Source organism: Lactuca sativa, chromosome 6, assembly GCF_002870075.4.
Source record: "Lactuca sativa cultivar Salinas chromosome 6, Lsat_Salinas_v11, whole genome shotgun sequence".
In the NCBI taxonomy this organism is placed as follows: Eukaryota; Viridiplantae; Streptophyta; class Magnoliopsida; order Asterales; family Asteraceae; genus Lactuca; species Lactuca sativa.
Genome location: NC_056628.2, coordinates 31,885,450 through 31,957,538, shown reverse-complemented (window position 1 = coordinate 31,957,538; position 72,089 = coordinate 31,885,450). Strand labels below are relative to the sequence as shown.

The window sequence follows — 72,089 nt, the reverse complement described above, 5'->3', positions numbered from 1 at the left end:
GGAGGAAGGAAATTTTGGAAAGGAACTTGAAGATCAAGAAGGTTGCTTCAAAGGAGAGGTGTATATCCGAGATCTACTTCAGTTTGTGTTCATCTTGGAGGTACTAAGCTGCCATTTTCCCTTCTTTGCATCTAGATCTATTTTTGTTATGAGATTTAGGGGTTTTATGGTTGATTTAGACCCAATTCGAGTTTAGGGGCTTAGATATATTGTTGTCACTTCAGATCTAGTGTTAGGATGGTCCAATATGTCATAAAGCATTAGAAGATGAGTAGTTGGTGAAGCCCTTTTGTCCTTAAACCAAACCCTAGTATGTTTTGAGCCTAGATCTCTTTAGTTATACGTAAAGTTTGCAACTTTACGTGGGGATTGAGATTTGGAAGTATGGATCTATGGTTTGGAGTCCCTACATGACTCAAAAGTCCTCTGCATGTTTGGAGATCTGAATGGACTCGGCGAGTCCTTTGAATGGACTCGGCGAGTAGCATGAAGACGAGGAGGAACTCGACGAGTGGGATGAACAACTCATCAAGCCAGATGATGTTGGGCAGGAACTCGGCGAGTTGGATGAACAACTCGGTGAGTCTGTTGAAGGTTGTCCTGGACTCGGCGAGTCTGTTCTTCGACTCGGCGAGTCAGGTCGCGAAACCCCAAATCCTTCGAGTTGAGACTCGAATCAGTGAGTCGAATGGAGACTCGGTGAGTTGGACAGGTCAAGACTCGGTAATCGGTAGACTCGGGGAGTCGAGTCGCAAAGAGAAGGAATCTGAACATATGAACTCGGCGAGTAGGGTTGACCTGGAAGGTTGACTTTGACCAGGACTTTGACTTTGACCAGAGTTGACTTGGTTGTCTTTCGGGGGTCAGTTAGACTCAGTGTTGCTTTGACATTGGTAGCTCGGGGAGCGAGTGGAGCAGGAGTTCAGAGAGTTGTCGGTCAGCAGCCAGAGGATTAACAACAGAGTTCAGTAGTGCGAGGTGAGTCTCCTCACTGTTTGTATGGATCTAAGGCACCAATGTCGGGCCATTTAGAATATGCATGAAAGACCAGGGGTGGCTCCTGGCACACAGTATGTTATTATGTATGGTTGGAAGACCCGGGGGTTAGCCCTAGGCAATATGCATGAAAGACCAGGGGGCGGCTCCTGGCACACAGTATGTTATTATGGATGATAGGAAGACCCGGGGGTTAGCCCTAGGAATTATGTATGAAAGACCAGGAGGTGGCTCCTGGCGCATTGTATGCTATTATATATGAAAGACCAGGAGGTGGCTTCTGGCACACTGTATGCTGTTTAGCTAAGTAGAGTAGTATGTACGGTTGTCTTTGTGATACTTGCATAAAAGACCAGGGGGTGGCCCTTGGCACATGTCTGTAAGACCAGGGGTGGCCCTTGGCACTTGTCTGTAAGACCCAGGGAGCGGCCCAAGCTTGACTAGAAGACCACGCGCGGCCTGTGGCATAATGGCAAGACTATGTTTGGCTCATAGCACCTTACTTGATTATGGATAAGTCGGTTATGTATGGTTCTTGGCTATGAATGGTTTGTATGGTATGTGGTATCTGGGGAACTCACTAAGTTTCGTGCTTACGGTTTTCAGTTTTGGTTTCAGGTACTTCCGGTAGCAGAGGGGAGAGCTCGGGGTGATCGCATGACACACACCATAGACTAGACAGCCTGGGAATGTTTTACTCCGATAATGAACATGTGTTTTAGGAATTAATACTCTGATTATGTTTTGGATTAACGATTTTGCTCTAAGTAATGTTTTATTAAAAGAAATTTTTAGTCTTGAATTTTGGGTCGTTACAAAGAAACTAACAATTACTTTGGAAGATAAGAAGAATGTGTATCCAAGCTCCCACAATCGCCTCCTCTGGTCTCTAATGGTGGAAAATTGAAATTGTAGCTGAAAGATCCAACCCCAAAGTAAATGGTAAGCCAAATGACCAAAATGTCCAAAACTAGGCAGTTGCACAGGTACCCGCACACGTGAGAATCCACCCACGCAAATTTTTTTGGAATGCTATTGGCTCATTTTTCCTCTACTACACCCACTACCCAAGATTCCCTTGGTCCCCTCCGTATCCCACATGATTCAAATTAACCAATCATCTTTTAGCTTCAAATATGGATGCTCCAAACCCAAATAATAATCCATGACCCATCTTCACAAGCCCACTTCATCCAAGTCTTTATCTTTTTAAGCCCAAATCTCCTTTAATGGATCCGCAAAGCCCAATAATGCCTCGGAAGCCCACAAATCCCATTCCAAACTAATCCACAACCGCAACAAGCTCTAAAACCCTACAAAATACCTCATGCAAAATAAAAAGTCCCCAATACGATCCATGGTAAAGGACTTTAAATGCAAGATTGATCAAGGACTTTAGATTCATCAGTGTTATTCGCTGTCAAAATAAGTTAGTGGGTAAGATTTTGGCTAATCGTTTGGCTACGGTGATTGATGAGTTGGTTAGCCAGGAGCAGTCAGTGTTTATTAGAGATAGAAAAATTCTGGATGGGTCTTTCATCTAGAATGAGGTTATTTCTTAGTGCATGAGAAAAAAAAATAAGGTTGTGGTGTTTAAAGTAGATTTTGAAAAAGCCTATCATTTAGTTAGATGGGATTTCTAGATTATGTGCTATGCCTTATGGGTTTTGGCCAAATCTAGAGAAGTTGGATTCAAGGGTGCCTTCAGTCTTGTAGGGCTTCTATGCTTGTTAATGGAGTTGCTATGAATGAGTTCCATTTTTATATAGGCTTAAGACAAGGGGATCCCCTATCTCATTTCCTTTTTATTTTGGTTACGGAGAGTTTGCATGTTGCCTTTAGTAGAGTTGTTGATCGTGGAATTTTTTAGGGCATTCATATTGACTCGGATGTTGATTTTTGTATTTCTCATCTTTTCTATGCAGATGATGCTATTTTCTTGGGGGAATGGAAAGAATCTAATGTATTTTCTATTGTTCATGTGCTTCGGTGTTTCTTCTTTACTCCGGGTTTGAAAATTAATCTTTCTAAGAGCTCTCTTCTTGGTATTGGAGTTCCTTATGAGCATGTGTCTATCTTGGTGAATGATATGGGTTGTGGTAATATGACTCTTTCGTTTCCGTATCTTGGTTTGGTTGTTAGTGGTATGATGAATCAAATTTCGTCTTGGAGAGAGGTGGTGGCTAAGATAGTGTTGAGATTTTCTAGATAGAAAGTTAAAACCCTTTCTATTGGTGGAGGACTAACTCTTATCAAGCCATTCTTGGGTTCTATGCCTACTTTTTTTTATGTCCCTTTTTAAGGCTTTGTGTTCGTTCTTCAGCATATTGAAATCTTGTGTAATAACTTCTTTATTGGTGTGGATTTGGAAGAGAGAAAAAATTACGTGGGTTAGTTGGAAAAAAGTTTTAGCGCATAAATCTAATGGGGGTCTGGGTGGTGAACAATATTTTTGCTCTTAATCGTGACCTTCTTTTCAAATGGGTGTGGCATTTCTTACTTCTCCTAATGTGCTTTGGGCCAGAGTTGTTAGGGTGATTCATGGTGTCAGTGCTTTTATTGGCACCTCTCTGCCTGCAGGGAGTTCCTCTATTTGGATTGATATTTTGAAAGTTGTTTCCCAGATGTCAGTGAAAGGTTTTGATCTTCTTTGGTTTTTTAAAAGAAAGATGGGTGATGGTGCTCTTACTTATTTCTGGGAGGATGTTTGATTTGGTGATGCTCTGCTTAAGCTTCACTTTCCGAGACTTATCAATCTGGAGTTGGATAAGCATATTCAGGCAGAAGATAAATTCGCCCAATCTTCTTTTATGTTATATTTTCGCAGGTTGCCTAGGGGAAGGGCTGAGAATATGCAATGGTTTGAGTTTCGTGCTTTGATTAATGACGTTTTGTTAGCCCCGGTTAAAGATAGGTGGGTGTGATCCTTAGCTGGTGACAGGGAGTTCTTTGTGTCTTCCGCGCATGGGTTTTTGGATGATGTTTTGTTACCTACGTCTTCTTCTAATACTTGGTGGTATAGAATGGTTCTGATTAAGGTGAATGTGCTTGCTTGGAGGTTTTCTTTGGATAAACTCCCTACACGTGTGAACCTAGATAGACGTGGTTTGGATATTCCTTCTTTATGTTGCCTAGTTTGTGATTCTGTTCGGAGAGTTCTAGTCATCTTTTTTTCTCGTGTCGGCTTGCTTCAGAGGTCCAAGTTCAGATATGTCGTTGGTGGGGCCTTGATGTGTCGAGTCTTTTCTCCTTCTCAGGTGTACTTGGTTAGCAGGTCTAAGGCTTTCTGGGAATTTGAAGTCTTGGTTGGAAGGCATTTTCTTCTCTTCTTGGTGGCATATATGGAATTTTCATAATGTTATGCTTTTTGCTGCTTTGAAGCCAAAGTTTGGAGATTTTTTTGATAAGTTTGCCACATAGACTTTTTTATGGTTTAATGTTGTCACAACTAGAAATTTTTGTGCCTTGTAACTACAACACTTATGTCAATTATGAATCAAAAACATGAAAGCATGTATGAATCTTACTCTAAGACAACAAAATTTCAATCAAACACTTCATACAAGCACTGCAAATAGTCAACAAACAGTTGGAAACCTTAGAAATCCTTGTTTAAGTCCATTTTGGATTAGGATTTCCCTATTGGGACCAATGGACCAATAAGCTTCCAATTGGAATATCATGGGCTCTAATTGGACCCACTTTCAATTATTATAATATTTTGGGCCATATTGGGCCTAAAATGAAATAAAATATTTAAAAGGACCATATTGGGCCATAACAAAACTAAATAGCCCTAATGGGCCATAAAAATTTATACTTTGATGTATATTGGACCTATATCTTGGATTTAATCACTCAAGGCCCAAAACTCTCTCCTCCCTTCTCTATTCTCGGCCCAAGCCCAAAGGAAAAGAGGAGTTGACTTATTAGTGCCACCTCATTTTTACATGGAAGTTATCCATGCAAATAACCCAAATCTCCATGCAACCATCTTATCAATCCTCTCTCTTATCTCCTCTCTTGTTGCTCTTGGCCGAATCCAAACATACACACACACACTTCACTTAAAAATTTTCTCTCAAGAAACTCACTCCATTTCTCTCCAAATTTTCGAGATCTAAGTGGTGTTCAAGGAATTTCTTCCATAAAAATCATTATTCAAGGTAAGTTGGTGCTTAAATCTATAATCTAACTCACTTCTTTCCATCAAAAATCATCTCTTAATCCATTCAAGTTCATGATCTTGCATCTTAGAACCCACCAAGTTCGAGATCCATCTAACGAACTTGCTAGGGCCGAAAATAGCACCAAACTTCCACAAATCTTCTTCAAAACCGAAACCACACCCAAGGTGAGCTTCATACCCCCTTCTTTTCGGTTTTTATGAGTTTTTATAGGGGAGAATACAAGTAAATGTGTAGATCTATGTGTAAATGTATGCTATGTGTGATTTGATGCATGTATGTGTGTCATATCATGTGTTTGTGATGAATATATTATCCAAAAAGTGTGTAAAAACCGAGATCTAACACATGAGGAAGGAAATAAACATAACATAAACTATTTTACACTAATCAATTCAAGAAAAATAGCTTATATGTTTAGGATGAACATGCTTGAACATAAAACCCATTTTTGGGCTTAAATTGTCAAAAATACAAAACTTAGGGTCCAAAATGAAAAATTATACTTTCTGGAGGGTCAAAAGGGTCCAAATAGTTTCTATAATAATTTTCTGAACAAAAACACTTTTGAGGGACTTAAAATGTAAATTTAGAACATAATGGGCTAAATTTGGGCTTTTCGGCCCAATAAGCTTCAAAACGCGAGATTTCTAAATTTGAGGGGCTGAAAATGAAATTTTCTGTAAAACAGGGGATTTTAAGTGTATTAAATCCATTTCAAAGGTCAAAAATGCTTTTCGAATTCAAAAAGGATCAAAATGTAAAAAATTTATATTTTGGGCCAAAACTGTAAAAGTTACGAAACTGGGGGGTTCTAACCGAGAAAACATCATTTTGGAAGGACTAAAGCTGTTTACAAAATAAAATTGGGTTAAAAATGTCTTTTCAACAAGTTTATGATACAAAAGTGTCAAAATAATGTTTTAAGGACTAAAATGAAATTCTTTTATATAAAGGAATAAAAGTGTTATTTTATAAAAGAAAGGTTGTGAAAAAGTAAAATCTTACTTTTAAACAAATTAATTCACTAAGACAAAATACAAGATCCACGACTACCGACGAAACGGAAAAACAAATACACTCTCAACAACAAATATTGTTACAAAACGAATTGATTCGGTCTCGAATCAATAACAAAACAAAAATCAATAAACCAAAGTATTTCAATAAACACGCGACAACTATGATGAGTCAACATACAAACTTTGGGCTTGAAAGTTTCAAATCGTGCTTGTTGCACCTTGCTAGCCTAATAACATGATCTTTGGGCCCGAAGGGAATACGCTTACGTGTTAATGGGCCTTCTATGACCCAATTCCATGTAAAAAGACTTCAATAGCTCTAATGTGTTATTGGGCCCTAATGGTCCATTAGTACTGCTAGTGAGGTTGAGAAGTCAAATGCGAGTTGGGCCAAGTGCTTTTCGCATTCCCGATAGCCTTGAATAACTTACGGAAATAAAGGGGGCTTCGTACCCTCCTTTCTCCTCGGTTGACCGGCTTATGAGAATTCGAGTAAACAGATTTGTGGCGTTAAACAAGAGAAGTCAAGGTGGTTGGATTATGTGAGTAGTACGGACGACGCCTCATGGATCGTTCGTAACCTGTAGTTATAAACTAGTCATTTTCATTAATGCGTGATTGTAACAACTCACAAACCTTAATTAATCCAATGTCACCTGGGTAATCAAAAACATTCGTCGTATCGGTATAACAATGAACAAGTCATGTAATTTGCGTATTGGGAAAACGTCGGCTTTTCCCAGAAAGTTCAACATTTTCACCTATGTGATGTATACAAGGTTCAACAATTATACATGTTTTCAAAATCGACAAGCATATTTACGGATCTTCACACTTTTTATAAACAAATACTTTTTTCAGAAAATATCGGATTTTCTGGGTTTTTCAAACTTCACAAAAATCCTTTTTCCATTACATTACTTATGAACTCACCAACATTTCATATGTTGACGTTTTCCAAAATAACTTGTATTCTCAGGTAACAGGTAAGCCGAAGAATAAGTATCAAGTTATGTCAGGGTGTTTTGCTTAGATTATCTATCGAACGGTTTATGTTATGAAATTGTAATGTTTAAAACAATGTACTAAATGTAAACAACATCAGTTGTAATATTTCAATGCATGGTGATGAATGATGTTATGATTGATGTATAATCATTGTGATGGTATTCAATTTAAGTCACAAGAGCCCTCGGACGTTTCTGTCGTCCGGTTCGGGGGTGTGACAAATGTTAGGTAAAAAACAATCTTAACTGGGTGGGTTGGCTTCAAAACCATATACTTGTTGCTTTTTGTTTGTTTTTGGCTAGTTTCTTGCTAATCATTTTTTGCCTTTTTTTATAAAAAATCTTCAGCCGTTCAAAAAAAATCATCAGACCAACCAATGTCATTTGTACTAGTGAATAATGCCACATGGCAAAATAGGGTGTAGAAAAAGGGACATATGGCAGGTTAAAGATCATTTTATTAAGAGAGAGAGAGAAAGGGAGAGGGAAATATAGTTTTGTTTTAATCTTCATGTATTTTAGGAACTCAGTTGATATGTAGCAAATCTAATCTACTTATAAACTATTCCTTAAATCTATATATGTCTACAACAGGACTTGAAACATCAACCTTAATGAAGGATGATAATAGTTGTACATTAGTTGTACCTAATTAACTCTTGTGCATAATTATAGGAACCTAAATTAGTCAAATTTTGTGATAGGAAACTCCTTAATCATAGGAGGTCATGCTCTGTTTTGTAATTATTTATACCTTGTAACTCTTTACTTCTGATTCAGTTGAAGATTACCATTCTCTCATGGTATCAGAGACAAAACCGATCCTATCTTCATAATTTTTTTTCCGTCACAGGTTCTCTTCCTAGAAACCCCTCATGGCTGGTGACTCATCCAAGAATCCTGTTGACTCTGCTTCTGTTCCTCTTCACACCCTTCTTCATCTCATCACCATAAAACTTTCTTCAACTAATTATCTTTTATGGAAAAATCAAGTCCTTCCTATTCTCTCTTATCAAAACCTTCAAGGCCACGTTGATGGTACTGGCTCCTCACCACCAGATGTAATCACTATCTAGGGTAAATCTGTCTCAAATCTGGAGCACCTCTCCTGGAAAGAAGCTGATCAGAAAGTCATTCTTCTTCTTCAATCTTCCTTAACAGAAGAAGCCATGGCAGAAGCCATTGGTCTCTCTACTGCTAAACAGATTTGGTGTGCTCTTGAAGCCGCCTATAGTTACGACTCAGTTGAGCTTATGCACACTTTACGTCATTCTCTTAGACAACTCCAAAAGGGTTCCTCTACTATTGTAGATTTTAGTCGCAAATTTAAAACTCTTTGCGATCAACTATCTGCGATTGGACATCCTGTCGCAAATACCGACAAATTTCACTGGTTCCTATGCGGTCTAGGCCCCTCTTATGAGACTTTTTCAACCGCCCATCGTGCTTTTCATCCTCGTCCAGCATTTCGTGATCTGATTGCTCATGCTGGAAGCCATGAACTTTTTCTTCAGTCTATCCATGGTTCTGCAACACCAAAGGCAGCTTTTGTCTCTCATCAACGCTCCTCCGGGTCTGACTCTTCTGCTTCTGGTTATTCTCGAGGGTCTTCTGCTGCTGGTTATTCTCGCGGTTCACGTGTTCGGGTCCAAGGGCCATCATCTTCTCGTGGGCGTGGTCGGCGTCCACCTCATTGTCAATTATGTAAGAAAGAAGGGCATTATGCAACAATTTTCCCTAATCTTGCTACTTTTGCTCAACGAGCTCCTACAATTGATGCAAATCTTTCTCAAGCCTTCCAAGCCCAATGTCATGTTAGATCAAATGCTCCAGATTGGTATGTGGACTCTGGGGCGACAGCTCATATGATGTCTTCACCTAATGGTCTTCATTCCTCCACCAAACATTCGAGTAATGATTACATAATTTTTGGTAATGGTTCATCCTTACCAGTTTCATGTGTGGGACATTCTTCCCTCAACAACCGACTTCCACTCCGAGATGTTCTTGTTGTTCCACACATTACCAAGAATCTTTTATCCATTAGTAAACTCACCTCCGACTCTCCTGTTGATGTTCATTTTACTAATCATTCTTTTACTATTCAGGATCGACAAACACAGGAGGTTCTAGCTCGGGGGCAGCATGACAAAGGTCTCTACATTATTCATCAAAGAAATAAGGCGTTTATGGCGACTGTCTCATCTCATTATCTTAAGGCTTCTTATGAAAAGTGGCATAGTCGTCTTGGACATGTTTCATTTAACATTATTTCTCTATTAAATAAACTGGGACATTTGTGTGTTACTTCATTATTTCCTAAACCAGGCATTTGCTCTTCTTGTCAATTATCAAAAGCTCGTCGTTTACCTTTTGATGAAAACACTAAACGTTCTTTAAATGTTTTGGACTTAATTCATTGTGATCTTTGGGGACCGACTCGAATGATGTCTAAAAAAGAATATTTATACTATGTCATTTTCATTGATGACTACTCCCATTTCACCTGGTTTTACCCGATTAAGGCTAAATATGATTTTTACAATGTCTTAATATCCTTCTTATCCTTTGTGTCCACACAATTTTCATGCAAAGTTAAGACTTTTCAAAGCGATGGTGGTACGGAATTCACCAACAATCGAGTTCAAAAACTTTTTCAACAACATGGTATTCATCACCGTCTTTCTTGCCCATACACACCCCACCAAAATGGCCGGGCTGAACGCAAGCACAAACACATAACTGAAACAGATCTTGCTATGCTTTTCAACTCTCATGCTCCAGCAACATTATGGGTTGATGCATTTATTTCAGCCACATACATAATTAACAGGCTTCCTACACCGGTGACAACAAGTCTCCTTTTGAGATCTTATTTCATCAACCACCATCATATGCAAATTTTCGGATTTTTGGTTGTCGAGTTTTTCCCTATTTAAGGGACTACACTCGACACAAGCTCTCTCCACGAAGTACAACATGTATATTCATTGGTTATAGTCCAAAATATAAAGGTTATAGATGTTTTAATCCATCTACTTCTCGATTTTACATCACTCGACATGCCCAGTTTAATGAAGATACATTTCTGTTTAGCGGTATTGTTCCACCTGTTGATGAAGCCACTCTTGTCTTCTCCAATTATGATGATTCTCCTGGTTCTGTTACACCTTCAGATCCCCTGTGTAGAACTTCTACTCAACATACTATCACTCATGCATGCTCTCCCACTTCTTTGCCATGCACTTTATGCATGTCTCATCCTATTTCTTCACCTTCCAGCGTTGTTATTACTTCACCCTCCACTACTTACCCTATTACTTATTCCCGTCGCAACCGCCAACAATCACAAACAAATGTCCCATCCACCAATCAAATTCCTCAGCCTTCAAACAACTCTACACCACCCATGGTTCCTTTGGTCTCAACTACCACAACTGTCCCACCTCCCTCCATTACTTCACAATCATCTTCGGTTCATCATATGACCACTCGGTCCACGTCTGAAGTTTTTAAACCGAGGTATATAGCTAATCTTGCCACTTTTTCTACAAACCTGCTTCATCATGCTTTGTTTTCCACCAAAGACCCAAAAGGATACAAAACAGCCTGTAAACAAACAAAGTGGGTGTCGGCTATGAAAGAAGAAATGATCGCCTTGCATCAAAATAAAACTTGGGACCTTGTTCCATGTCCCAAAGACTCAAATGTTGTGGGATCTAAATGGTTTTATCGTACCAAATACAATCAGATGGCTCCATTGACCGATACAAAGCCCGCCTGGTTGCTCAGGGCTTTACCCAAGTGCCTGGATTGGACTACTTTCTTACTTTTAGTCCAGTTGTTAAATCTTCCACTGTCCGGGTTGTTCTTGCTCTTGCTACCATCCATCATTGGCATTTACATCAACTTGATGTAAAAAATGATTTCCTAAATGGTAATCTTACAGAAACAGTGTACATGGAACAACCACCTGGTTTTGTCAATCCCAATGCTCCAACTCATGTGTGTCGCCTTAAAAAGGCACTCTACGGACTTAAACAGGCTCCACGTGCTTGGTTTCAACAACTTAGCACATTTCTTATTAACATGGGTTTTCAATGCAGCAAGGCCAATCCTTCTCTTTTCATTTTTAAACGAGACTCAGCTACTCTTTACTTACTTGTCTACGTTGATGATATCATTTTGACAGGTAATGATATTCCCCTCATTAAAAAGTTTACTAATCGGCTCCATGATGAGGTTGCTATCAAAGATTTAGGCAAACTAAGCTATTTCTTGGGTCTTGAAGTCATCTACACAAGAACTGGTCTCTTCCTTAGTCAAGCGAAATATGATGGGTTTTGAGCATTCTAACACTTCCTAAGTGTACATGAAACCCTAATAACCTTGGATCTATGTTTGTCTAATTATCATGCAAAGTTGATTTCCAATGCTATGATCCTATCTAGCATACATGGGGAACAATATTAACTTGAATAATAGATAGAACTACATACCTTGTTGTTGTAAGTGTTCCTTGAAACCTTGTGAGCCTAGCTCCTCAAGTGTGATGCCTCAAATGCTTCACACAACACCAAATGCAAAGAATAAACTTGAGAGAATACTCTAACACATGCAAAATCGGCCAAGCCCTCTTGTTTCTTAGTGTAGCCGATTTTGAGGAGAGTTACATTGCTTATACAGTGTGTTACATTAGGTAAACCCTAATGTTCCATCACTCTTCATTTCTTGATCCATGGGTTAACTCCATGGAGCATCCTATGGGTGGAACCCAACTTGACAATCCATGGAGCCTCTTAGCCCACTATATAAGATATGGAAGATTTACATAATCTACCCATATATCTAATTAGTTATCTTTTGATCACTTACTTAATTCTAAATTAATTCTTGATCAAAACTAATTAAATAATATTATTAATGTATTAGAACTTATAATATATTAATAAACCATATGTGTTATTTTTCTCATTTAGTTTATTCAACTGCATGGTGCCATGCAACCCAAATGGACCATGCCGGGTCGGGTCAAGTATTTACCAGAAATAGTTATGGACTTAGACACCTTATCCAACAGTCTCCCACTTGGATAAGTCTAATAACTATAACTGCAATACTTCAGGAACCGATCGGCAATCGTAGCTCTTTCAAGGTCTCTCAGAACTGAGAAGATGTTGATACACCATTTAAGATAAGTGATCATATAATACTCTTTTCTAGATATCATCCGGACAATTACATGGAACAAAGTGTTACTTATTGTCCAGCAGTTTGTTTCCCGATTTCCGATTTGTTTGACAAAGAACTTAATTGAACACATCAACTTAGTTCTGACTGGGCTCGGTACATAGGTCAAAAAAAATCATCGAGGGGCCCAAATATCAGCTTCTAATCCAAGAAGGAACAGATAAACTTCGACTCATATGTTTGTTCTACTACTAGTTGAATTATACACAAAAGCATGTTTTATAACATCGAGTTACCAATGCGTTTTCATACAATCAATGCATAATCAATTCATAGGCAACAAATCATATCTCTAGGTTTGAAGACTTATATGATATTACCGTCTCACGATCACTTGAGATAAAATTCCATGAAGTGATTCCAGTGAGCGTGGGTTGATTCCAATACTCAGAACTTATGAGCACTTATGAAGTGTTGTCTTATATCCTAACACCTACAACCAACTTCATGACAGTCTTACTTCATATCTACTTCCAACATACGACTGACTGTGGAAAGTTTGAATAATATGTGAAACCACAACATACTATTCTGGAAGTCAAAACATGCAAAAGAAATTATAGTAAACGATTGACAAAAGATAGTAACACTTTACTCATAAATAAACACAACTTTTATTCATCATCAAATGTCAATTACACTTTACAAATTTCATAATTAATCTAACTACTAAAACTTATATCATCCTTCAGCCCTATGCTCCGAGCATGCTGGAGATGCTTAACCCTACTCAGTCCCTTCGTGAGGGGATCTGCTGGGTTCTCATCCGATGATACCCTCTTTGCCACGAGGATTCCTTCTTCTATGCGATGTCTGATAAAATGATATTTTCTGTTGATGTGTCTGGATCTTCCGTGATCCCTTGGTTCCTTGGCTAAGGCAACAACACTTTCACTATCACAGAAAATTTCCATGGGCTCCTTTATAGCTGGTACAACTCCAAGGTCTCTAATGAAGTTCTTTAGCCATATTGCCTCCTTTGCTGCCTCGCTCGCTGCTATATACTCTGATTCACAAGTGGAATCAGCCACTGTCTCCTGCTTGGAACTCTTCCAAGTGATTGCTCCTCCGTTTAAGGTAAAGACCCAGCCCGACTGAGAGCGGAAATTATCCCTATCAGTCTGGAAGCTAGCATCACTATACCCTACAACTCTCAAGTCATCACTCCTGCCGAGGGTAAGGACCCAGTCCTTAGTCCTCCGTAGGTACCTGAGGATATTCTTTACCGCAGTCCAATGTGCCTTGCCAGGATTACCCTGATACCTGCTGTAACACCCAAGATCAGAAAGGCCAAGAAAAGGAAAGAAACCCTAAGTCAAGGAGTGGACTCGTCGAGCTCAGGGAGGAACTCGACGAGTCGAAGCGGGATCCAGGGGATCGACTAAGTGACCAACTCGGCGAGTCGACTCGTGAACTCGGCGAGTTGGGTCTGAACGAGGAAACCCTAATTTCGGGACTTGGTACCCTATTTAAGCATCTTAATCTCTTCCCTAGGGATCATTTGCGGCCCTATAGTCCAGAACCAGAAACCCTAAGCCTCCATTGTTGCTCAATCAAGCTTTCTTACCATTTTGGGTGATTTGAAGGAAGAAGGAAGAAGGCACACATTGGGGATTCAAGAATTGGCAGTAGATCCAGAGTTTGTGAGGTCTTCTAGAGCTTTTGAAGGTAATGAGTCGCTACCTTCCCTCTTTTGCATATAGATCAACCTTTATCATGGGATTTGGGGCTTTTAGGACAAGTTTATGAACCATTTCGAGTTAGAAGCCCAGATTTGAAGTTGCTACTTCAGATCTATGTGTATCTTGGCCTAGAGAATCATAAAGCATCAGTCTATGGGTTGATTGTTAAGCCCCTTTGTCTCAAACCCTAGTTTATAGTGAATTGAGCCTAGATCTCGTTAGCTACACGTAAAGTTTGCCACTTTACGTAAGGAATAGGCTTTAGAAGAGTGGATCTACAGTCTGGAGTCCATGCATGACTCAAAAGTCCTCTGCATGTATGTAGATCTGAATGGACTCGGCGAGTCCTTCGAGTGGACTCGGCGAGTAGCATGAAGATGAGGAGGAACTCGACGAGTGGGATGAACAACTCGTCGAGTCGGATGAAGTTAGGCATGAAATCGGCGAGTTGGAAGAACAACTCGACGAGTTGGTTGAAGATTGCCTTGGGCTCGGCGAGTCTATTCTTGGACTCGGCGAGTCAGGTCGCGAAACCCCAAACCCTTCGAGTTGAAACTCGAATCAGTGAGTCGGGTGGAGACTCAACGAGTTGGACAGGTCAGGACTCGGAAATAGTTGGACTCGGCGAGTCATGGACTGACTCGGCGAGTCGAGTCGCGAATAGAAGGATCCTGAGCATATGAACTCGGCGAGTCAGTAGGTGGACTCGGCGAGTAGGGTTGACCTGGAAGGTTGACTTTGACCAGGATTTTGACCTTGACCAGAGTTGACTTAGTTGACTTTTAGAGGACTGTCAGACTAAGTGTCATATTGATATTGATAGCTCGGAGAGCTAGAGGAGCAGCGACTCAGGGGATTGTCGAGTAGCAGCCAGAGGATTATCAGCAGAGCTCAGCAGTTCAGGTGAGTTTCCTTCCAGTAGGAACGGGTCTAGGGCCACAATGCCGGCCCGTTTAGCTAGCAGTAGTTTCCGGATTTTAGTCCGATGCAGTAGTTAGTATGTTTGATGCCTTCGTGGCTCAGACAAGATTTATGTGTTATGTGTTCCGGGTTATGGCCCGATGCAGTATGCAGTATATGTGTGTTCATGCTAGTTGATATGTTTATGTTATGTTCTGTTCAGTTAGTTCCGGACTTCGGTCCGATGCAGGGGGCAAGGCCCCAGTTAGTCCGGACTTCGGTCCGATGCAGGGGGCAAGGCCCCAGTTAGTCCGGACTTCAGTCCGATGCATGGGACAAGGTCCCAGTCAGTTAGTCCGGACTTCGGTCCGATGCAAGGGGCAAGGCCCCAGTTAGTCCGGACTTCGGTCCGATGCAGGGGACAAGGTCCCAGTCAGTTAGTCCGGACTTCGGTCCGATGCAGGGGGCAAGGCCCCAGTTAGTCCGGACTTTGGTCCGATGCAGGGGACAAGGTCCCAATCAGTTTCCGTACTTCGGTCTAATGTAGGGGGCAAGGCCCCAGTTAGTCCTGACCTCGGTCCGATGCAGTGGGCAAGGCCCAGTATGTGTTTTATATGTTATTGTACGGTATGTGGTAGTTTGGGGGAGCTCACTAAGCTTCGTGCTTACGGTTTTCAGTTTTGGTTTCAGGTACTCAGTTTTCAAAAGAGGAGCTCGGAGAGATTGCAGTGCACACACCATAGTCAGTTAGCCTGGGAAATGTTTTACTCTGATAATGAGATTATGTTTTGAATCTAATACTCAAAAGTTATGTTATGACTTATGATACGTTTTTATAAATATGGTTTTAGTAATGTTTTAAAAAGAAATTTTTAGTTATGATTTTTGGGTCGTTACACCTGCTAACCATGCTCAAGGCAAAGGCTACATCAGGTCGAGTACACGTCATAGCATACATGATCGAGCCTACTGCTGAAGCATAAGGTACATGACTCATTTCTGCTATCTCAGCCTCGGTACTTGGGCTTTGTGTCTTACTCAATCTGGCATTACTCTGGATGGGTAACTCTCCTTTCTTGGAGTTTTGCATGCTGAATCTCTTCAACACCTTGTCCAAGTAGGTACTTTGACTAAGTCCAATTAGTCTTTTACTCCGGTTTCTCAAAATCCTTATCCCTAGAATATAGACAGCTTCTCCTAGGTCCTTCATAGAGAAACACTTCCCAAGCCAAGACTTAACTTCCTGCAGAGTTGGGATGTCATTTCCTATGAGTAGTATGTCATCCACATACAATACCAAAAAGCTAACAATACTCCCACTAGCCTTGACATACACACAAGATTCATCTTCACTCCTAGAAAAGCTAAATTCCTTTACTTTCTCATTAAATCAAAGACTCCATTTGCGAGGTGTTTGCTTTAATCCATAAATGGATTTCTCAAGCTTACACACTCTATTAGGGTACTCGTTGCTGACAAAACCTTCTGGTTGACTCATGTAAACATCTTCAGTAAACTTTCCATTAAGGAAAGCGGTTTTGACATCCATTTGCCATATTTCATAGTCATGAAATGCAGATATGGCTAACATAACCCTAATAGACTTAATCTTGGCTACTGGAGAAAAGGTCTCATCATAATCCACTTCAGGAGTTTGAGAGAAGCCCTTTGCAACCAGTCGAGCCTTATAAGTGTGTACATTACCATCCATGTCGGTCTTCTTCTTGAAGATCCATTTGCACCCTACAGTCTTACGACCTGGTACATTCTCAACCAAGTTCCAAACTTGATTGTCATACATGGATTGTATCTCGCTATCCGTAGCCTCTTTCCATTTAGCAGACTCAGGGCCTGCCATGGCTTCCGTGTAGCTGTTAGGTTCATCCAGACCTACTAGTGTCTCATCACTAATAAGTGTCTCACCTTCCGCAGTAATATGGAAACCATAGTAATGCTCAGGTGCATTCCTAACTCTCGTGGAACGCCTCAGAGGTACATACTCGTCAATTGGCTCAACAGGAGTTTCCTCCTCAAGTTGAGGGCTAGGGTTTGAAGTTCCTTCACCATTTAACTCTTGAAGTTCTTCAAGGTCAATTTGCCTCCAATTGTCTCCTTGGCTTATAAACTCTCTCTCTCTCTCTCTCTCTCTCTCTCTCTCGAAAGACTCCTCTTCTTGCTACAAAGACCACATTATCACTGGGTCTGTAGAAGAGGTAACCAAAGGATATTTGTGGGTAGCCGATGAAAATACACCTCTCACTTCAGGGTTCTAGCTTATCATGAGACCCGCGCCTCACAAAAGCCTCGCAACCCCAAATCTTGATGTGGTCTAGTTTAGGTATTTTACCAGTCCACGTCTTGTGAGGAGTTTTGGCAACTTTCTTTGTAGGGACTAGATTAAGAATATGGGCGGCAGTCTCTAAGGCATACCCCCAGAATGAGATTGGTAGCGAAGCTCAACTCATCATGGAACGAACCATATCCAACAAGGTTCGATTACACCTCTCAGCCACACCATTCAACTATGGTGTCCTGGGAGGTGTCAATTGTGAGACAATCCCACATTCCCTAAGATAGTCGAGGAACTCTAAACTAAGATACTCACCACCTCGATCGGATCGAAGCATCTTAATGTTCATGTCCAATTGATTCTCGACTTCCTGTTTAAATTCCTTAAACCTTTCGAAATTCTCTGACTTATGCTTGATTAAGTAGACATATCCATATCTACTATAATCATCAGTAAAAGTCAAATAATAACGATTAGCATCCCTTGTGGCATGTTTGAATGGTCCACACACATCCGTGTGCACAAGATCCAACAAACCTTCACCCCTCTCACAAGAACCTGTGAAGGGTGACTTTGTCATTTTTCCAAGTAAGCATGATTCGCAACTATCATCAGACTTTAGGTCAAATGACTCCAAGACTCCATCCTTTTGGAGTTGGCCTATGCGTTTCTTGATTATATGTCCAAGACGACAATGCCATAGTGATGCTTTATCCAAGTTATTATTATTAACAGAATCAACACACAATACATTATTTCCTAAGTTATCAACCACAGATACAGTTTCATACACGCCATCACAAGGTATTGCTTTAAAATAAAGAACATTATTAAAGAACGCATTAATCGAACCAACTTCATTATCAAATGAAAATGTGAAACCTTGTTTATACAATGCATGAAAGGAAATAATATTTCTTGCCATTTCTGGCGAATAACAACATTTATTCAAATCTAAACTAAACCCACTACTTAGCGATAAAGTATAAACTCCAATCTTGGTGACAGGTGAAGCTTTCCTGTTTCCCATGATCAAGTTTATTCTTCCTTGCTCCACATTCTCACTTCTTCTTATTCCCTGCAAATCAGAACAGATATGAATACCACAACCGATATCAAGGACCCATGAGTTAGAATGGGGTGAGTTATTAGATAAGATAGTGTAAATACCTGCATGGTTGGGTTTAACTTTCCCATCCTTCACATCTTGCTGGTACTTTGGGCAGTTCCGCTTCCAATGTTCCTTTTCATGGCAATAGAAGCATTCAGCCTCTTTTGGGTCAGAAGAATGAGTGATGAAACCTTTCTTGGTTCCACTTGAAGAAGAGCCATCAAGGGTCCTAACCTTGGTACCCTTCGAAGAGCTCTTTCTCTTCTTCCCTCGTCCTTTCCCGATTGCCAAGACAGGGGCGGAGTTAGTAGGAGTAGGAGTAGTAACAACCGCCTTACCCTTAAGACCACTTTCCGCGGTCTTTAAGAGTCCTTGAAGTTTGCTGAGAGTGACCTCTTCCTTGTTCATGTGGTATGTCATGCAGAATTGATCATAACATGAAGGTAAGGAGTGCAAAATAATATCTATGGCTAGCTCCTCGGGGAAGTTCACATTAAGCTTCAGCAAGCGGTCCACAAATCTTTGCATTTTCTGCATGTGGCCCGTGATGGGTTCTCCATCCTTCATTCGGGTTGTTATCATGGAGGAGATGATTTCATACCTCTCTTGTCGTGCACTTTGATGGTATCTTTCCATCAAACCTTGGTGCATTTCAAAAGGGTAGTAGTCCTCGTAGGACTTTTGGAGGTCGGCTATCATAGTGACCATCATGATGCATGCCACCTTGGTGGCATCCCTTTCATGTGCCCTAAAGTCAACGATCTCTTGAGGAGTAGCAACTGTCTCATCAATCTCCTTAATCTCCTTATCGAGGACATATTCTTTGTCCTCGTAGCGGGTAATCATTCGGATGTTTATGATCCATTCATTAAAGTTGGATCCATCAAAAGTGACTTTCCCACACAAGTTCATAAGAGAAAATGAGCCATTAGGATTAGAGCCAGAAGCAGCAGTGTTTGCAAACATCTGAAAAGAAGAAAAATTTAGTTTAGAAATAGAGATAGTCCTTAATAAAACACCCAAATGTAGTATTAAGTCTAGGACCCAATCACAATATATTATACTTAGAAGAGGTATGCCGTAATCTAAGTAATAACATATTTGAAAGGTAGGTGAATGACGATTCACCAATTTCCACCAAAGTCGAAATATTAAAAATATTTAATTTGGTTCTTAGAAATTCCTAGATTCTTTTGAGATTCAATGAACTTTTCAAAGGCATGTTTCAATCTCGAGTGTGCCCTCCAAGTTTTGTGACTGGGATGCTGAGGATCACAAAACGAGGTGTGAAGTAACCATGCAAATTACTTGGTACCCTTAATGTATTACCCCTCAATCGATGTACCGGTTAACCACACACGCTCCATCGATACTATGATAAATATTAAGTCACCCTTTACCTACCTTGTTAAGTCCAAGTTAGTGTGCCGGTTAACTACACACGCTCCACTAACGACTTAGACAAAGTGTAAAGTGTAATTTCATGGATTAGCACCTTATTCACATTTTTCCTAAAGTAACTAAGATTGGGAATTTAATAAAACATTTAGTTACTTTATAATATTCATCATACTTTTAATGAGAATTTATAAGTCCTTGTCTTACCCGTTCGGCTAACGACCCTCCACCAGTCAAGCAAGCGGTGGGTGAGAGTGGACACCCATTAAGTTGCCATTTTATAGGCAACAACCTTATACCCACTTTATAGACCAGCTTCGTGAATGAGGCGTACTAGCGGTAAGACGACTTTGATCTTATACATATATATATATATATATATATATATATATATATATATATATATATATATATATATATATATATATATATTATTAACTTATAATATTATAAGTATAAGGGTTGAATTTTAACTTTTAAAATTCTAAGGGTTGGAACTAAAGTTTTAATCAAGACTTTACTTGTTCCAAAACTTGAGGGCAAGTTTTGTAAACTTTCAAAACTTTTCATTTCTTGTAACTTATGAGTTTATTAGGGTATTAAAAATGAAGACTCTTCATTTTTATAACCCATGTGTTCTTTTAATGGTTTTAAAGCAAAGTGACTTTTGGTTTTCCATAACTTGAGGACAAGTTATGGACTCCATTAAAACACATAATGATCTAGAATTAATCTACCACATAGGTTACATACAATTCCTATGATCATCTAAACATCATAAGATCAAGAACATGAACATGAACACTTTCATGAATCAAAACTTACACTTAAAACTTTGTAATTTTGATAAGTTGTTGTTGTAAATGGATTAGCAAAGACATTACACCATCTAAAACAAGTTTACAAGTACCAAAACAGTTTAGGGTAATGTTTCTAGTCCATTTCCAGCAACTAAAGTCGAAAATCTGCATTCTGAGGCTCCTACTCGCCGAATGCATGAACCTACTCGGCGAGTAGGTTGAATATTTACATGAACTCGACGAGTCCCCCCATGGACTCGGCGAGTTCATCAGGCAGATTGCAAAAATATCGACTTTTTTCAACAATTTTGCACAAATAACAAACAAACAAGCCTAGGCTCTGATACCACTGATGGGTTTTGAGCATTCTAACACTTCCTAAGTGTACATGCAACCCTAATAACCTTGGATCTATGTTTGTCTAATTATCATGCAAAGTTGATTTCCAAGGCTATGATCCTATCTAGCATACATGGGGAACAATATTAACTTGAATAATAGATAGAACTACATACCTTGTTGTTGTAAGTGCTCCTTGAAACCTTGTGAGCCTAGCACCTCAAGTGTGATGCCTCAAATGCTTCACACAACACCAAATGCAAAGAATACACTTGAGAGAATACTCTAACACATGCAAAATCGGCCAAGCCCTCTTGTTTCTTAGTGTAGCCGATTTTGGGGAGAGTTACATTGCTTATATAGTGTTTTACATTAGGTAAACCCTAATATTCCATGACTCTTCATTTCTTGATCCATGGGTTAACTCCATGGAGCATCCTATGGGTGGAACCCAACTTGACAATCCATGGAGCCTCTTAGCCCACTATATAAGATATGGAAGATTTACATAATCCATCCATATATCTAATTAGTTATCTTTTGATAATTAATTCTAAATTAATTCTTGATCAAAATTAATTAAATAATATTATTAATATATTAGAACTTATAGTATATTAATAAACCATATGTGTTATTTCTCTCATTTAGTTTATTCAATTGCATGGTGCCATGCAACCCAAATGGACCATGCCGGGTCGGGTCAAGTATTTACCATAAATAGTTATGGACTTAGACACCTTATCCAACAAAATATGCATATGATATTCTATCTCGAGCCGGATTACTTGATGCAAAACCAGTTGGAACTCCTCTCAACACAACTGAATCATTCAAATCCCAAGGGGAACCTTTTCATGATCCAACCTTATATCGATCACTAGTAGGAGCTCTACAATATCTCACCGTCACGAGACCAGACCTCTCCTATGCAGTAAATCAAGCCAGTCAGTTTCTTCACTCTCCTACTACATCCAATTACCAGTTGGTAAAGCGTATTCTCCGTTATGTCAAGGGTACAATGTCATATGGTCTTACCTTTGATAAGCCAGTTACAACTCGGTTACTTGGTTACTCAGACGCAGATTAGGCTAGATGCATTGAGACACGAAGATCCACATATGGCTACTCCATCTACTTAGGTGGTAATCTTGTTTCTTGGAGTGCAAAAAAGCAACTAACCGTCTCTAGATCAAGTTGTGAATCGGAGTATCGGGCAATGGCCAACACGGCTGCAGAAATCATATGGCTTACTCATCTTTTAAGGGAACTATATGCTCTACCGCCAGATCGACCCAGTCTTTTATGTGAAAACAAAAGTGCTCTATTTCTTAGCCAAAATCCTAACTCTCACAGACGAGCAAAACACATTGATATTGACTACCACTTCATCCGTGAGCTTGTGTCATCCGGTCGGTTATACACAAAGTTTGTACCAACCAAGCTTCAGGTGGCTGACATATTTACTAAAAGTCTTCCACGACCATTATTTGAACGTTTTCGTGGCATGCTACGTGTTGGTCCCCCACCAATCAGCTTGAAGGGGGGTAATAGTTGTACATTAGTTGTACCTAATTAACTCTTGTGCATAATTATAGGAACCTAAATTAGTCAAATTTTGTGATAGGAAACTCCTTAATCACAGGTCATTCTCTGTTTTGTAATTATTTATACCTTGTAACTCTTTACTTTTGATTCAACTGAAGATTACCATTCTCTCAGATGACAAAACCTAATTCTGTTTGGCTAAAAGCCCTTTGCAATCGACTATGTGATACTATGATATGAAACCTTGGGTTTCCCATATTAAACACAACATTCGGCTTGTTTGTTTGTTTTATTTCATTATTATATTGAACTATGATATATACGAGACATTGTGTTTCTTAAGAACCAAGGTTCAAGCAAAACATCTTCTCAACTTGAATCACACATAATCATATTACAAAACTGACCTGTAACATGATTAAGAGGATAAGAGGCATAATCAAGAAAAGTAAGGTTTTTCATGAAAAAAAAATATTTAATTAAGATTATATCCAAAAAAACTAGCAACTTATTTCCAATATATGAAAAATAAGTTTCTACTAAATGAATGTTACAAAGGTCAACCATTATGGATGCTTTAGATAGATATCTTAGTAGACATGGGTGCAATTATCAACACAATTAATATACAAAATTCTCATCTTTATTAATCATACAAATAACTGCCATACACAAGTACATATCTTTACACACCTAATACTTACAACTCAAGAATCTTTAATCCAATCTTTAAATTTGCTACTTAATTAGGACCTTTAAAACATCATCAAATTACTCATATATCATACAAAATACTAGATTAAGACACTTTAATGATACACACTTGTTGAAGATTCAAGACACTCTTTGATCATCTCCTTAATCTTTACATTCATCATCTTATCTTTCACACTTGCAAGCATCTTACAATAAAACATTTCAAGTCTTACAAGCTTTCCATAATCACAACTCTCCAACATATTCTCCCACTCTTTACCAACATCATATGAACTCTTTAAAGACAACAATATATCTTTCTCCTCTTCAAAAGGCTTCCCAAAAATCATACCATGAAGTATGCTCGCATAATGCTCCATTGTAGAAAGCTTAGAATGTAACAAATCTATCTCTTTCATTGCAACATTTAGTTCCTTTTTCATCTTTATGATCTCAAACGAATCTTTTTCATCTAATTTCTCACTTTCCTTAAAATCTTCTTCTAGTGGTGGCCATAACACAAGATTGGGGGCAAAAAAGTCATTTACTTGACCACTTCCAAGAACCCCACTTCTCCCTCTCCCCCATGACCAAAGCTTATATCCATTATCTGCAAGAAGAACAGTATGTGCAGCCCCACAAGCTACTTGTAAAGGATCTTGAAAGCAAGGGTATTTTAGTCCATTACATGGTATCAAACGTGGAGTAACCGCATCTCCACCATCACTTTCTGTAAGGCCTAGTCCATTTCCCTTTCCAAATGACCAAACATACCCCTCTGATGAAACAACACTTGTATGAAACAACCCACAATCCACTGATACCAACCATACATTTTCAGGTATCCCTTCAACGATTTCAGGGTATAAAGAATCCTTAATGGTGCCCTGCCCGGGCTGCCCGAGCTGCCCGTGATCCCCAAGTCCAAAACTCCAGCATACACTTCTTAACATGTCGCCATCTGTTTTTGAGAGTATAGAAGTGTGAAAGGCTCCACAAGCTACTTCATATGGTGTGTAAGATGATTCTTGATTGAATGTTTTAATGATTTGAGGAGTTGTTCGAATCTCTGTGTCTCCTAACCCTAGCTGCCCGTGATTGTTGTTGCCCCATGTATAGCAAACAAGATTGTCATCACCTTTATATGTTTCTCCAGTGCTAACTAATGCTACAATGTGTTCATTTCCACATGCTACTTTGACCACAGTTTGACCATGGAAGTTCCAAACGGGTATTGGAGTGTATGTAGGGACAAGAGAGAATTCACCTTCTGTTAAACTATCTTGTGGAGGACAGTTTCCCCACATCCAGAGGGATCCAAGATTGTCTATGGCAAGTGACATCATTCCTCCAGCTTTTATGGAAGAAATCTGTAAGAAGAAGAAGAAGAAGAAGAAGTTGAATTCGTGATATAAATTATCAGAAATTTGAAAACGGAACGATGAGGAGAGCTTAATTTGAAACCTGAAGTCGTGATTCAGTTTTTGTTATTAGTTCATCTGTCAAGGAACTGGGAGGGTGTAGCTCATTGAAGACCTGTACCAGAGATGGAACTAAGGAGTTCTCTCCATTGACCCCGAGTTGACCATCTATGGTGGTGTGAAGGATGCAAAATATCGTACTTATGGAACTGAATCAGAGCTTATATAATAAGAATGAAAAAAAAATCACGAAAAGGATACAGGTATTGTGACCCCAGCTCCAAACTGAACCATCATCTGAAACAATTAGAGTACGTCAATAATTCGATTCTTCTGTTGATCGTATCTGTTTCGCTAATCTGTTAATTTGGAGAATTTTTGTGCTAAAAGTTTGTGTTCGATGTATTTCTAAGCTTGTTAATGGAGATAATTGGATTTTGGAGTGCTTATTTGATTGAATGCGAAAAAGAAGTGGAATTTACCAGAAAGAGCGAGACTGTGGTAAGAACCGGCTGATACTTGGACGATTTTGACCTTTTCTGTGGAATTAAATTCAATTTTGGCCGGAAAAAGGCGATCGAGCTCCGAACCGGAGCCAAGGCGGCCGAAAGTTCCTCTTCCCCATGAATACACACTCCCATCACCTTCTCGCATAAAATCAAAATCGAATCCCTACATTAGCTACATCATTTATTTATTACAGAAGTAATGAATATAGAGCTTAGATGAGGTTTCATTACCGGTGAGAGCGAGCGTATGAGCTTCTCCGGCAGCAATTGCAATTACTTTCCGAGATAGGCTACCTGAATCGACATATATTCCGGCGTCTGTCATGATCTCCGGCTAGTGATCGATCTCCAACTTTCCAATCTCCCTCGCATTTTAGTTTTATACAGTTCGGAGCATGATGTCATAAATATATTCTATTAAGTTATTCATTTTTTTTCCTAAGAGGTTTAAATAATTATGTTTTAATTTCGTTAGATGTTGTAAAATTTTTGAATTGCTATCATAATAAGTAAAATAGTTTATATTGTTTCGTTAAATAATCAAAATAATTAATATTTAAATAAAACCAAATAAAAAGAGAAATTCTATTTTTTGTTATTACAAATCATTTTACCTATTTAAATGATGATATGTGCCACATTAATATCCTAAAATATCATTAAATTTCATTAAATGGATATTAACATGTCACAATTTAATTGGATATAAAAATTTAGAAAAATAAAAGATAAAATAATATTTAATTTTTCATATCATTAAATGAATATTAACATGTCACAATTTAATTAGATATAAAGATTTAGAAAAACAAAAAATAAAATAATATTTAATTTTTCATAGAAACAATTTCAAAATCAATCAACTTCTATTTATCTCATCAACAATCTAATCAAAGATTAAAAATCCTATTAAACTTCTTTCTCTAGATTATTAACAAGTCATTTCATAAATCACATCAAACTTCATTTTTCAATTTTTACTAGAGTGCATCCAAACTATATAAATAAAAGTGATTTTTAGTGGAGGGTTTTTTTTATGGTAAATAAAAACTTAAAATAAAAAATGTAATGTTATCTTATTCCTTGTTTTTATCTTTTTATTATTGTTTATTCTTTGTGTAAGTTTTCTATTTATAATTGGTTAAAATTATGTGGCTTACCAAATTACCAAATTATTGAAAAAACTCATCACAGTAATATGTTAATTAACACTTTTTTGGAAAAAGTTTTGGTTCGAATAAGTTCTTCAAATAGTTTTTTAATTGTATAGGTTTTATATAAGTTTCTAATCGGTTTTGTATCTAAAGTTATCAACACTCACAATCTATAAATAAAAAAAGATATTTCGATTTTTTTTTGACAGAAAATTTAATCTATTTATAAACTACTTCTAAATCTACATATATCAAACTTGAAATCTAAGTAAATGAGGACAACACCTAATATTATTGGGCTAAAATCATCAATCTCATCTTGTTGATGTTTTAAGGCTATCTATTACACATATCTTTCATCTTTCATTACCATATCAGTGTCGTTCGTCTGCTTCGTCTTTCAAATCATGTTATAATCATCTTTCATCTCTAATTAATTTTCTTATTTTTCGATACAAATAATAATTATTAAATTTAAAAAACATTTAACCTATTAAATAAAAAATAATATAAATTTAATAATAAATAAATAAATCCATTAACGTAAACTAAAAAAATTAAAATCATCATAATAAAATAAAATCAAATCACTTCCAACTAAAATATATAAACCTGATATAATAACAAATGCATATCTAATTTTTATATTCGTCGTAACTAAGTTGTTTCTATGATTGTTGTGAAAAAAAATTATATTTCACTCACTCGAAAATGATAACGAAGACGATATCATCTTTTCGTTCTTAAACTTATGGTAAATGTGGAGTAAAATAATTGTGTAACAAACATTAAGGATTAAATAGGTATTTGGTGGATGTCAAAAAGTTAAATTTTTTTTCAATAAAAACAGTGATCAAAAAATGAGAAAATTAACAAATACCATCGGGGACGCCGCCATGGCATGATTAAGATTCAATAAGGTCGATCTAGAGAGCATTGTATCCCTAACATAATCGATTGGCCACATCAGCAGCTGCCCTTACAGGTGGGTATAATATAACATTTGGTATAATTAAAAGATTTATTGATGTTTGTCAATTATCTTATTTACAAATTAAAATTATACTAAATTAAAATTATAATATATTCAACAAAGTTTTTTGATCTTATGAGTTATGAACAGTCACTTATTCAAACTTGATACTTGGAGTCTTTTGATATACATCTTCATTGTACTTATCATTTTTGTTACAAACTCATTTGTACAAATCGACAAAATGGCTTTAAATTTAGAATAAAGTCAAATTTGACATAATAAACTAAAATCGAATTTGGATTATAATTTTAGAGACTTGGACATTTGAACAAACATCTTTATTGTGATTTATACGTGTAATATGTCATATAAGACGTTTTAAGATTTAAGATTATTTAGAACAAGAAATCAACCTTTCTAAGTCGCAATCAAAAAGTATGTCAAAAATAGCAACTAAACAAAAATACGTGTAATATGTTCATTTGATAGGTATGTTTTTGTTTTTATGGTGCATCAAGAATGCTTTATAATGGATTTATTGTTTGCAGATAGAATATCACTTTAGAGCTATAGTTATGGATTAGTTAAGTGTGGAAATAAAATGAGCGGCTGAGATAATACCGATTCCAAACATAGCAAAAAATCCACAAGATCAAACGTGTGTATGTTGAAATCAGATAAGATTTATCATTTTGATGTTAGATAACCTAAAACAATTTGTTATTTTGATGTAAGAAAACCTAATAGGACAGCTCCAATTTCTTTTCTATTCTCAATGGAATCGATTTTTTCAGTATTTGCAAATATGTTTCTTAACTCATTGATTGCAGTTCATGACGTAAAGCCGTATATGATCGGTTTTGATAACGAATAAAAACATGTGACTTTTTTTGAACAATTGAATTTCCAAAAGAACGAGTGCAAAATAATACCAACTTACATTGTGTCTATTTTAGCTGTTTAGATTAAAAAACTCATCGTAAGGTCATATTTAAAGAAAAACATGAGAAACATTCTCCACTTATATCCTCCCTTTTTTGAAATTGGGCTCATCAACGACCCATCCCTCCCGACCCATTGACAAAATTTGCGGTTAAGACATTTAATTAAAAATCTTAATATAAAAGGTACTACTAAATAAACACCCTTATTAAAATATTAAAAGTAAAAAAAATTTAGCCATTGATTACCCTATGTTTAGCGTTGTATTCCGTGAATTCAAACAAATTATTAATTATATTTATTAAATTAAACTAAATATTAATTATTATTGAAAGACAAAGTTGCAAGAATGGTCCTTATGGTATGTCAAAACTAACATGTTTGGGCCAAAACGGTTTGGACTAATATTAATTGTCCAAAAGTTTTATTTTTTTGCAAGTTTGGTCCAATTTGGTTTAAAATTTTTTGTAAAGACAATTTTGTCCTTATTATTTAATTTTCATTTTTGTTTTATTACCAATAATTAAAAAACAATCAAAAATAAAACAAAAACAAAATATTCTCTCTCTCTCTCTCTCTCTCTCTCTCTCTCTCTCTCTCTCTCTCTCTCTCTCTCTCTCTCTCTCTCTCTCGGTTTAATATTACCACAAACAAAAATTAACACATGTCTGGAAGTGGATTTGCAAAACGAAGAACCTTCACTTTTATCGATTTTGTTCAATTTATTAGATTAAGTGTACAAATGTTCCAGACTCTAAACACACACATACACAATTACACACACATCAAGATTAATTTTATTTAAACAAAGAAAACAAAGTTCAATCTCATTAGTTGTGAAGTCGATTAGAACTAAAAACATACACACACAAATATAAATATGAATCTCAAGAATACTCATTTTTTCCTAAGTTTAAGAGCGAGAACATCACATTCACAAACCCATAAATCATTCACAAACCCATAAATCATTTTTTTCTAATATGATGAACTGCCCTTCATCACCACCTGAATCGGCATCAAGAAATATTTCAAACAAACCCAACAACAATCGAGATATAAGAAGAAGAAGGAAATAAACATAACAAACGCAACAATAACAAATCCCAACCCCAGATCACGATTTCAGTTGTTTTTCCAGCACATTCACTCAAAACAGCCATCAAACGAACAAAGTTGGGGATTTCCGACCCTCTTAGAAAGAGAAAGCTTAAGAGAGAGATGAACACTCGATGAAATCCATAAGGAGAATTATGGCTCTAGAAACTGTCGCCTGAAGCACAACGACCACCACTTGAAGCCGGTAGGAGGGAGTTGAAGAGACATACGCGAAGACGAAAGGAAACAAAAACATAAATCGGATATCGGAGCTACCACCCTTCACAAACATAGATCGAACATATATTACGCCGTTAGAAAACCCTTCGTTGACCAAACCTTCGTCGGAGAAGGCGGATGGACGTCTCTAGTGGTGGACAGGGCCATCGTCTTTGTCGGGATGAACATATATGGATTCCACCTTGATCATTTAGGAAAGCTCCGACAAATATGGAAGCTTTGAGAGTAATGAGCGCTTGGTGGGCAGCTGAGAAGACGGAGATCGTAGATTTGAGGGTAAGAGATGTGTCTCCGGTGGATGTACAACTTTCTGGTGAATAAAGATTAAGCACATCTTAGAGAAAATGGAAGTGTGGGAAGAAGATGAATAGGTCGAGTCTTGGAGAGAGAGAGAGAGAGAGAGAGAGGGGGGGGGGAGGGAGGGAGGGGTATTTTATTTTTGTTATATTTTTATTGTTTTTTAATTGCAGATAATAAAACAAAATTGAAAAATTAAATAATAATGGCAAAATCGTCTTTACAAAAGAATTCTAACTAAATTTGACCAAACTTGCAAGAAAATGAAACTTTTAGGCCATTGATGTTAGCCCAAACTGTTTTGGCACAAACATGCTAGTTTTGACATACCACATAGACTATTCTTGCAATTTTGTCTCATGTAAATGAAAACTTTTTGAACTGTGATAAAATTTACAAAAATAAAGATTTTGGATAACAATTTTTTAATACTAATTCTTCTAATTACATTTTTCTAGTAACAATATTATTTTTTATTAATAAATCATTTCATGAAACACCACATCTTCTTTTACTTATTATAAATACATATTATAATCTAAATAAATACTTAAACAAAATCATTAATTTATTAACAAAATTCGAAATAAAAATATTGAAAATTTATTATAAGAAACTTACATGTAGAATAACCTTAAATTAGATGGTATTTAAGTTGGAACTTTACCCATTTAGACCCCATAATAGACAAGATTTGGGCTTTGGAGCCACTGAGACCGAAGAAATCGACTTATTCCATTAAGATGTTCGGGGAGCAGTGACCACGACGTGGTTTGGACCACCACGGTGTGGCGACTAGGCTAAGGATCGTATGTTTTGGAGTTTTGTGGCCACGATGTGGTCATGGAAGGCCACGACGTGACAGTTAGCTGTAGGTTGACTTTTGAATTTGACATTTGATCAGTTTTGATTAAGTTGACCTAAGGGTATTTGGGGTATTTTGAGTTGTATTTGAGATTGGTCCCTATTTGATGAATAGGTGACAGGTAGAGCTGAGATTCGGAGCAGAGATTTATTCATCAGAGGTAAGTCTTTCTCACTGTACTAGGGGGTCAAAGGCACCAATGTCGGCCCAATAGATCATGAATCCTGGTCTAGGATGTTGTTATGCGGTAGTGATCTGTAGATCTGCTTGTTTGTCTGATGATTGGTTATATGTTATATGTTTGTTATATATATATATATATATATATATATATATATATATATATATATATGTTATATGTCATGCATATGTCGACATAGTTTGGTTGGGTCGAGGTAGTACTGCTTTGTGTGGTAGCCAACAAACTCGGGAGCAAGTCAGACATAAGTTGTGGGCCTGAAGGGCAAGCCAGACTTATGTTGTGGGCTCAGGAGCAAGCAATATATGAGTTGTGGGCCTAGAAGGCAAGTCATACTTATATTGTGGGCTCGGTAGCAAGCCAAATATAAGCTGTGGGCCTGAAAGGCAAGCCATACTCGTATCGGAGATTTCCATGTGATTTTTAGGTGAGATATTGATTATCGGTACCTTTCAAAATATCGGTGTCAAATACCGGTCCAAAATATCGGAACTGCAAAAATCGGTGATATTTACCGATATTTAACCGATATTCACCGATATTTCCAAGTGATTTCCAGGTGGGATATCGGTTAAGTAAGTTTACTTACTTTTGTTAGGGTTAAATCATTATCTTAAGTCTTATGGTCCTAACTTATCTGAACTTGCTGTTATGTTAAGTACTTAATTCTTAGTTTTAAGTCATAGACTCATGGTTTTAAGTCTTAACTGATCCTATTGTTGTGTTAATTGTTAAATACTTAAGTGTTAACTTGCTAGTTTCTACAAGTTTGATCTTCTTGTTATATTAAGTACTTAATTCTTAACCGGTGATGGTGATGATGATAATGATATTAGAGTTGATGTGGAAGATCTTTATAAAATAATTAGAAGTCTTGGTTGATGTGGACTTGGAGGAAGATTCCATGGCTTACGTATGATTATGCTTGAAACATTGACACTTTTGAGTTTTGGCTTTTGATATTACTATTATATATGTCTTACGTTTATATATATATATATATATATATATATATATATATATAATGATATCTCACCGATATCTCACCGTGATAACTTATATCTCAAATATCTGCCCTTGACCGATATTTTTTTTGGACCGCTATAACTGCGTAGGTTATGAGTGTTGCTATTTTGGAGGAACTCACTAAGCTTTGATTTATAGTTTCATTTTATTGTTTCAGGTACTTTATATGATCGTGGCAAGGCAAATGCGTGATCGTGCACATCTTTCGGTTTCATGTTATTTGGATTTTGGGATACTCTGATTACTGAAATACCTTTTTGAAATAATGGTTTTGTAAACATTTATAGTTTTGGGTTGTTTTTGAAAAGTTAAAATTTATAGTGATTTTTGAGATGTTACATATCACCTATTTGAAACTCCTTCTTCCAAACTCGCTAATATTGGTGACTCGCAAAACTCCGACTACAAATGGAATCAAACCCACTGAACCCATATTTGGATATATCAGCAAAACACTATTAGAAAATTCCATCCTGGGATCTAAGCCACAAGCTGCATTCACATAAATATCCTTGTGGAGAGGGTCACGAGCCTTGATCCAACTAGGATTAGCGGTTAATTGTAAGATTGATGACTGTTTGCGAAAATTTGGAGGGTGTTTGGAATTACTTTTTAAGCTCAAAAGTCATTTTTGGAAAAGTCATTTTTGACTTTATCTTTTGTGGGGACAAAAACCAAAAATTGTTTTTAAAAAAAGTGTATGAGTTGTATTTCTTGACTTTTGAATGTAATTTACATTTTAAGTGACTAAAAGTTACAGAAAGACAACATTTCTTGATTTTTGAAAAACTATCGCTTTCTTTTTAATAAAAAGTTAGTTTTAAAATGACTTTTCTAATTGCTAGACATTTTTTTGAATTTTTTCGACTTTTTTGAAAAGTCAAAAGTAAAGAAGACATTTGAAAAGTAATCTCAAACACCCTCTTAACATTTATATGGTTAATTTGCATATTTCGTACCGAAGAAATGGATGAAGACATCCACGTGGTACAACAAAGCATGTCTTATTCTTCAAACCTTAAAAACTAGGTGTAAAACTCATGTATTACACAGATTGATTAAAAAAACTAAATATTAAAATATAAACATTAAGTATTTTTTAAATAAAATTTTGAAATAAGAAAAGAAAAAAACCTATTAATTACAATTACTATCATATTTATTATATTTAATACTTTGCATATATAAGTATTATTTAACTTTTTAATTTTAAAAGTTAAAAAACCTAGAAATTGACATGTAGATATTATTTAATTTCAAAAATATCATAAAATGACATGTATCAAAACTCATGATAGATTGACATGTGTCAACATAGATCTTCATTTATTATAGTTGATGGGGGATGACATCCCAAAAGTAATTCTATATACAAAAATCGAGATGGACAAATTTTCTAATTCTCTTTATTTTAAAAAGAAGTAAAATCCACATAGACTAAAACCGAAATCAAATGTGGTGGTTTTCTTTTTTAGCGCGTAAAATGAAAGTTTAAGGACATACAACGCACAAAAAAAACAATAGTGGCCATTTAAAACAAAAGACGAAAGTTAGTTGAGCTAAATGACATTAACTCGTCCAAATAATATAAGTCAGATTAAAATCATTATATAACTCAACATCATTATTATATTCAATTGTTTGATCAAAGTTATTCTCTTCTTTTGGTTTTTATCCTAAATATAAAATTATAATAGAAAAAAATAGGATATACATTTATACCGATTTATGTGTCTATTAATTCAAAATGGTCAATAAACCTGCTATCAATGATCATAAAGACAACTTTAAATAAAAATAATCGGTAATATAAACAACTTTAAATAAAAATAACAAGTTCAATGACTTTTTAAAACTTAAATAATATTTAATGACTAAATAAGCATAAATTCAACAATTTCGTGTTTAATTTCAACATTAACAAATAAATTAAAGAGTAGTTTTTAAATGTAGATTAAAATAGATATCTTTCCGTTTAAAAAAATAAATTAATTAAAAAGATATAGACAAATTTAGCTTAATTATATACTTTATTCAAAATATAACCAAAAAAATTAACAAAAGACTCCACTTATTGGACTGCAATTTCGTTCTACTACAATTTTTTTTAATGGGCTTATGGTTGAAATTATGATTTCGTTATGTTGCAATTTTCCCTAATGGACTCACGGATAGTGAGAGTATAGTCAAAGCCAGTTAGAGTATAGTAAGCTTTCTCGTATTGTATGTCGATAACATACTACTCATAGGAAACGACATCCCGACACTGCAGAAAGTCAAGTCCTGGCTTGGGAAGTGCTTCGCTATGAAGGACCTCGGAGAGGCTGCCTATACTCTGAGAATAAAGATAGTGAGAAACATAAGTAAAAGACTAATAGGACTTAGTCAGAATATTTACTTGGACAAGGTACTAAAACGTTTTAGTATGGAGAATTCAAAGAAAGGAAAGTAACCAATACAAAGTAACGCCAAGTTGAGTAAGACTCAAAGCCCGAGTACTGAAGTCGAGATAGCGGAAATGAGTCGAGTACCATACGTTTCCGCAGTTGGCTCGATTATGTATGCTATGACTTGTACTCACCCTGATGTGGCTTTCGCTTGGAGCATGGTCAGTAGATATCAAGGGAACCCTGGCAAAGCACATTGGACCGCTGTCAAGAATATTCTTAAGTACCTTCGAAGGATCAAGGAATGGTTTCTAGTCCTTAATGGGAGTGATGACTTAAGGGTGCGAGGGTATAGTGACGTCAGTTTTCAGACCGACATGGACGACTATCGTTCGCAGTCAGGATGAGTCTTTACTCTAAATGGAGGAGCAGTGACTTGGAAAAGTTCCAAGCGTGAAACCGTAGCTGATTCAACGTGTGAATCAAAGTACATTGCGGCGAGCGAAGCGTCAAAGGAGGCAATATGGTTAAATAACTTCATTGGAGACCTTGGAGCTGTGTCAGCCATACATGAGCCTATAGAAATTTTCTATGATAATAAAGGAGCGGTTGCCTTGACCAAGGAACCGAGGGATCATGGCAGATCTCGACATATCGACATAAAATATCACTTTATTTGACATCGGGTAGAAGAAGGACTCCTCGTAGTGAAGTGGGTATCATCGGAGGATAACACGACAGATCCGCTTACGAAGGGACTAAGTAGGGTTAAGCATTTGCAACACGTTAGGAGCATTGGGCTGAAGGACGATATTAGTTTAGATTAGATAGTTTAGAAACGTGTAATAGATAAATTGTAATTAAAATTCGATGATTAAATAAATTAGTATTATTTATGAGTAAAGTTACTGTCTTATGTTAATTATTTACTTATTGTTCACTTTGCATGTTTTGACTTCCTGAATAATAAGATTATTCGAATAGTCCACAATCGTTCATATGTTGGAAGTAGGTATGAATGAAGACTGTCATGAACTGGTATGTAGATTGTCTAAAGTGTATTAGACATATCAAAAGTTTGTACAACGTTCGTGAGTGCTTATGAACTTGATTTGAGCATTGGAATAAACCCACGCTTGCTGGAATCACTTCATGGAATTTATCACGAGTGATCGCAAGACGATAATATCATATGGTCTTAAAACTTAGATATATGGTTTATTGTTTGCTGATTGGTTGTGCATTAATAACGCGTAAATGCATCAGTAACTTGATGTTATAAAATGCATTGTTGTGTATGATTTGATTAGTGGATAGTAAATGCATATAAGTCGAAGTTTATCTGTTCCTTTTATCCTGAGAGGGTAAAAGCGATATCTGGGCCCCTCGATGATTTGGTTTGACTTATGTGTTGGCCCGGTCAGGACTGAATTGATGTGTTCAATTAAGTTCTATGTCAGACGAATCAGAGATAGAGAAACAAACTGCTAGACAATAAGTATGACTATGTTCCATGTAATTGTCCACATGATATCTAAAACGAAGAACTATACGATCCCTCATCTAAAGGACAGGTTACTGATAAGATCAGAGTTTGACAGCGTCTTTGAGAGCTACGATTGCTAATCGGATTGTATTTACATTTATAGTTACTAGACTTATCAAAGTGGGAGACTGTTGTGTTAGTGTCTAAGCTCGTAACTATATTTGGTAAGTATTTGACCCGACTGTGCATGGTCCTTTTGGGTTGTCTTCACCAAAGCAACATGATAGGATGATTTATGAAGATAGAGGTTATTATGATTTATTAATACGTTATATGAATAATATATTAAAGGAGAAATCATATAATTTAATTAATATTAGACAATAATTAATTAAGAATTAATTTTGTGGCTAAAAGAGATTAATTAAATAAAGGGACTCGAACTGTCAATTGTGTGATAGTTGATTTGGGCTGAGAATCCTTTTGGATTTAAGGGGTGGACGAAAATTAGAGTGGGAGCCCATCTAATTTCATCCAAGGCCTTTATTTTGGAAGATTCTTTGGACTGCTTAAGGCCTAAGCTATCCAATTAGGGTTTTGACTGAAACCCTGACAGTACAAGTATAAATAGACCCCTAAGGCTTCTGAAATCGGCTAACCCTACTTTTAAGAGTACCAGAGTCGACTTCAAGAGCTTCCAACCTCTCTCCAAGATCATCCTCTTGTTTGTGGTGTTTATAAGTCATTAGAGGAGTGACATTTGTGACTCTAAGCTCCAAGGACAAGAAGATTCAAGCTTTGAAGAAGAGGTAATCATCTAGATCTGATTTCTTGTATCAATTTTGAAATATATACACTAGATTTAGGGTTTGTAAGTCTTGGATGAATTGCATATACAATAGAGAAACCTAGATCCAAGCATTAGGGTTTGCATGAGCACATAAGATGTTCTTTTGGCTCAAACCCATCAATATGGGCCAAACTGTAATTCAATAAAAGAAGCGAACCACTTTTGACACATATGTAACCATATGGATCAAATATGCCAAAAAGTAACCAAGTTCACTATTCATAAGGATGGACTTCTTTAATATATATATATATATATATATATATATATATATATATATATATATATATATATATATATATATATATATATATATATATATTAATGTGTTGCTCCTCTACCGGGAAATAAAATATATTTAATACAATATTTGAGGGGTTGTTTTGGATTTTTCTGAAACTTAAAGGGTAATTTGGTATAATATAACTTGGACAAAATTGAAAAATGATCCCTATGGTATATAAAACACGCATGTTTGTGCCAAAAAAGTTTGGACTGGTACCAGAGGTTTAATGTTTTCATTTTGTTGCAAGTTTGGTCCAGTTTACATTAAATTTTTTTTAATGACGATTTTGCCATTGGTTTTTGTTTTTTTAGTTTATTTATTTATTTATTTAAATACTCTTATAATTTTAAGGGAAAAATAAAAAAGAAATACATCTCTCTCTCTCTCTCTCTAATAATTGAAAAAACTAAAATACCCCATCATTTCTTCCCGGTCTCCCTATTTCTCTTTTTACTACCCTACTGTAACCAACGATCATCAAACAAATCAATTTTGATTTTGAAAATTGCTTGGATTATTATCATCAATCAGTAATCGATTAACCAAGTTATCAAGATTCCACTCATTTGGATTTAATTTGCAGCGCATTTGTGTAGGAGTAATGAGCAAGTTCCAGTCTTGCAAGAAATGACCTCTCGATGAACACACACACACAAAAAGATTTGAAAAAGAAAAGAACCTCTCAATGAAAAGATATGAAGCAAATCTGACAACTAAAAGAAGCTCAAACGAAAAATATGAACAAATCTAAAGCAGTTAGGTCTGTTCGTCAGGAGAGAGGCGAGCGTTTTAGACGGCTTTATACGAAATGTGATTTGTTCTTCGGAGAGGGGTGAGTGTTTCAAACGACATCTCTCTCTCTCTCTATGTCTCTTTTTTTCTTTCTCTCAAATCTATATATTCGGAGGTAGGCTCGTAGCTCCACGTAGCGGGTGACGACACTGCAAACCCTATCTCTTCAGATATGGATTTATCTTATCCATAAATAACCTCTATGGCAAGCGGTGAGTCAAATATGCAAATGGTGGTGGTCCAAAAGGCGATTTCAACTTCACAGTCGGAGATAAAACCAAAATCTTCGTTTTTTTGGTGAAGAAAAAGAGACGGTGGCGTTGTCAGCTTCGTCATCGTCGGAAAATCCAACCATAAACAATGACGAATAGATCTAAATTCGATCCATAGACGGGATTTGGGTTTTTTTTGGTTTGGGTGAGAGTTTCAGATGAGAGAGAGAGAGAGAGAGAATTTTTTTAATTGTTGTTAATAAAACAAAAATAGATAATCAAATAACAGGGATCAAAATTGTCTTTACAAAATAGTTCAAATCAAATGAAATTTTTGGACCACTGAAATTAGTCCAAACTTTTTTGGCCTGAATATATAAGTTTTGACATACCATATAAACCATTCTTGCAATTTTGTGATTAAGTTGATTTTGTGTGAAAAAACTTGTCTTTGAACTTGCGAACTTGTAACTCTAGAGTAGAGGAGCAACACTTACCAATTACCACAATATTGAAATCAATATTTAAAATGCATTTTAATTGATTACCAATGAGCCCATTAGGTAAAATCGTGGTCTAGTGAAATCAGAGCCCATTTACAAAAACAGTAGCCCATTTACAAAAACAGTAGCCCGATAAAAATCATTTGCGATTATGATTTTTGATGGCTTTTGCTTTTTTTGCTTTTTTTTTTTAACAAAAAAAATTATAATTAGAATAATTTTTCGTCTTGATTAAACCGAAGCCCCAAAATTGGCACACCTTTAGTCCGAAGTGCTGACTGCCGACTGCGGAGGCAAAACCCGCTAAAACTTTTTCCCGTTCTCCCCAATTATAACCCTAATAACGGAACCTCCATATTCCACACTCATCAACAATGGCGTCTCGATATCGCTCAATTTGTAGACCAGCTTCAACAATCTTCAAATCCATGGCTACTCCTTCACCTAAACCTACTTCAATTCCATCCCTCGCTCCTCGTTCATCTCCAACAACTGTCACGAGGTAAATGCGCAACTTCCATCCAATATTAAATCCATAATTACGGGTGTTCTTATGTCATGTTTACCTTATAAATGGTGATTGTTTTGTCTGTGAATTAGTTGAAAAAAAAAAAAATTTCATTGTTTCAGGTCATTTTCTCGAATAGGTTGTGTGCAATCTCTGTTGCCACTACACTCAGCAGTGTCCTCGGCTCGATTGACATCTTGTCTCGGGATAGACTCGAAGGGGTCAAGATCTTTGTCTCAGGGTATGCTTTCCAGTGCAAACCCGGGAGTTTGAAAATTTCTCTTTATCTTTATCTGTAAGCATACTACTTTGTTTTATTTCAAACCTTTATGACATGCGATCATGAACTAGGCTTGTTGTTTGAGGATTAGATAGAAACTGAGAGAAGCCCCGACCCTTGTTCATAGTTCTACCCCAAATCTAGTTTTGGTTTGTGGTAATTAAGTTGAAAGTTGAAACCTTTAAAATAACCTTGATTACTTCCTTTTTGCTTAAACAAATGCAACGACATTTTTGGTTTCTTCATATAAATGCAACATCTTTTTCTTCTGGAAAAATTTATTCCAGAATTACCCTTTTGCCAGTTAGTAATTGTGATAACTATTCGTAGTTGATTTAGGTATAAAGGATGTTTAACCAATAGTCAGATGGTTTCTTTAAACTCTTTGCATATTTGTTTTTTTGACTTGATTTTGGAATGTGGGAATGTTATTCTTTGTTTTAATAATTAGTTTTGTGTTTTTTCATGGAAAGAAATAAGAATTGTTTATACATTTGTTTAGCATACTTCACAGACTTTACTATATATCCATTAATAAATGTACATGCTTAAAATTCATTTTATTTTGACTTATTTTGTTTTCCAGAAATGGGTCTCAGTGTGCCTCGATAAGGGAGGAGTCTACCCTAAAATTCACAAAAGATGGCATGTTGATTCACAAGATTGGTATCCTTTTTATAGTCCTTTTTCATATATTTGTTGAAAGATTTTAGCAACAATTTTGTATAATGGAAGCATAGAATTCCAAAAAGTCATTTATCAATTATTGTTTTCAATTTCCATCCTTGTTAATTAATCTTGCTAACCCATGATTACCATGATTTTATCCCATAATCTATGTTATCATGCACTACGTGTGTTGCTTCTGTTTTACATTAAAGTTTTTCTTATATAATAAATGGTGGAAAGCACTTTGATCTTCCATTTGTTTTGGGTGAGATAATAAGTGCTAGTGATGTTTTTTTTTAAGTAGAGGAAAGGTTTGTTTGATTTTGACTTAACGAGCTTAATGAGTTATATGGTTAATTCTTTTTGACTTAATCCAGAGATAACGATTTAGGGGTTGTTTGATAGTTGTTGATTGAGCTTAGATCTGATTGAGTTAAATCCAACCTCTTATTAGACTCAGGAAGGGGCTTTTTGATAATGCCTCTTACTGAGTCTGGTAAGAAGTTGAGTCTAATACGATCTGATACCATACTTAGAAGCCTTTGCCTGGTCTCATATGCCTCTTACGGGGTCAGTTTCATAGTTGTGTCTTACTTTGTCAAGTCTTGGTTTTGATCTTATACTGTCATCAACTATCAAGCAGTCCTAGAGGCATATCAATGGTTATATGACCAAATTGAAGACTTTTAATTGTAGTATCAAACAGTCTGAATATGACCGAATTAGAACCAATCTTTTATCAGACCCAATAAGAGGCATATTAAAAATGGATTAACAAAAAATTGACTTATTTCGACTAGACATTAATGCTTTACCTATATGTCCCTTGTGTTTTTTCTTCCAACTTCTTTCATGTTAAATTTGATGGATATTGTCAAACTCTTTTTTTGGAATGTAAAGGTTAAATGGTCATTCAAGCTTGTTAAGACAATTTATTCTGTATAGAAAAGAAATATATCTTATATATACAACTTTTTATACAAAAATAAACATTGGTGTTGATTTTATTTTTTAAGTATTCATATAGACTCGTATAAGCTGGAGTTTCATTTTGACATCATTGTTTCACAACAAAAGGTATTTTTCAAAAGCTCATTTTATTAAATAGATTGTTATTTTGTGATAAATGATAAAAAAAAAGCCAATTTGTATCAAATTTCTACCCATTTTTGGTCATTGTAGTGATTTAATACTCGTATAAAATATATAAAACATATCTTCAAAAGAAAATAAAAATATTTAAATACTTGTTAAATTACATCAAATTTAGTTTTAAGCTATTCATTTTACAACTTAAAAAGTAATAATTAAACCTATTATCATGTCCTTTCATAATATATTCAGCATAACATACACCATTATATTATAAAGTATTATAGAGGCATTTTAAACGACTCTAATATATATATTTGAAAGTATTCATAGAGACATTTTAAACTACTCTAATATATCTATGAATATTGGTTATGTGGATTTTGGGTATAATTGTAAAATATCAAGTCTTGTTCATAACTAAAGAACACACACAAAAAAGAAAAAAAAAACAAAAAGGTCAATATGTTTAGAACTTAGATTCAATGGGCCCATAAAGTCAAGCATTCAGATTCAATGAAACCCAACAAAATCGAATAGGTGGCTACGGGCTAAAGATCTTTGGGTCACTATTTACTCTTATTCTTATATATTAATTTACAAATTATACATATTATTAATAGTAACTAGCTTATTTTCGGCTATTAGTTAACAATCATAAAGATCTCCTATAAAAAGTTAATCACTTGAGTTGTGGTGACTTGACATGACATGTAGAAGATATGGTCGATAATTTATTGACCTATGTTTAAATCATGACACTACACATCCCCTGTGGTCATGAATGTTCGTCGTAGTGATTCCATAGCATGAGACATAACCTCATGTTTGCAGAGGGGATTAATCGATGCACGATAATTGGTCTAGAACCCTTGTTAGAGAAGTTTCCTTTCAAAAAAAAATGATACCGGATATAACTATTTATTTTCACTCAAAAGTAACTTCTTTACATAACGATCTCACTTGACTAGTTGAGTATACCTTAGAAATATACTAGATTTCTCGAATGACACGATGAGTTGGAACATATCTTCCCATGTATTAAAACCTAAATGCAAAATTATATGGATTTGTTATTTTCCTCATTATGAGGTTTGTTTGAATAAATTGTAATGAAAATTATATGGATTTGTTATTTTCCTCATTATGAGGTTTGTTTGAATAAATTGTAATGAACAATTTGAATGGCAATAAATTATTTATTCTACGTCTTTCATGATATCTTTTTAATTTCATAAATGAATATTCATGTAACACAAAAATCAAACAAACAACAAATTTTGTTTTTAAATCATTGTATGTGAATACATACAAAAAGTTTTCCATCAAAAAATCATTAGTAAAGTGTAATGAAGTTGGGAGTCTTTGCAAGTTGCAACCAGCTCCAATGTTGATCTGAGATTTACAGAGGCGGATTTGGCAGAAACCCCCCTTCCGGCTATCTGAAAACCCTAGGAATCATGGGGAAGAAAGGGAAGAACACCAATAACGGTGAATCCGATGTTGATCGCACTCAGTATTACGATATAACAATGAACATACTGTTCGCCATGGTATCGGAGCCCTATTATCTCCTCCATTTCCTCACCTTCTTCTCTTATTTCTCCATCAGATTCTCCACTTCTCAATTGTTTTCTCCTGAATTCGCCGCACACCTCCTCCGCCGAGTAAGCGATCTCCTTTTCTCAGGCCTCTCTTTATCACTTACACAGGTTTATTAATGTATCGATCTGCAAATATCTTTCATTGATTACAGGAACTTCAAGCGCTTCTTGCTTTTGTTACACTAACCGCTGTCAAGGTATCTAATGTTACCGTGAACTTGTTAAATTGATACGCCCCTAATTTGGTTTCCAATTGTTAATTGCGTTGAACTCCATTAGGTGTACTATGAATAGACCAATGCTATTATTACTTCTGCAACAAATTCCTCAGCTTTGATATCAAACATCAAAATGTAGGTCTTTCTATTGGAATAGTGAGGGATACATTCTTATGGGAACATCCTAATCTTCTTAAGATTTTGAATTCTGAAATCATGGGAAGGCTAAAGGGGAAAGAGTTCAACTAACAAATTAAGTTCTTTTTCTTTCTGATCACAATCATATAGGCAAAAATAATACGAATCCATCCATAGTGTGAGGTTGCATATGACATGATGAACAATGTTCATGAAGAAAATGTTAACTCTACTTTTTCTAATGATGAATTATTTTGTTAATAAATAGTTTACTTAATCAACTTTCCTGCTTTTTGCAGATGGTGAAAGAAGAAACTTGGGATGGTTTTGTTGCAGATATGCTGTTATTTGCTAAGGTAAAATGACTATTTTACCCTTCAAAATGAACCATGGATCTCCATATCTCCCTCAACTAACATCAACAATTATAGATTTTCTTGCTATTCATATGATCTTCCCTACATTTTCCAGATATTTCTTGTTGGCATTTCATTAGTTGTGGATTATCACCTTACACTCTGGTTCATGTTAGCATTCTTAGGTACGTTTCATTTCTAAATTTTTTTTTTCTCCTTCATTTTAATAAATTCTTGACACATTACTCATTTCATTGATTTATTGATAGTTATATACATCTTCACACAACAACCTCCCTACACAGGACTAGGTAAACACTCAATTTTACATTCACTTATGCTCTTATTTTATTTAAAGTTTCGTGTTACAAATTTCTCCAAAATTTATATAATTTCAGGCTCTTCAGCACAATTAACACCCTTACAATTAGAAGCTTTATTAACCGAAGGTGGCACATCAAAATTTTGGCTGGTTGGCTTCACAATTCTACAAGTTATCAAAGTTTATACAGAAAAAGTTATTATATTTTGGTTTATTTAATCTGAATATTGATTTTTCATTTTTTAAAAAAAAAAATTTGTCAGGTGGAATTTCGCTCTCTGTTTTCATCTACTTGTATACGCACGAGTCGTGTTCTTCCTGAACTATCAATTACGTGAGTATATTTATATAATTTTGATTGTGGTAATTAAACAAAATATATATAAATAATATCGTTCTGATTATATATATTTTTTGTATAACAGTTTCTCAAATAAAAATATATCTTTTGGAGTGGTTGATCTTGGGCTTTTCCCAAATACAGCTGCAAGATTTGGGGTGTCTTTAGGTACGTGATATTTGCTATAAATTTTAGGGTTAAAAACGTAAAATGCAAGAAATATATAAACATGTGTTAAGTTTGTTTACTTTTTTTTTTTCAATCTGATAATTGAAATGAAAAAATATACAGGAATACCCGATCAACTCCCGACTTTTATTTTATTTGAGAATGCTGAAGAAATTTCGCGTTTTCCTGAGATAAATTCTGTCGCTAAAGCTTCCGATATAACAAAGGTATTTTTTATTTTTATATAATATATTTTTTAATGGGAATAACTTATTTTTTTTTTGGGTTGTAGAAACGTCTTTGCAGGCATTTTGAACTTGACAAACATCTCCTTGATTATGTTAGTGGGAAATAGGTGTTATGTTATGTCAGTGGCAAATTTGTCATTTTACTTTCTACACTTACACCTAAAAGGAGATATGTTAAATATCTGATAATTAAAGATTTTTAGAAAGATATAATACATATTCATATTCGAAAATTTGATTGGATTTATCATTAGTGGATTTGGTTATAAAAAAACAAAAGAGTAAATTACATTTTTGTACCTGAGTTTGTTACAAAAAAAAAAAAAATAATAAAAAAAATCAGTTTTGGTCCTGAATAGTTTCCTCTTTTCGGTGCCCGTTTTTTAGTTTGCAAGAGGAAACTATTGAAAATACAATTTGTGAACAAACTCAGACGACTAAATTTGTTACAACTATTAAATCTAGCCACCAAAATTGCAAAAGGAAACTATTTGTTACCAAAATTGTAACTTTTGAGCAAACTCAGGGACCAAAAGTATAATTTAATCAAAATTCGTCATCCACAAGTATATGCTCCATATCTCGGGTTTTATACTCTATTTCTTATATTGGTAGAAATTGTTTAAATTATAACAATATGAACTTTTGATATCATGACTTGGATGCCACGTGGACATGTTTGCCAACTAAGCGTAATTTAAACTATTTAGAGTAAATTACAGTCTTGGTCTCTATGGTTTATCGGTTATAACATTTTTGATCCTATTTTTGGAAAAGTAACACCATTGGTCCCTATAGAGGGTTTTGGTAACACTGATGCTCATCCCCTCTAACAACCCTAATGGAGGGGATATTAAATATTTTAAAAATACAAAATTGCCTTTTCTACCACTGCTTCCACCACCACTCATCACCCACCTACCACCATTAGTCCACCACCGACAATCATCAACCACCACGATCATCACCAATCACCACCACCACAACATCACACCTGTTGCCACCACCCTCACAACCACCATGCCATTGCCACACCATCATTGTTTCTTTTGCCACTTTTACAACCACAAACCACCATTCCACTGCCACACCACCACAACCATCACCACCTGCTAGCCCCACCATCAATCACCACCAGTATTTTTCTAGTGAGAAAATTATGTTCACCATGGTTACCGGTCATCACCCACAACAACTTATGACACTATCATCACAACAACCCCACCAAGTCTGTTTATAAAGCAAGTTCTTGACCATATCAAACCAATGATAAACAAGGGCATGGTGGTTGTAGCAAGTGTGGTGTTATGGTGGTGGTGATTAGTGATGACGATGGTAGTTAGAGATTGTGGTAATTACAGATTGGTGATGTTGATGGCGGCAGGTAGGTGGAGGTGGTGGTGGAGGCAATGATAGAAGGGCAATTTTGTCCTTTTGAAATGTTTAACAACTCCTATGTTAGGGTTGTTAGAGAGGAGAACCACCGATGTTATCAAAACCCTCCATAGGGACTAGTAATATTGCTTTTCCAAAAGTAGGACCAAAAGTTTTATAACCTGTAAACCATAGGGACCAAGACTGTAATTTACTCAACTCTTTATTACTAAAATTAATATTTTATTTTGAAGAGTAAAATTAAAAGAAAAGGAAAAAAAAAAAAAAGCAAGAAAGGTGAAAAGTGTTTTTGGCGTGTGATGTGAGGAGTGAGGAGTGAGGAAAGATATGGGGTGTGCAGGTGCAGAGACTGGGTGCCTGTTCCTACATGTCTCTCAAGTAAAGCGCACGCCATACACCACCACCAATCCACCATCACCTGCTTACTTCTAGTCAACCATCTTTCAAACAAAAGTCAAAAGTCAAAATGCTTTCTCATTCATTTGGTTATTCCCTTTATTATTATTATTATTATTATTATTATTATTATTATTTATTATTTTTTTTTTTACTTCAAATAAATTCCTACAACTTTTTTTTGTTCTTTTTTTATATATATAAATTATGCCTGTTAAATTTCATTTCAAGAGATTTGAGGATACAGAGTAGTTTCATAAACTGCAAGTGAAATTATAATTAGAGAAAAAAATGACAATTTAGGCTTATCAAAATAAGGTGTTCCCAAAAATAATATAATCTTTTTTTTTAATCAAAAATCTAAAAACAGTGATGAATTTCATAGGAGATACCTTTGATATCCTTAAAAAATGATCATTTAAAAAAAATTATGTCATTTTGATATATATATATATATATATATATATATATATATATATATATATATATATATATATATATATATATATATATAAAAGAAAAATGAATATGTGGTTATTATGTACCTAATCTTAGATATAGAACCTCTTAAACGACATAGTTTTAAATAAAACACATCCAATTTCATTCTCTTAATTTTGTTTTATTATATTACCATTGAATTGAGTTAAATTATGGAATGAAAAAGATCAATTAAATATCTTTTTATTGCAAAAAAATCATTGAAGTTTATATGAAAAGTATAAAACAAATATATTTTTAACGAATATAACTCAAACGTTTTTTTTCCTTCGATTGAAAAACTATATCCAATAAATTGTGAAAACCTTGATTGAGTTATTAGATGTTCTTTTTTTTTTTTTTTAATTTTTTATTGTATTTTATTTTATTTAAAATTTAGTAAGGTTGAGCAAATGACTAAATGGTTATGACTAGTAATGTTTTAAGTTTTTGGACACAAAGAAGAAAAAGAATATAAATTCGATCGGTTTAGCAAGTCACATGATTAAAAAAGAATAGTAAGAGAGTTATCATGATTACTTTAGATATAATTGATCAAAACTATATAGTTTGGAGGGTTCTATATATAATCATATGTACATAACAGTCGTATATATTTCCTAAGCAATATATATATATATATATATATATATATATATATATATATATATATATATATATATATATATATATATATATATATATATATATATATATATAAGTTCAATTGAGAAATAAAAAATGGTTGAGAATGGGGGAATAATTCTCACCACCTCCCTCCGCCACCAACCACCACCACCACAACCAACCATCGCCAACCACCATCACCTCCGCCACCACCCATCACTGCCATATTTATATATGAGTAACCAGTTCTGATATACTTATTCATATATGAATATACATATTCATATATGAATACACTTATATATATATATATATATATATATATATATATATATATATATATATATACAGTTTTTGTTTCAGGTACTCAGTTTTCAAAAGAGGAGCTCGGGAAGATTGCAGTGCACACACCATTTGTTCAGCCCGGGGTGTTTATACTCTGATATATTTGACAGTTGTTATGATATTTTGAGATACATAGTTTATGATGCTTATATGACGTTTGATGAATATGGTTTTATTACCGATGAATATATATATATATATATATATATATATATATATATATATATATATATATATATATATATATATATATATATATATATATATATATATTACTTGTTCCGTCGGCCTGATACGCTGGAACGTTTAAATGACAGATTCAACAGGAGTGGCTCCGATTCACCTTGTTTTCAATTTTTTTTCTTAATTGAACATTTCTCTCTCTCTCTCTCTCTCTCTCTATATATATATATATATATATATATATATATATATATATATATATATATATATATATATATATATATATATATATATATATATATAGAGAGAGAGAGAGAGAGAGAGAGTTAGGTTCAAATGTTTTCACTATCTATTGTGTGCATGTATGATTGATTCTGGACCAATTATTTTAATTATTTTAAGAAAGTAATTAAAATGCTGAAGATGTAATTAATACCTATTTTATTTTCAACATGTAATATGCATTAATTACTTTCTTAAAAGAACTAAAATGATTGGTCCAGATCAATCATATATGCACACAATAGATAGTTAAAAAAAATAACCTAACCCTATATATATATATATATATATATATATATATATATATATATATATATATATATATATATATATATATATATATATATATATATATATATATATATATATATATATATATATATATATATATATATGGAAGGGTTATATGGAAAACAAAAAAAACCCTAAAAATCATAAAAATACATTAAAAAAAATACTTAGAGATCACAAAACTTTTTTTTTTGAGTTTATATATGAAAAAATCGTAGTTTTTTTTTATAAAAATCGCTGAAAAAAATAGATTTTTTTTTTCAGCGAATTTGAAGAAAAAGCTGCGATTTTTTTATAAAGTCAAAAAAAAAAAAAAAGAATTTGTGATCTCTAAATATTTTTTTATGCATTTTTATGCATTTTTTGTTTCTCATAGAACTTTTATATATATATATATATATATATATATATATATATATATATATATATATATATATATATATATATATATATATATATATATATATATATATATATATATATATATATATATATATAATCACAACTGAAAATAAATGCTTGCTTTTTTTTTTAATACTTTTAAATACGTTGATTTTAGTAACTAATTTAAAGTAAATTGAATTTGTACACATATGTTAGTATAAATATTATTTTATTAAGATAGGAAGTAAAGAAGGATTTTTCTTGATTTTTTCTTGGGCAAAATATAGAAAGTTCACTATCATATTAAATTTATTCTAATAACACTAACAATTTAACTCCTAGTATAGCAAATTGGTAGGTCTAAGATCATCTTCAACTCTTACTATTATTTTTTTACAATATATCTATAATTATAATGTAAAAGATAATGTAAACATTAAAATCTTCCTACCCATTACATTATATTTTACACTAAAAAGAATATCTTAGGTATATTGTTCTTTATTCATCATTATATTTAGTGTTACACTAAAATCTAACACTATAGATAGTGTTAGGTATAATGTAGGGTTGAAGCATTGTAATATAATTTATAGTGTAAAAATGGTTTTTTAATGTAGGATTGGAGATGCCCTAAGAATTTCAAATCCAAGATAGTCAATATTTTGTTTTATTACTAAGTAATGCCAAATGCTAATGATAATCCTTTCTATCCTATAACATACAAATATGGAATACTATGATTCAATCTCAAAACATAGTTAACTCTTAATCCTAATACTTACTTAAGCTTACACTTTAAGTCCAAGCATTATACTAAATATATAATTTACATAAACCAAAACTCTAATACCAAATGAAACATTCCAAACATAAACCAATTGAATTTTTCATTAAAAAAATAAACAATCAATTTGTTTTAGAAAAACAATATTTTTTATAAGAAAATCAAGTTGTAAAATCGGGTCTTAAATGGTTAAATCATTCAGATCTTTAAGTTTGCCAAATCATATGAGAGTGCAAGTAAAATAGATTCAAAAGCAATAGTTTAATAAAAAATTACATTACATGAAAACTAATATAAAAGTATTTTAAATATCAAAAAACTAATTTTTTCAATAATTTTCACCAATCCATCAATGTAAGTACTTATAAAAATAGTAATGCTAGGTTTGAGGATCTTAGTGAGTAAACTCAAAGTTAGACATTTCAAGGGAATTAGATAACGACAATGATCTAACCTAAAGTCAAACTCTCAAAATATTTTCAAAACCATTTTTAACAATATAAAAGGTAGATAAGGTAAAAAGCATTAATAATAACCTATTCAAAACCAAACAAAAATATGCACTGCACATACATACTTCTAGATTCCCAAAGTAACGTCCTAAACACCAAAGAAAGAGTCATATAAGATCTTATCGGAGGTAAGATCCGTTTGGTATATAAAAATATAATGTTTGGAAAATCCATTTTAAACACCTCACAATCTTGCCTTGTCATCTTTCCCGTAAGTAGATCGGTTAGTATAACGACTAGTATTATCGATAGATCTTATTTCTAAGTTCATAATAACGATTATAAACCTAAATATAAATTATACTTAAAGCACAGTAAACATAACTCAACTTACAAATTGTTTGACAAAAAACCGGATATTACGCGGACAGAACTTCGAAATGGAAAACTCTTTCTCCAGGTTCTCTAACGCATTAGAGCTTCGCCACTAACACCTTAGTTTTACCTTTCAAAAGTCAGGGTTTTCTAGCAAAACTTAGAAACTTTGTGGGAAGAAATTCGTCGCTAAATCTTTCTTCTTAAAATATTCATCCAACACTTTAGCGCTAAACTTAGTATACTAAAACTACAGAAAAAGAAGTCGAATTACGAGGGACCGGAATGCTCAAGAGTGAGAAGTGAAAAACTCTTTAAAGATACTTGGTGCAAGAATTATGAGTCCAGAGCCTCATATTTATAGTAAACTAATTTTCAAAAAGCTCCCGTATAATTACTTAAACTAATGTCGAAAGTATTCAAAATTAGTTTTATATTGACCACATCGTCGATACCTTTCTAATGATATATAAATATGGATATGTATGTATACATATATGATTTATACTTTATTTTACTACACAAATATGCTATTATAAATCATAAGTTCTTCATACGAACTCTGTTCTCGACAATCTGTATATCGACGGATTCGTATTTACGAGGACATCAACTTTCATTTAGACTCCATCGACTAATACTCATTCTATCTCAAATTTAAAAATCTGTATCGAATTCACCGCGCTCGAAGAGTAAGGACCAAGTTTCTTCTATATCTTTTACATACAAGCTCCATTCTCGACGTTCTCAATATCGACAGATTCGTATTTTCATGAACTTCAAATTTCGTTTAGATAGTTTTAGCTAACAACCAACTGATCTCCATTTCACTTTTTAAGACACACATTATTGTATCAGGTTGAATGTGAACCTTATAAAAATCATAACTTTCTCATATGAAGTCAAATTTTGACGTTCGTTATGTTAGATTAGTGTCTAAGTCCATAACTATATTTGGTATATACTTGTAGGGATGTCAAAAAGTCCCGTGGGACCCCGATCCCGTGGGGGCCCCGTCCCGTATGGGGGCATTTGTTGAAAAAAATCGGGGACGGGGGCGGGGGCGGGGGCAAGGTTAACCCCCGTTTTGGTTTCGGGGGCGGGGGTGGGGGTTGGTAGTCCCGTCCCGAAACCCCCGTGGGGGCCCCGTTAATAAATTATATAAATTGACATATATTAATTATATAAATATAATAAACAATAAAATGATTTTTACATACAAAAATTCTACAAAAAAACATGTTTTTAGTTGTTTGTAACATGTAAAGTTATGTTATAAATATCTATTTGTTACCCACAAAATAGTTTCTTTTATCCCAAACAAAAAATTCTTTTAGCCCAAATAAGGTAGCCCAAAATTAATCGGGGGAGGGGAAACGGGGGCAGGGGCGGGGGTGGAAAGGATGGAGATTCCGGGGGCGGGGGCGGGGGCAGGGGATGCAATCCCCGTCCCGTTTGTCCCCGTTGACATCCCTATATACTTGACCCTGTTGTGCATGGTCCTTTTAGGTTGCCTTCACCAAAGCAACTTGACAGGATGATTTAAGGAGAGAGAAATGATTTTATGGTTTATTAATATATTATATGAATAATATATTAAAAGAGAAATCATATTGTTTAATTAATATTGGTCAAGAATTAGTTCATAATTAATTCTGTGGCTAAAAGAGATTAATTAAATAAGGGGGATTGGAACTGTCAATTATAAGATAATTGAGTTTGGGCTGTGAATCCTTATGGATATAAGGGGGGACGAAATTTAGAGTGGAAGCCCATTCTAAATTTCGTACAAGGGGCCTTATTCTAGAAGTTTCTTGAAGCTGCTTAGGGCCTAAGTCATCCAATTAGGGTTTTAATTGAAACCCTAGCAACTCAGCTATTTAAGGGACCCCACGGCTACAGATTTCAACTACCCAAGAAACCCTAGAGTTCCTAAGAGCCGAAATTTTGCCTCTATCCTTCTCTCTTCTAAATCATCTTCTTGGCTTGGTGTTTGTAAGCCATTAGAGGTATTACACTAGTGATACTAAGCTCTTGAAGATTGAAGATTCTTGCAACTATTGAAAGGTATCATCTAAATTTTTTTTATTATAGATCTCGTTTTTATAGTATGCTAGATTAGGGTTTACAAGATTTGGATAAAATTGCACGTATAATAGAGAAACCTAGATCCAAAGCTTTAGGGTTTTGCATGTGCACATAGGATGTTCTTTTGCTCAAAACCCATCAGTTGTATCAAAGCCTTGCTTGGTTTGTATTTTATTTGATGCATGTTGTATTTATTAATTGCTTAAAATCGAATTTTATGCCATCTGCTTGACAGACTCGTCGATCCCTATGAGGTACTTGACGAGTAGGATGAACTCGACGAGTCCTGTAAGGGACTCGGCGAGTCGGGCTGTCAGAAAGACGGATTTTTAGGATTTTGGCTTATTTTGACTTGGGATAATTACCAAAAATGTTTTTGATTAATAAAATCCGAATTTTATTGATTCTTTATAATTATCCTTGTCAAAATAAAAGATATTTGTCATTTAATTAGGTAATTATTACCTTATTTGATAAATATTAATTATTTGAATTATTTGATCAATTATCTTGCATGAAATTGGAATAGGTCAAAATTAAATAATCACCAAAATTATTTTTTTAATTTTTTATTTGAATTTTGATCTAGATAGTTTTGAAATGTTTCAAAACTTGCCTTTAAGTTTTGGAATTTAACATTTTGATTAAAAAGTTTAATTTTGAAATACTTAAGTTCCAAACCCTAGAATTTTACAAGTATAAAATTCATCCATATACTATTATAATATTATAAGAATAATTATTATATATGTATAAGATAAATGCTAGTCTTACCGATAGTAGGTCTCATTCACGAAGCCGATTTATAAGGGGGGTATATGGTTATGACCTATAATATAGTCGTTTAATGGGTGTCCACTCTCACCCACCGCTTTCTTGATTGGTGGAGGGTTGTTAGCCGAACGGGTATGATAGGGCAACTAATTCCTCATTAAAAGTATAATGATTAATAAAGTAACTAAATGTTTTTTTTATAAAACTCACAATCTTAGTTACTTTAAGAAAAATATGAATTTGATGTTATTCCATGAAATTACACTTTGTACCCTTGCTAAGACGTTAGTGGAGCATGTGTGGTTAACCGACACACTAATTTGGCTCTAAGAAAAGGTGGCAAAGGGTGACTCGATGTTTGTCATAAATCAATGGAGCGTGTGTGGCTAACTGGCACATTGATTAAGTGACTGTAACATTGGGGGCACCATGTACATTTGCATGGTTATTCACACCTTATTTGTGATCCTCGGTATCTCGGTCACAAAATTGAAGGGCATATCGAGATATAAACATGTCATTGAAAATTTTAATGAATCTTAAAAGATCTACGAGTTTCAATACATTTAAAACTTATCTTGTATTTTGTTTTTCATGGTGGAAATTAGTGAATCGTCATTCACTTACCTTCTAATTATTTGCTGTTTAGATTACGTCATCCCTATTCTAAATTGCAAATAATGTTGTTGGATCCTAGCCCTAATTTCTCATTTAGTTGTTTAATTGTGGATTCTTATCTAATCAAACTTTGTCTCTTTTCCTTTTCAGATGTCGAACTCGAACAACAACGCTTCAGGCTCAAACACTTCCGACTCATTCTCATTCATGAATTTGTGTGGTAGGGTGATCTTCGACGGAAACAATTTTAATGATTGGACCCGCAACATACTAATGGTTACCCGCTACGATGACAAGGAGTATGTCATCGACAAGGAGCTGAAAGAGGTGGATGTAAATACTGCTACTTCCGAGGAGATTGCTACCTTTGAGGCCTACGAGCGAGATGCTACGAAAGTCCATTGCATCATGCTCGCGACTATGACTACAGAACTCCAAAATTCCTACGAGGACTACTATCCCTATGAGATGCACCAAGATTTGCTGGAAAGGTATCACCAAAGTGCAAGGCAGGAGAGGTACGAGATCATCACTTCGATGATCACGACCAAGATGAGAGACGGAGAGTCTGTCACTGCTCATCTGCAGAAGATGCAAAGATATGTTGAACGCCTGCTAAAGTTAAATGTTAACTTCGATGAAGAGCTGGCAATTGATATCATCCTTCACTCATTTCCACCGTGCTTCAACCATTTTCGCATGACCTACCACATGAACAAAGAGGAGGTCAGCTTGAGCAAGCTTCAAGGCTTGTTGAGGATTGTTGAGAGCAACCTCAAGGATAAATTCATTGCATCGACTCCCGCTACAGTTGCCCTCGTCTTGGCTATTGGGCAAGGGAAGGGTAAGAAGAGGAAGGCTCCCTCAAAGAGCCACCATAAGGGAAAGTCCCATGATGGCACCTCTTCTAGTGGAACCAAGGTTGGTCCCGCTGCACCCACCTCAAACCCAAAGGATGCATAGTGCTATCACTGCCACGACAAAGGGCATTAGGAACGAAGTTGCCCGATATATCTGCAAGATATCAAGGACGGAAAGATCAAGCCGTCCTACGCAGGTATTTATACTATTCAATCTAATGATTCATCACATGTTATATATTGGGTTCTAGATACAGGGTGTGGTTTTCACATTTGTTCTGATTTGAAGGGCCTAAGAAGAAATAGGGATGTGGATCATGGGAAGATAAACTTGATCATGGGGAACAGAACAGTGTCGCCTGTCACCAAGATTGGAGTTTACTCTTTAGTGCTTAGTAATGGATTAGGACTAGAGTTGAATAACTGTTGCTATTCGCCAGAAATGGCAAGAAACATCATTTCTTTTCATGGTTTGTATAGACAAGGATTTAGATATTCATTTGATAATGAAGGGATTCTATTAATGCTTATCTTAATGGTGTTTTCTATTTTGAAGCATTGGCTTGTAATGGAATATATGAAACTGTGATAGTTGTAGACAACTTAGGAAATAATGTGTTGCATATCGATTCTTCTAATAGTTTGGACAAAGCATTCTTATGGCATTTTCGTCTTGGTCATGTCAACAAGAAACACATAGCCCAACTCCAAAAGGATGGTGTGTTGGAGTCATTCAACCATAGGGACGATAACGTGTGCGAGTCTTGTTTACTTGGAAAGATGATCAAGTCACCCTTCATTGGTACTTGTGAAAGGGGTGAGGGTTTATTGGATCTCATACACACCGATGTGTGTGGGCCCTTTAGATCCACCACAAGGGATGCGAGCCGCTTCTATGTGACTTTCACCGATGATCATGGCAGATATGGGTATATCTACTTAATCAAGCACAAGTCAGAAACTTTTGAAAAGTTCAAAGAGTTTAAACAAGAAGTGGAGAATAAGTTGGGCAGGAAAATCAAGATGCTTTGATCCGATCGAGGAGGAGAGTACCTTAGTATTGAATTCCACGACTACCACAAGGAACGCAGAATCGTTTCGCACTTGACGCCACCTAGGACACCGCAGTTGAATGGTGTGGCTGATAGGCGTAATCGAACCTTGCTAGACATGGTTCATTCCATGAGGAGTCGTGCTTCACTACCTATCTCATTTTGGGGGTATGCCTTAGAGACTACTGTAACGCCCGCAGATCCGGGCTAGTCAATTTAGAGGCAATAGGGGTCGAAAACGACTTTTCGACAAAAGATTATTTAGAATAAATAATTTGAACTAAGTTGTAGTATATGTCACAAGGTTTCCATACATATAAAGAATGCCAAAATCCGAGTTATAACGAAGAAGTTATGACCCGTCGAAGTTTCGCGACGGAACCAGCACGGCACCGGGAAGCGTAAATAGTGAATTTACAATAGAGCGAGTTTTAGCCTTAGCAATATAAACGAAAGTCGTAGAATACGTTAAACTAAGAACATCGATAAAAAGAACGCCCAAATCTGACTTCGTATGAAGAAGTTATGATTTTTCGAAGTTTCGGATTAGCAGTGTACAACCCGAAATTCGAATGTTAGATCGAGCGGTTTTTAGCCGACATGACCTAAACGAGAATCGAAGATCTCGTTAAGAGTAGCGTAACGAGAAAAAGATGGGCGAAAACGGACGTCGAATGAAGAAGTTATGAGGATTTAACGGACCAATCCTGTCCCAGCCTGTTAATAATATAAAATTTAAAATCGAGTCAAAATTAGCCGACAGAGTCTAAACAAAAGTTGTAGAGTACGTTCCCACCTTCGCGTGGATATAAAGAACGTTGAAAACGTAGATCGTACGCGAAAGTTACGAATTTTTAAAGTTGAGTATGCAAATTGCGAAATCTGATGCGAGATGGATGACGTGGCCTCATCGCAGCCGTCCATCGCCGATCACAGAGCGCCCTTCGGATCACGCCACGTCGCCTCGCTTTGGCTTACGCCCCGCGTCGAAGTTCGGTATGCCCAGCATACCCTCGGTCCTTATCCTCTTCCGAAGTGCGAGACAGCTGGATGTAGCTGGACCCTATCCGAAGTTACGCCCCGCGTAGCCAAGGATTACGCCCAGCGTAGTCCGAGGCCTCGCAGGGTATAAAAGGGGGGCGATGGTTCCGCATTTTTCACACCTTTCTTCACTATCTCTCTAACTTCTTTCTCTCTCTAAGTATCCTAAACACTTATAAACCCTAGGGAACCTCCCTAGCACCCGAAGAAAGCCCCGAGGCTCCCGGAGTCCCGAGAAAAAGGGTCTTTCGGTTTCGAAACGCTGCTCCAAATAAAGTTCCGGTTTTCGATAAAATTTGTTGTAAGTGAGCTACGCTTATGCAATTTTTGATATAGCTTCCAAATAATTATAGTAATGTTATTAGGTCCTTAAAATAATTATTTGGGCTATTATTATGAGTTATATAGAGTGTTATTTAACGCTTATATAATAATAATAATAGTCAGACTATTAATTTGTCGTGGTTATCGTTCGACTAAACCCTAGTGGCGTTGATACTAGGTTTTATCGAAGGAAAATTGTTTTGAGAGTATCGAAACGCTGTTCGAGTACCAAGTTATCACCTTTCAGGTGAGTGCATGGTCCCCTTCAACTTACACATAGATATGAAGTATTTACTACGTGCTATGTGTGCATATTGTCTGTTTACTTGCTGTCTATGCTCGGTGAAAGATTTTATACATGTTTTAAATGATTTAAACTATATATGTATTTTATATCTACGAAAATGTTGGGGTAAAACATGGGTAGATATAATAGATGAAATATGAGTTGGACGATGAGTTGAGAGGTGATATAGACCATGAGGTATGGGTGAGAGGTGTACGATGCGATAAGCCTTTTTCCCAAACGATTTCCCCGTCATTCAGCAGAGTATGGATGACAACCACAAACTATTCTAGACAGTCATGTGGAACACTACCAGGCTCGCAACCTGTAGGTGTTATGAACAATGTGTTCACCCGGTGTACTCTAAACCTTGGTGACCATGCAGACTTGGTGCCTAAACCTTGGTGATCATGCACACTTGGTGCCTAAACCTTGGTGATCATGCAGACTTGATGCCTAAACTCTGGCGACTATGCAGACTTAGTGCCTAAACCCTGGCGACTATGCAGACTTAGTGCCTAAACCCTGACGACTATGCAGACTTAGTGCCCATTGTGTAAACCATGGCCACGATGGACTTCGTGCCGATTCCTTTGGATGATCCTTAGGAACGAATGAACGAGGAATAAGCTGATTCTTAGGGTAGATCCTTAAGAATAGAGAATATAATGGGGATGGGTAATGGGGTTTAATTGCTTGATTGTTTAAACCTAATCATTATATTATTGTGGGTTGAAAACCCTATGTACTCACCAGGTTTCCCAACCTGACCCACTCAGTTTATTTATATCACAGGTGTTGATATGAAGTCAAATTACACTGAGAGATTTAAAGAGATGTAGATCACTAGTGTAAATAAATGTAAGTTCTGTTTATGCTTATGTTTCTGTATTAACAATGACATCTCAAACGTTTTAAAATGAATAAAATACGTTTCTTCGAAAATGTTTTAATAACGTATTTATCATGTTTTTCTGGGAACAAATTCCGCAAATTTTTTATTAAAAGAAGTACTCTGATTTTTATAAAGCATAAAAAAAATCGCTCTTTTCTGGCCGTGAAAATGGGGATGTCACAACTGCCACCCATAGCCTTAACTTAGTCCCTACAAAGAAGGTTGCCAAAACACCTCACGAGATGTGGACGGGGAAATCTCCCTCGTTGGCACATATCAAGGTTTGGGGTTGCGAGGTTTTCTTAAGACGAGAGAGTCACGACAAGCTCAAACCTCGTAGTGAGCGGTGTATTTTCATCGGCTACCTACAGAAGTCCTTTGGATATCTCTTCTATAGACCGAGTGACAATGTTGTCTTCGTTGCGAGGATAGGGGTTTTTCAAGAGCGAGAAGTCATAAGCCAAGGGGACAGTGGGAGGCAAATCAATCTTGAATAGCTTCAAGAATCGAAAGATGAAGGAATCTCTAACATTGGCGCTCAACTTGAGGTGGAAACTCCTGTTGAACCGATTGACGAGTCCTTACCTCTTAGACGTTCCAGTAGATTTAGTGTCCCGCCTGTGTTATATGGTTTTCATATAACAAGTGAGGGTGATACGTTTATTAGTGATAGTACACTATTAAATTTGGATGGACCTAACAACTACAAGGAAGCCATGGCAGGCCTGGAGTCTACAAAATGGAAAGAGGCTATGGACAGGGAGATTCAGTCCATGTATGACAACCAAGTTTGGAATTTGGTTGAGAATGTACCATGTCGTAAGACGGTCGGGTGCAAGTGGTCTTCAAAAAGAAGACTGAAATGGATGGGAAGGTACACACTTATAAAGCGCGATTGGTTGCGAATGGCTTTACTCAAACTCCTAGAGTTGACTATGATGAGACCTTCTCACTGGATGAGAAGATAAAATCTATTAGGGTAATGCTAGCCATTGCTGCATTTCATGACTATGAAATATGGCAGATGGATGTCAAAACCGCTTTCCTTAATGGGAAGTTGGTTGAGGACGTTTACATGAGTCAGCCATAGGGTTTTGTTGATGCAAAGCATCCCAATAGAGTGTGTAATCTTGAGAAATCCATTTATGGATTGAAACAAACGTTTCGCAGATGGAATCTTTGGTTCGATGAGAAAGTCAAAGAGTTTGGCTTCCTGCGAAGCGAGGATGAATCATGTGTATACGTCAAAGCCAGTGGGAGTATAGTTAGCTTCCTCGTATTGTATGTCAATGGCATACTACTCATAGGAAACAACATCTCGACCCTACAGGATGTCAAGTCCTAGATTGGGAAGTGTTTTTCTATGAAGGACCTCGGAGAGGCTGCCTATATTCTGGGAATAAGGATAGTGAAAAACAATAATAGGAATTAGTCAGAATACTTACTTGGACAAGGTACTAAAGCGTTTTAGTATGGAGAATTCCAAGAACGGGGAGTTACCAATCTAAAGCAATGCTAAATTGAGTAAGACTCAAAGTCTGAGTACCGAAGTCGAGATAACAGAGATGAACCGAGTAGTTTACGCTTCTGCAGTTGGCTCGATCATTTATGCTATGACTTGTACTTTCCCTGATGTGGCCTTTGCTTTGAGCATGGTCAGCAGATATCAAGGGAACCCTGGAATAGCACATTGGACTGCAGTCAAGAATATTCTTAAGTACCTTCGGAGGAACAAGGAATGGTTTCTAGTCCTCGGTGGGAGTGATGACTTAAGGGTGCGAGGGTATAGTGACACCAGTTCTCAGAACAACCAGGACAACTATCTTTCTCAGTCGGGATGGGTCTTTACCCTAAATGGAGGAGCAGCGACTTGGAAAAGTTCCAAGCAGGAGACCGTAGCTGATTCAACATGTGAATCAGAGTACATATCAGCGAGCGAAGTGTCAAAGAAGGCGATATGGTTGAAGAACTTCATCAAAGACCTAGGAGTTGTGCCAGCCATAAAGGAGCCTATGGAGATTTTATGCGATAATGAAGGAGCGGTTGCCTTAACCAAGGAACCGAGGGATCATGGCAGATCCTGATATATCGACAGGAAATATCAGTTTATTAGACATCGGGTGGAAGAGGGACTCCTCGTAGTAAAGAGGGTATCGTCAGAGGATAACCCAACAGATCCCCTTACAAAGGGACTGGGTAGGGTTAAGCACTTGCAGCATGCTAGGAGCATTGGGCTGAAGGACGATATTAGTTTAGATTAGATAGTTTCGAAACGTGTAATAGATAAATTGTAATTGACATTTGATGATTAAATAAAGGAGTAATATTTATGAGTAAGGCTACTGTCTTATGTTAATTATTTACCTATTGTTTCACTTTGCATGTTTTGACTTCCTGAATAATAAGATTATTCGAACAGTCCACAGTCGCTCATACTTTGGAAGTAGGTATGAAAGAAGATTGTCATGAATTGGCGTGTAGACTGTCTAAAAGTGTATTAGACATAGAAAAGGTTTGCTACAATGTTCATGAGTGCTTATGAATAAGTTTTGAGCATTGGATTAAACTCACGCTTGCTGGTATCACTTCATGGAATTTATCACGAGTGATCACAAGACGATAATATCATATAGTCTTTAAACCTAGATATATGCTTTGTTGTTTTCAAGTTGGTTGTGCATTGATAATGCGTAAACACATCAGTAACTTGATGTTATAAAACACATTGTTGTGCATTGATAATGCGTAAGTCGAAGTTTATCTTTTCTTTTTATCCTGAAAGGGTAAAAGCGATATATGGGCCCCTCGATGATTTGGTTTGACTTATGTGTCGGCCCGGTCAGGACCGAATTGATGTGTTCAATTAAGTTCTATTTCAGATGAATCAGAGATCGAGAAACAAACTGCAGGACAATAAGTATGACTATGTTCCATGTAATTGTCCGCACGATATCTAGAACGGAGGATTATACAATCCCTTATCTATAGGAAAACTGATAAGATCAGAGTTCGACAGTATCTTTGAGAGATATGATTGCTAATCGGATCCTGAATTCGTACTTGCATTTATAGTTACTAGAATTATCCAAGTGGGAGACTGTTGGATTAGTGTCTAAGTCCATAACTATATTTGGTATGTACTTGACCCGGTTGTGCATGGTCCTTTTAGGTTGCCTTCACCAAAGCAACTTGACAGGATGATTTAAGGAGAGAGAAAGGATTTTATGGTTTATTAATATATTATATGAATAATATATTAAAAGAAAAATCATATTGTTTAATTAATACTGGTCAAGAATTAGTTCATAAATAATTATGTGGCTAAAAGATATTAATTAAATAAGGGGGACTGGAACTGTCAATTATAAGATAATTGAGTTTTGGATGTGAATACTTATGGATATAAGGGGGGATGAAATTTAGAGTGGAAGCTCATTCTAAATTTTGTCCAAGGGGCCTTATTGTAGAAGGTTCTTGAAGCTGCTTAGGGCCGGCCTAAGTCATCCAATTAGGGTTTTGACTGAAACCTTAGCAACTCAGCTATTTAAGGGACCCCAGGGCTACATATTTCGATTACCCAAGAAACCCTAGAGTTCCTAAGAGCCGAAATTATGCCTCACTCCTTCTCTTTTCTAAATCATCTTCTTGCATTGGTGTTTGTAAGCCATTAGAGGTATTACACTTATGATACTAAGCTCTTGAAGATTGAAGATTCTTGCAACTATTGAAATGTATCATCTAAACTTGTTTTTATTATAGATCTCATTTTTATAGTATGCTAGATTAGGGTTTACAAGCTTTGGATAAAATTGCATGTACAATAGAGAAACCTAGATCCAAAGCTTTAGGGTTTTGCATGTGCACATAAAATGTTCTTTTGCTCAAAACCCATCACTTTATACCCACAAAATCTTCATCATGACCACCACAACTTTCATTAAGATTATTTATCCTAAATAATTTTTTATTTTTAACGTTATTTTATCACTCAATGACGAAATTTATAAATAAAAGGATTTTCTACAAATATTAAATTCCTTATAATATTCATCTACATAACTTGTATATTGTATGAAGAAAAATTATCCTATTGTATTTGTATAATTATTTTCATGATTGTAACATTCCAAAATTTAAGACCAAAAATTTCATTTTTAATTAATTAATTATAAACACGGAAGTCTAAAAACATCGACAATGTCATCTGATATCATAATTAGAACCCATGTGTCAAATAATCCCAAAACATGTCATAGTAAAATAATGTCAGAGTACAACTCCCAAAGATCTCCTGTGTGGAAAATCATAGTGTGATGCGTTGCGATCATGTCGGCTCCTTTCGTTTCGAGGAAGAAGTACCTGAAACCAAAACTTTAAATCGTAAGCACGAAACTTAGTGAGTTCTCCCATCATGCTACATACCATACAATAAACATATTGTCAGGCATATCTGGGTACCCGACCTACCCTGCAGAGCATACCTGGGTGCTCAACCTACCCATGTCAGACATACCGGGGTGTCCGACCTACACCTGTCAGGCATACCTGGGTGCCCGACCTACCCATGTAAGGCACATATAGGTTCCTGACCTACCCTTCGGTTTATTTCAATCGGTTACAGGGTCTATTTCACCTCTACCAATACCACATAATATCATATTATAAACATACTTTCAGGCATATTTGGGTGCCCGACCTACCCTCCGGTTTATTTCAAACGGTTTTGGGGCCTACTTCAACCCTCCTACCACTACCACATAATAAGATAGCATACAAGCACATAAATCTCTATAGATAGTGGCATAACATACAATTATCACAAAGACAATCATCTCTACTATACACAACTACTAGTGGGCCGACATTGTTGCCTTCGACCCACTCATACAGGGAAGGTAACTCACCTCGAATAGTAGAAAGTAGCTGAAAATCCTTGGCTCCGAATATCAACCCAACTCAAGGTCCTAACCATAAAATATTTCCTTAATTAGCCTTTCATACTCATAACCCTTAAGGGTCAACTTTGGTCCAAGTCAAAGTCAAAGTCAACGCTCCAAGTTGACTCGACTCATCGAGTTTTCCCTTCAACTCGCCGAGTTCCCATGAATCATAAAATCATGTAATCACGATCCAACTCGTCGATTTTTCCTCCAACTCGCCGAGTTCCTCCTAAACTCACAGAATCGCGATATACGAGGTCGACTCGTCAAGTTTTCCCCCAACTCGTCGAGTTTGTCCCTTATAACTAAATCGAGACACTTCCAATCAACTCGATGAGTTCCTCTGTGAACTCGTCGAGTTCTTTAGTCTGTTAAGCCTTCGTAATGCATTAAGTCCATATTCTTCAGACCAACGCCCTATCTTTTGGATCGAAGCTGAAAATGCGTCTAGAAGGGTAAAGTTTCCAACTTTACCCATTAAGAACCTCTCCCTACATCATAAACTCAAACCCTAACCCAAAATGGCTCAGATCCGAATCCAAAAGACATCGAAACTTCAAAATAGACCATGAGGTCATAGATCTGGACTCTAGGGACAATTTGATCACGTAAAGCTCCTATCTTTACTCGCATGCATGACCTTGTAGGGCATAAAATACCAAAATGGTAGTCTAAAGGTTGCATGGGACCTCCATGGCCATAAAGTTTGCACCTTTATGCCATAAGTTGGGACCTCCAAATGGGACATCCAAACCCCAACTATCAACATAGATGAACCAAAACATGAAGCAAAACATCCTAAGACTAGATCTAAACATTCCATGGACAAGGTTGAAGCTTTATACCTCAAATGAATCAGAAATGAAGCCCAACTTCTGGATCTGCTCTCCTCCCACATGTTCTTGCTCCTCCTTCAAGTTTCTCATTCCTCAAACTCACAAAGAATGCACAAGATTAGCTCACAATCACCAAAAATGGCTTAGGGTTTCGAGATTAGGGTTTTGGGCAGTGGAGGCTGGAGATGAGGCCAACACCTTGGGGTTAAGGTGTTTAAATAGGGTGCAAAACCCTGGGATTAGGGTTTCATTTCTGCCAGCCTACTCATAAAGTTGAGGCCTCCTAACTCGTCGAGTAGGTTTCTAAATCCGTGGTCCAATTCATCTATACTCGTCGTGTTTCTATATAAAGGTGGATAATTATTATTTAAATACATACGAGGAACCAGGCGTTACAATTCTCCCCCACTTATCTCAGGCGTCATGATCGAAGTCTGTTGCGGTTGGAAATAGCTCTGGGTAGTGCTCTTTCATCTCATCCTCCGGCTCCCATGTCCATTCCGAGCCCTTGTTGTGTTGCCACTACACCTTCACCAACTCTACCCTCTTGTTCCTTAGATCATTCGCTTTCCTGTCGAGAATGGCTACTAGTCTCTCGATGTAGTTCATGCTGTCATCCACCTAAATATCCTCTAAAGGCACAACTACGGAGTCATCCAATAAGCACTTCCGTAGCTAGGAGACATGAAAAATGTTGTGGATCTGTCTAAGTTCTTACGGGAAATCCAATCTATATGCTACCTTGCCCACCCGGGCTATAAACCTGAAAGGTCCGATATACCTGGGCCCCAGCTTTCCTTGTTTTCTGAAGCGAATGACATCTTTCAAAGGTGACACCTTCAGAAGGACCATATCCCCAACTTGAAACTCCAGGTTCGATTGGCGCCTGTTGGCATAGCTCTTCTGCCGACTATGAGCCGTCTGGAGTCTACTCCGAACCTACTGGATCTTCTCTATCGTCTTGAGTACCACTTCGATACTCTCCATGACCCTCTGTCCCACCTCACCCCAACATATTGGGGTTCTACACTTCCTCCCATAAAGCATATCAAAGGGATGTCGGTAGTTACTGGCATGGTAGCTATTATTGTAGGAAAACTCTGCCAAGGGAAGGTAGGTATTCCAGCTACCACCAAAGTCTAGAACGCACGTCTGAAGCATATCCTCCATGGTCTGGATGGTCCACTCGCTCTAACCATCCGTTTGTGGGTGGAAGGTCGTGCTAAAGTGCAGACAAGTACCCAACTCGTCATCGAATTTCTTCCAGAATCTGGAAGTGAATCGCACATCCCTGTTAGAAATCACCAAAAACGGCACCCCGTGCCGAGATACTACCTCCCAGATGTGGATGTTTTCCAGCTTCTTGGCCAAGGTACTCTTCTAAATCGGTATGAAATGGGCGCTCTTGGTCAATTGATCCATGATGACCCATATTGCGTCAACTCCGCGTGTCATTCGAGGTAACTTCGTAATGAAGTCCATGGTAATATCCTCCCATTTCCACACACGGACATCCAATAATTTTGTCTTGTTGTGAGGTCTCTGGTGTTCGGCCTTGAACTTCCTATAGGTCAAGCACCTCTCGATGTACTAGTCCACATCCCGCTTCATGCAGGGCCACCAGTAATCAGGACGGAGATCTCTATACATCTTCGTCGCCCCAGGATGGATGGAAATCTGGATTTGTGCGCTTCCTCCATCAAGATTTGACGTACACCGCCCGCATACGGAACCCGCACTCTACGATGGAGTGTCAATAACCAACGGCTATCATAGTCGAAGGAGGAAATATGACCCATGATACGCTCACTCTTCTGATGTTCCTCCTTTATAGCCTCCTGCTGAGCCTCCCAAATCCGCTCCAAAAGCAGAGTCACTACTGTCATCCTCAGGCAGATGTCTCTAATCGAGGCTGCGAATTCCTTGTGGCTAAGTGTATCGGCCACAACATTGGCCTTCCCTGGGTGGTAGAGGATCTCGCAATCATAATCCTTCACCACGTCCAACCATCGTCGATGTTTCATGTTCAGATTTGGCTAGTCCATCAAGTACCTCAAACTCTTGTGATCCGTGTAAATGGTACAACAGACCCCATTAAGCTCTTAATAGGATAAGCCAAGTATTAAGAAACTTGTATATGTGTATGAAGAGGCCTATGAGCAAAGAAGGTGGATCAAGAATACATCAACTAAAGAAAGAAGCCAAAAGGATAGTTATCTTCACTAACTAACAAGGTGAGCTATATCAATATCTCTTTCTCTAGATTATGTTTATATATATATATATATACACACACACACACACATATATATATTATGATGAATCTTGAGGCACTGCATGAATGACCTCAATTGGTTAGATGAAGATAAATGATGGATATACGTGTAAGAACATGTATCAGAGCATGTAAGTATATTTATAGTATGTATGAGGTATATGTTTAGAAACATGTACCAAATTATGTACGTATACCTAAAGTATGTATGTATTGGTAGATAATGAGAAAGGTATATGTTGATACCTAAGAGATTGTAGATAGATACAAAGTATGATTATATGTAATATGATCATAAGAGTATGTATGTATTTATGTCTAGAAGTTAATGGTATTGTGTAGAATACTTATATGTTAATAAACATATATAAAGGTTAAGTACTTGATTAGTTAAGTACTAGATGAGTAATAGAAGATCTCTTGATGAGATAAAGAGATAGAATATCCATTGGACAAGTATTATGTGATGAGCCATATAATAAAGATAGAGATATTTAGAAAGATGATTCCTTTAGGAATAAAGAGCATGATCCCTTCGGGAATGAGATCATGTCCCTACGAGGAAAGAGATGATAATCCCTTTGGAGATGTAGATAGATGATTCTTGTAAGAATCAAGATTATATATGCTTAGAGAAGATAGAGAAAAGGTTCCTTAAGCGGAACAAGACAAGATATTTCTTTTAAGAACTTAGATGTAATCCATATGGAATTAAGAGTAAGGAATCCGTGATGGATTCAAGAGAAGAAGAATGATTAAGGACCCACGAGGAATCATTGGAGAGGAGAGTAAGTCTGGATGATTGTACCCTGAAAGATCTTGTATGCCCAAGAGTCATTATAGAATGATATTGCTAGCAATATATGATTCTATAGGGTCACACCTTATAGCAAGTTACCGTCAATTGATTATTTATTAGTATAATTTGATTTTACTAATTGGGAATTTATTAGTTGTGGAAATAATATTTATTGGAGAAATAACAACTTATGAAATATATCATAAAGTATGGTTATTTATAAGTTATATTTATATCTTAATAAACTAGTTACAATTTATATAAAAGGTAGTTTTATAGAAAATAAGATATTTGTATATGACTAGTTATATAAATACATTTGTTGGGCATTATTTATAAAAATGATTGAATCTTTATAAAGATAATATGTATGTGTATATTGTTGGATTAGTGTCTAAGTCCATAACTATTTTGGTATGTACTTGACCCGATGGTGCATGGTCCTTTTGGGTTGCCTTCACCAAAGCAACTTGATAGGATGAATTATGGAGAGAAAGGATTAAATATGATTTATTAATATATTATGGGAATAATATATTAAAGGAGAAATCATATTGTTTAATTAATATTAGTCAATAATTAATTGGTAATTAGTTTTGTGACTAAAAGAGATTAATTAAACTTAAGGGACTGAAATTATAATTATAAGATAATTGCAATTTGGGCCATGGATTGCCTTTTATTATAAGGTGGACGAATTCTATGGGGGAAGCCCATATGAAATCGTCCAAGGCCTTATGGAAAGGGCTCCATGGGTTGCTTATGGCTTAAGCATCCAAATTAGGGTTTCCTTGTTAGATAACCCTAATTGCCTCACTATATAAAGAACCCTTAAGGCTCAAAAACGTGGGGAACTTCTCTTCTAGGGTTAGAACACGTTTTGGGTAGCCTCCATCCTCTCTCCTCTTCATCCTCTTGATTATGGTGTTTGTGAACCATTAGAGGAGTGACACTTGTGACTCTAAGCCTTCCAAAGTCAATTCAAAGGAGGATTTGGGATTGTTATTGCTACATAACAATCAAGGTAACATTATAAACCTATTCTAATATCTAATATGATTACTTGTATGCTAGAATTAGGGTTTATAGTCTTGGATTCAAAGCATGTACAATAGAGAAACCTAGATCCAAGCATTAGGGTTTGTATGAGCACATAGGATGTCTTATGACCAAAACCCATCAGTGGTATCAGAGCCTAGCTTGGTTTCAATTGTATTGATGCATTGTATATCTAAAAAATTCGATTTTTGGTGTTTTGGAGGCTGGACTCGCCGAGTCCATAGCTGAACTCGCCGAGTCCAAGGTGACTCGACGAGTCCAGGCTTGACTCGACGAGTCAACTCGTCAGATAGAGCTTATCTCGGGATTTCTTGCTATTTTTGCATTGGGATAGTTACCTTATCATGTTAGATCAATATTAATCCGATTATATGATATATTTGACTATAATATTGATCTAATTGAAGATATTTATCAATTAATAAGATAATTGTTTCCTTATGTGATAATTGATTAATTATTTTAAGTAAATTGATAAATTCTTTTACAAGAAATCATTAAATAAATCAAATATGGATAATTATGAGATTAAATGTTAATTTGAATTATTTGTTATTTGATCCTTGTTGTTATGAAAAGTTTCATATTTTGCCCTTTAGGTTTTATAGTCTAAATTTGAACCCAAAGGTTTTGTTGTTTTGAAATTTAAATAGTTGAAACCCTAATGTTTTGAAAAAAGGTTTCAAAACTTGCCCTCAAGTTTTGAATTTAAATTTTGATTAAATGGTTTAATTTTGATGTATATTTAAATTCTAAACCCTAATGTGTTGAAATGTTTCAAAACTTGCCCTCAAGTTTTGGAATTTAAAAGTTGATTAAAAGTTTAATTAGGAATGTTAAATTCTAAAACTTTAGTATTTTTATGAAAAAGTTCAAATCACACCCTTATGGTTTTGTTAATTAATTAAGGTGTATAATTAAAAGAAGTTTAATAAATCCATAAAAGTTTAGGTTTACAATTTAATTGAATTAAAGGTATAATTGTTAAATTAGACCACCTAGTATTTTGAAAGTATAAAATACACCCTATACTATATATAACATTAAAAGTCTAACATTATATATATGTATGAGTAAAAGTCAGTCTTACCGTTAGTAGGCCTCATTCATGAAGCTAGTCTATAAGGGATGTTTAAGGAAATTGCCTATAAAATGACGATTGAATGGGTATCCACTCTTACCACTACTAGAAAAACAGCCTTTTACGACGCTCATTGCGCGTCGTAAAACGCTCAGACGACGCGCAAATGCGCGTCAAGGAAGGCCCTGTCATAAAGAGAGACGACGCACATTTACGACGCGCATTTAGGACGCGCATTTATGACGCGCATTTACGACGCACAATGCGTATCAAGGAAGGCCCTGTCATAAAGGAAGACGACACGCATTTGCATGTCGTAACCTTACGACGCGCGTGTTTATGACACGCATTGCGTATCAAGGAAGCCCCTGTCAAGAAAGGCCATGTCATAAATGAAGATGACACACATTTTTGCGTATCGTAATTTTATATGTTTTAAAAAAATATTTTTTCTAGATTTACTAATTTTTGAATTAAATTTTCATTTAATGTCTCTTAATAAATAAAATATCATATACAAAAATACAATTCATTGCACAAAATATAATGTCATACAAATAATCGTTCCATGGAAAGATAAAACAAATCAATAAAAGTTATAACGAAAATTTACAAACTAATTAGATACAAGAAATATGAAAAACTTGAAATCTCTAAGATTAATAATTCTAGCAGAACCTTCACGTGAGATACATACAGTTGGACCAGTAAGCATGGATGTTCCCGAATCCACAATAGCAGCAGAAGAACACGTACGCGATATCTTTTGCAAGAAGGTGCCTGTCCAAAACTACTGTTGAAGGTTGCCATAATAGCTGTTAAGATTTAAGCATAACAAGAAACCAATCAGTGACTATAATAAGCTAGAAAACAAGCAACTAATAAACAAAATAAGCAACTAATTAAGTCAAACTATGACTATGTATTGTTCATACAAGAAAAAGAAGGAAAAAAATGTTGATTTATTGTTGTTCATACAACACTCTCCAGACAACACTTAATTGAAGAAAAGAATAAGGCTAAACTTACAAAGAAAAAAAAATTCAGGAAGAAGACAAGTTTGAAAGCATACAAAATAACATTTAGCCAAGCAAGTGTGATTTACTAGTAAACTTGAAAACACAAAATTCTGAGTAAATGAACTAAATACCCTCAGAATCGTTAATCATAATAACAAGTAACAGACCTTGTAGGAGGCAATGCAGAGGTCTGGCCAGATGGCATAGCATGATAAGCACCATCCATTGTGATATAAGGTGAAGCAGCCAAAAGCCCCAGCAGCACCAGCCAAAATAGGTAGCCTACAACAAAATTTCACAATTTTAACCATTTAATCACCTAACTATTATTATCTTAAATATTTATTTACTTATATATATTTAAAGTACCATGTCATTTCTGAATTCCCCATTCCATTGGGCTGAGTAACGTAGCCAGGGAACGCCATGCCAACAGCAGGAACTCCAAGCCCACCAGGATGCTGCCCCGCAAATTGCACAACTGTAAATTTAATAACAGATTAGACACCATAAAAATTTAACATTTTTTAATGACCAAATAGCCCTTGGGTTTACCTGGCAAAAATGTTGGAGCACCAGGGAAATTTTGATCACATAGATCCCAAAACATACATACACGATATGACAGATATGATAATATTGGATTAATAAAATATTTAAGAAAACGGAAGGGAAAATTTGTAAATTGTAATTGAACCTTCTCTGTGGATTTAGCTTTGTTCTCGGCTCCTAAAGTTTCAGTGGCGGTGCCTCTTGTTTGGCGCCATATACAAGCTTCATCTAGCGGCTACACAAGCCCTGTTTGTTTCATAACAACACACCATGCTTTTACCTAATATTTATTTTACTAAAGAAAAATAGATACAATGGTGAAGTGAAAGAGCATGTAGATAGAGACAGTTAATTAATTACCGGGTAACAAGCTGAAATGTTGAATATGATCCACGGGAAGTCCCAAGACACCAAAACCACTGTTACATCAGTAGAGCACATGATCAAAAGATTCTCCAAGAAAATAAATCGGCTTATTTGGGGACAAATTTTGATCAATCTTTACACTTTCCTCCACAATTTTAATCAACCCTTCATGCAAATATAATGGTAAAATGGTCATTTACTCTCTCATTTGGTTCCTTGAAGTTTTAACATAATATAAATACAAGAGAAGATGATAACCATCAAATGGTGTTCGATCATGAGAAGGAATATGCAAGCATTGAACATGAAAAACCCTGTCCTTGTATAAAATTTAAGCAAACATACTCCTATTAAAGATTCTATAAAACAAAATTTTATAAGAAAGAATGTTCAAAGAGAAGATGAAGATCAAATTCAACTCACTTTCCAAGAGGTTTCTCAGGTACAACAAGGCCAGTTCCAGTTCCTTCCAACCGTACACAAAGTATCACATCCAATTAGTAAGTAAATATAAGCATATCTTGTAGGGGTAAAATGGTAATTTGTGTAATTTTATAACCAAACACAAATTACCAAGCAAAATGATTGTTTTCTGTTCCAGAGACTAAATACCCCTATGGAAATTCCTGATTGTAGACAAAGGCTAGGCAGGAGACAAATCTGCCATTGAATATAGATGCATGAGAAAGTTTATAAACCATGTCAAACTAATTGAGTAGTCAACTTGCACTTCACATCTTCAGAAAAATCCATTGCCATTAATTTCTCCGTAACATCATCAGGTGTGGTCTCAACACCTGAAACACAAGAAAAAT

At 35.8% G+C, this 72,089-nt stretch overlaps 3 protein-coding genes and 1 long non-coding RNA gene across 6 annotated transcripts; 2 read left to right on the top strand and 2 right to left on the bottom strand.

Moving 5' to 3' along the window:
- Nucleotides 1–23,155: 23,155 nt before the first annotated feature.
- On the bottom strand, nucleotides 23,156–25,543 carry LOC111877596 (ultraviolet-B receptor UVR8). Its single transcript, XM_023874117.3, has 5 exons — nucleotides 25,388–25,543; nucleotides 25,130–25,291; nucleotides 24,909–24,944; nucleotides 24,691–24,815; nucleotides 23,156–24,596 (listed from the first exon to the last, which is right to left on the bottom strand). The coding sequence occupies exons 1-5, from the start codon at nucleotides 25,479–25,481 to the stop codon at nucleotides 23,340–23,342; spliced, it is 1,674 nt and encodes a 557-aa protein (XP_023729885.1). The 5' UTR covers nucleotides 25,482–25,543; the 3' UTR covers nucleotides 23,156–23,339.
- Nucleotides 25,544–38,701: 13,158 nt separating this feature from the next.
- On the top strand, nucleotides 38,702–40,037 carry LOC111877585 (protein NONRESPONDING TO OXYLIPINS 2, mitochondrial). 2 transcript variants are annotated; one of them, XM_023874100.2, is made up of 3 exons: nucleotides 38,702–38,971; nucleotides 39,100–39,218; nucleotides 39,844–40,037. In XM_023874100.2, the coding sequence occupies exons 1-3, from the start codon at nucleotides 38,844–38,846 to the stop codon at nucleotides 39,867–39,869; spliced, it is 273 nt and encodes a 90-aa protein (XP_023729868.1). In that variant the 5' UTR covers nucleotides 38,702–38,843; the 3' UTR covers nucleotides 39,870–40,037. The 2 variants fall into 2 exon arrangements, with proteins under 2 accessions (XP_023729868.1, XP_023729867.1); XM_023874099.2 differs by having other exon boundaries at nucleotides 38,703–38,971; nucleotides 39,100–39,272.
- A 2,254-nt stretch (nucleotides 40,038–42,291) lies between these two features.
- Nucleotides 42,292–44,645, top strand: LOC111877587 (uncharacterized). Of its 2 annotated transcripts, none has more exons than XM_023874101.3 (10): nucleotides 42,292–42,685; nucleotides 42,775–42,819; nucleotides 43,278–43,334; nucleotides 43,450–43,519; nucleotides 43,604–43,645; nucleotides 43,733–43,827; nucleotides 43,920–43,990; nucleotides 44,082–44,164; nucleotides 44,288–44,391; nucleotides 44,457–44,645. In XM_023874101.3, exons 1-10 carry the CDS (start codon nucleotides 42,479–42,481, stop codon nucleotides 44,517–44,519), a joined length of 837 nt encoding a protein of 278 aa, XP_023729869.1. In that variant the 5' UTR covers nucleotides 42,292–42,478; the 3' UTR covers nucleotides 44,520–44,645. The 2 variants fall into 2 exon arrangements, with proteins under 2 accessions (XP_023729869.1, XP_023729870.1); XM_023874102.3 differs by having other exon boundaries at nucleotides 42,300–42,685; nucleotides 43,733–43,806.
- Nucleotides 44,646–70,526: 25,881 nt separating this feature from the next.
- Nucleotides 70,527–71,155, bottom strand: LOC111877578 (uncharacterized). The gene is made up of 3 exons (XR_002845469.3): nucleotides 71,054–71,155; nucleotides 70,726–70,837; nucleotides 70,527–70,638 (listed from the first exon to the last, which is right to left on the bottom strand). It is a non-coding gene; the product is annotated as an uncharacterized LOC111877578 (long non-coding RNA).
- Nucleotides 71,156–72,089: the final 934 nt, after the last annotated feature.

What these genes read in the sequence shown, in the direction of transcription:
- LOC111877596 (XM_023874117.3), bottom strand. Translation starts at nt 25,481, where the DNA reads ATGACAGACGCCGGAATATATGTCGATTCAGGTAGCCTATCTCGGAAA. An exon ending in TCATACGCTCGCTCTCACCG is followed by an intron (nt 25,292 to 25,387) that starts GTAATGAAACCT and finishes TTATGCGAGAAG; the next exon opens with GTGATGGGAGTGTGTATTCA. An exon ending in CCACAGTCTCGCTCTTTCTG is followed by an intron (nt 24,945 to 25,129) that starts GTAAATTCCACT and finishes TAATTGTTTCAG; the next exon opens with ATGATGGTTCAGTTTGGAGC.
- LOC111877585 (XM_023874099.2), top strand. Translation starts at nt 38,844, where the DNA reads ATGGCGTCTCGATATCGCTCAATTTGTAGACCAGCTTCAACAATCTTC. An exon ending in TCTCCAACAACTGTCACGAG is followed by an intron (nt 38,972 to 39,099) that starts GTAAATGCGCAA and finishes TCATTGTTTCAG; the next exon opens with GTCATTTTCTCGAATAGGTT.
- LOC111877587 (XM_023874101.3), top strand. Translation starts at nt 42,479, where the DNA reads ATGGGGAAGAAAGGGAAGAACACCAATAACGGTGAATCCGATGTTGAT. An exon ending in GTTCATGTTAGCATTCTTAG is followed by an intron (nt 43,520 to 43,603) that starts GTACGTTTCATT and finishes ATTTATTGATAG; the next exon opens with TTATATACATCTTCACACAA. An exon ending in CTTCCTGAACTATCAATTAC is followed by an intron (nt 43,991 to 44,081) that starts GTGAGTATATTT and finishes TTTGTATAACAG; the next exon opens with TTTCTCAAATAAAAATATAT.